Source organism: Triticum aestivum, chromosome 5A (assembly GCF_018294505.1).
Source record: "Triticum aestivum cultivar Chinese Spring chromosome 5A, IWGSC CS RefSeq v2.1, whole genome shotgun sequence".
Taxonomy (NCBI): Eukaryota; Viridiplantae; Streptophyta; class Magnoliopsida; order Poales; family Poaceae; genus Triticum; species Triticum aestivum.
In genome coordinates this window covers 149,583,453-149,655,541 of record NC_057806.1, presented here as the reverse complement: position 1 = coordinate 149,655,541, position 72,089 = coordinate 149,583,453, and positions in this window count along the sequence as shown.

The following is a 72,089-nucleotide window of genomic DNA, read 5'->3' as shown; positions in this document are numbered from 1 at the left end:
GCAATCCTAAATGCTTAGTATAGGATGCTAGATTATCATCAGTGGCCCTACATTCTTGTCTGTATGCCATGCTATACTATTAGGCCGTGATCACTCGGGAGGTGATCATGGGTATATACTTATATACATATTATATGATACCTGTGGTGACTAAAGTCGGGTCGGCTCGTAGAGTACCCGCGAGTGATTCACGGATTGGGTCCGAAAGGACGTTTATCCCGACGGCCCTCTGAGTGAATCTTTGTGGCGGAGCGGCACGGTAGGTTGAGACCACCTAGGAGAGAGGTGGGCCTGGCCCTGGTCGGCGTCCGCGGTTATTTCAAAATAACACTCTTCATGAGATCTTGGTATTTGATCTGAGTCTGGCCACTGGCCTATACACACTAACCAACTACACGGGAACAGTTATGGGCACTCGACGTCGTGGTATCAGCCGAAGCCTTCGTGACGTCAGCGACTGAGCGGCACGCGCCGGATTGGACTGGAACGCCTGCTCTTGTATTAGGGAGGCTAGGCCTGCTTCCGGCCGCTCACGCAACATGCAGGTGTGCAATGGGTGATGGGCCCAGGCCCCTGCACCATAGGATTTAGACCGGCGTGTTGACCTCTCTGTTGTGCGTAGGTGGGGCTGCGACGTGTTGATTGATACGTCTCCATCGTATCTACTTTTTCAAACACTTTTTCCCTTGTTTTGGACTCTAACTTGCATGATTTGAATGGAACTAACCCGGAATGATGCTGTTTTCAGCAGAATTGCCATGGTGTTATTGATGTGCAGAAACAAAAGTTCTCGGAATGTCTTGAAACTCTAGGGAGATTATTTTTGGAAATAATAAAAAATATTGGCAAAGAATCAAGGCCGGGGGGCCCACACCCTAGCCACGACGGTGGGGGCGCGACTGCCCCCCTGGGCGCTCCCCCTGCCTCGTGGGCCCCATGGAGCTCCACCGACCTCAACTCCAACTCCATATATTCGTCTTCGGGGAGAAAAAAATAAAGGAGAAGGATTCATCATGTTTTACGATACGGAGCCGCCGCCAAGCCCTAAACTCTCTCGAGAGGGCTGATCAGGAGTCCGTTCGGGGCTCCAGAGAGGGGAATCCGTCGCCATCGTCATCATCAACCATCCTCCATCACCAATTTCATGATGCTCACCGCCGTGCGTGAGTAATTCCATCGTAGGCTTGCTGGACGATGATGGGTTGGATGAGATTTATCATGTAATCGAGTTAGTTTTGTTAGGGTTTGATCCCTAATATCCACTATGTTCTGAGATTGATGTTGCTATGACTTTGCTATGCTTAATGCTTGTTACTAGGGCCCGAGTGCCATGATTTCAGATCTGAACCTATTTTGTTTTTATGAATATATGTGAGTTCTTGATCCTATCTTGCAAGTCTATAGTCACCTACTATGTGTTATGATCCAGCAACCCCGAAGTGACTGTAATCGGGACAACTCCCGGTGATGACCGTAGTTTGAGGAGTTCATGTATTCACTATGTGTTAATGCTTTGGTCCGGTACTCTATTAAAAGGAGGCCTTAATATCCCTTAGTTTCCACTAGGACCCCGCTCCCATGGGAGGGTAGGACAAAGGATGTCATGCAAGTTCTTTTCCATAAGCACGTATGACTATATTCAGAATACATGTCTACATTACATTGATGAATTGGAGCTAGTTCTGTGTCACCCTAGGTTATGATTGTTACATGATGAACCGCATCCGGCATAATTCTCTATCACCGATCCATTGCCCACGAGCTTTCCATATATTGTTCTTCGCTTATTTACTTTTCCGTTGCTATTGTTATCATCACTACAAAACACCAAAAATATTACTTTTGATATCATTACCTTTTGCTACCGTTACCACTACTACCATATTACTTTGCTACTAAATACTTCGCCGCAGATATTAAGTTTCCAGGTGTGGTTGAATTGACAACTCAGCTGCTAATACTTGAGAATATTCTTCGTCTCCCCTTGTGTCGAATCAATAAAATAGGGTTGAATACTCTACCCTCGAAAACCATTGCGATCCCCTATACTTGTGGGTTATCAAGACTATTTTCTGGCGTCGTTGCCTTGGAGCATAGCTCTATTAATTGAGTCACTTGGGATTTATATCTGCTTATCATTATGAAGAACTTGAAAGATCCAAGAACCACGATTTATCCCTCAACTACGAGGGGAGGTAAGGAACATCCATCTAGCTCTGCACTTGATTCACCTTCTGTTTTGAGTAAGCTTGCGACACCTAAACCTACTTCTGCTATTAATTCTGATATGTCGCATATTATTTGTCACACCCTAGCTAGTCATGCATTAGAGTGTTGCATCATGTTTACTCTTTCATCAGAAACTTGAAATGGGGATGACAGAACCCCCAGTCCCCTCTGAAACCAACTAGGGTTACTAAAATAATTTTTCAATGAACCTGAAATGCCCTTCTAAAATGCCCATAATTTTTGTCTTGGTTCAGAACCTCTGCCAAAAGTGGTGCACATTTTCCTAGGCCATCCTAGGGTTTTTGAATTAAATCATAAATATTTGAATTTGGGCATTTAAAAATAATATAAAATATTTAAATGCTCAAATATCTCCAAACTAAAATGTTTCATGTTGGAAATAATCCAACTATGGGCCAGGAATAGTTTGGTGATTTTTGAAGTTGCCTAGGTATTTTATTTAATTCAACAAAGTTGCAGATATATTAAATAAAAACAGAAATAGAAAAAAAGGGGGAAAACTTACCTGGGCTCCTCCCTGTGCGGCCCAGCCAGCTGGCCGGCCCAGCAAGCCAGCCCAGCCCACCACCGCCGTCGTCCTCCTGGCGCCAGTCGGCCAGGCGTGTGGCCGGCGCGCGCGCACGGCCGGAGCGCCACGCCACCAGCCCGTCTGCCTGCCTCCCTCGCCAGCGCGACGCCGCGGCGCTTCTTCTCGGTGCCGCCCCGATCCCCTGGCCTTATCCCTCTCTCTCTCCCGTGCTGCTCCCTCCCTCTCTCTCACGGCCGAACACCACCGTCGCCGCCGTTCGCCATAGCCGCCGTCTCCGACCACCCCTCGCTCCCCCGACTAGCTCAGGAGCTCCGCCTCGACTCCCTCTTCCTCCCCACCGCTCCACGGGTCTCCGGAAGCCCTGCATCGCCGCCACGTCGCCGTTCCCCTCTTCGGGCTCCGACCACCGTCGCCGTCAAATTCGTCGTCTCCGGCGCGTCCCCGAGCCCGCTTCGACGCCCACTGCAACCGCGGTGAGCCCCCGAGTCGTTTCCCCCTTCTCCCCTGGTCTCTCCCGACCTCTAGGCCCTAGCCCCACCTCGGCCGAGAGCTCCACGCCGCCGACGATGTCGCCGTCGTGGCCACGGTCGCCGTAGCGCCCAACCGAGCACACCATCGTGCTCCACACCTCACTAGGAGCACGTAGCACGCACCAACACCTCCCCTAACGCCCTGCAACGCCGTTTCCGACCGCACCCGAACTCCGGCCGCCGCAGCCGAGCTCGCCGTCGTCAACTCCGGCCACCCCGAGCCCAACCACCACCACCAATAGTCGCGGCTCAACCTCAGCAACACGTAGATGCCTTCCGCCGTCCATTTGGTTGCCGGAATGGCAAAAAGCACTTTCGCCGCCGTCTCGGACCTCGCCGGCGTCATGTCGCCGGTGGGGTTTGACTTGTCCGACCTGGGGTTTGACCCCCCAGGGTCACTGACGCGTGGGCCCTGTCGGCCAGGTGGTTAGGTTAGCGCTAACTACTGTTAGTCAACCCCCCCTGACACTGACAGTGGGCCCCAGCGCCTCTAATCCCTAATTAGGATTAAATTAAACCTGTTAAACCCCCCCTGTCACTGACGTGTGGCCCCCACACGTCAGGTTTGACTTCAGCCAGCCGCAGTTGACCACTGACGTCATGCTGACGTCATGCTGGCGCAATAATTATATTCTGGATTTAAATTAAATCAGGAAATTCCAGAATATTATTTAAACTTCAAAAATTCATAACTTTTATTCTGTAACTCCAAATTGGACAAATTATATATGAAAAATGATCAGAAAAATTCAATCTATCCATCTGTACTATTTTCATGCATGATCAAACAAGTTAAATTGATGTTTAAGCAGAACAAGGAAAAGCACTTTAAAAGGCCATGATTGAGTTTGAAATTTGAATCTTTGATTCAAATTTGTTCAAACCCCTCTGGTTTTAGTTGCATTAGCCCAACACACTCATATTGCCATGTTTCATGCATGCATCATATTGTTGCACATTGTTTGGTGATGCTTGTGTATCGATGTCCTTTGCGACAGGTTCTGCCCCCGAGGAGTACCGTGATTACCCTAACGAAGAACCATATCAGTGCATCGAACCATCAGGCAAGCAACCAACCATTTGATCATATCGATACAATCCCATGTTCTCGCTCCTGCTCTCTTTTACTGCATTAAGACAACGCGATTCAAACTGCTGTGTGCTACGGTAGTTGAACCCATTTCCTCTGCATGACCTGTCATTGCCACAGTAACTAGATGAAACCCACTAGCATGTGTAGGAGTTGATTGAGCCCTATGTATGTGTTGTTCCTACCTTGCTATGCCTGCTATGCTTAGAGTCGTGTCAGGTCTGGTTCATCTGGGTGATGGGCTGGAGTGAAATGTTATGTCGGTAAGGAGAGTGGTGTGGTGAACACGATTTGGTAAAGGTATCGATGAGAGGCCATGTAGGAGTACATGGTGGGTTGTTTCATTGAAGCCGACCTTAAGCACTGAGATCTGTATGTGTGATTTAAGAATCAGCTACTACCATGCATTGGGCCCGAAACCAATGGACCCTCTCGGCTTCTTATTCACCCTAGTTCTCCGTCCAGGAGTTGCAAGTAGTTTCTGGTGTTTGTAGCCTACTGGAGGCCGTGGACAGCGCTGACCGTAGGGGTGGGCTGTGATGCGGTAGGTACGTGGCCGGGTGTACCGAATACCCGTTAGGTATCTCGGGAACCCTGTTCACATCGTTCGGGGCCGTATGGGAAACCTCGGCCGGACTCCCTGCGGATGGAACCTGAATAGGCGATAAACCTGGACTGGAGGCTTAGGTGATTAGGTAGGTCGTGGCCGACACCCACGTTGGGCTTCCGCTTGAAGGTTGCCGAGTACATGTCGTGTAAACGACGGTAAGTGGTGAGAGCGTGTATGAAGAAGTACACCCCTGCAGGGTTAACATGATCTATTCGAATAGCCGCGTCCGCGGTAAAGGACTACTTGGTTGCCTATACAGTTCATAGACAAGTAAATGGAAACTACTAAAAGCCTCAAGATAAGTGTGAGTGCCGAGGATGGCTCTTCCGTAGGAAGACGGAGGTGGATCCTCGGTAGTGTATTGAAGTGGTGAGTAGTGGACTCGTGTGCGCAAAACCATTTCAAGCTGGAGTATCGTAGGATAGTCTAGCCAAGAGTCAAAGCTGGCTTGCTGCAATAACTCCACCAACCCTTCTTGATACTATGCATGTATGTAGGATCTGATGTAAGTCTTGCTGAGTACCTTTGTACTCATGTTGCTATAATCTACATTTTTACAGAAGACGCTGCAACCCCTTCTGATGGGTTCTATGTAGACGTTGACATCAACGAGTAGGCTAAAGACCCAGGTGGTGACCCTGAGCTTGTGATGGACCACGTAGTATAGCTAGGCTTTCCAAGCCTCTTTTATTTTACTAGTTGTCTGTACCCAGACAATGTACTTCCGCTGCTGGCTTGTATGACTGTATGACTTGTATGTTGGGTCGTGAGACCCGTACCTTTGTGAATGTTATGTATGGCTCCCTGAGCCTTAAATAAAGTACTTGTGTCATAGAGTCATGTTGTGATGCTTCGTTGTATTTGCACATATCGAGCATATTGTGTGTATGATTGAAATGCTTGGTATGTGTGGGATCTGACTATCTAGTTGTTTATCTTTAGTAGCCTCTCTTACCGGGAAATGTCTCCTAGTGTTACCGCTGAGCCATGGTAGCTTGCTACTGCTCTGGAACACTTAGGCTGGCCGGCATGTGTCCTTCTTCGTTCCTGTGTCTGTCCCTTCGGGGAAATGTCACGCTTTGAGTACCGGAGTCCTGTTAGCCCGCTACAGCCCGGTTTACCGGAGTCCTGCTAGCCCAGTGCTACAGCCCGGACCCACTTGCTGATGACCGACACGTTCGAAGCTGGGTCATGGATGCCTGTCCCTGTAAGTCTGTGCCACTTTGGGTTTACGACTAGTCATGTCAGCCCGGGCTCCTTATCATATGGATGCTAGCGACACTATCATATACGTGAGCCAAAAGGCGCAAACGGTCCCGGGAAAAGGTAAGACGACACCCGTGGGGATACCGTGCGTGAGGCCGCAAAGTGATATGAGGTGTTACCAGCTAGATCGATGTGACATCGAGTCGGGGTCCTGACAGCGTTGGCATCAGAGCCGGACTGCCTGTAGGTTCTCCAAGCCAAACTGGTCGATGTTGAGTCTAGAAATTCTTTAGTTATATGTAGGGGAATTGTTTGTGGGATGGAACGTAAGGCTCTTTTTACTCCTCTATCTTATGACATTCTGATCTGAGTCAGTCCATTCTTCCACCGGGGGTTAAGGAATTAGGATCTGTTCTCTCTATCAGGATCACGAGTTACTAATCAGTAGTACCTTATAAGTTTGATGGATACAAGCCTAGTTCAGTTCTACTACCACATTATGTTGTTAGAATGGTTTCAGAACTTTGATATGGTGATGTTGAGTGTGTACGAAATCCTTTGTCAAATGTCTCAAAATCCTTTTTGAGCATTTACAGCTGTTATGCTGCCGAAATTTTGCTAGAAATTCTAATGCCTTTGCATTATGATTGTGCTTTCAGATGGCCACTCGCGACCTCAATCAAGTGGTTCGCCTGACTCGATGCCTAGATGTACCCGGCCATACTGCTAAGTTGGTCAGGGTAATGACTGAGGCTGGATACCGCTGGTATCCTGAGTACACGGTCGAAGAGCAATTTCGGGACTTCAATCAAAGCCAGTATCTCTGCACTGTCCGGATATTTCCATCTTATCCTGGATCCACCGAGCCTCTTCACTGTTCCTATGGACTCGGGGTTACCATTGAGATGGCTGTGCAGGACGCCGCCTACTCTATGATGACCATTATGCGAGTCAGATCTGGTTTATTTCGGGACTCTGATTTCCGGTATATGCCAGGATCACTTCCGGGAGCACAAGGGTATCTCCAGGCTATCTATGCTGACTCCACTCAGGAGGATTCACGGACTCGCACCACTGCTGAGATGCTCGAGGATAAGGACCGTGAAAATCGGGCCTTAAGGTTAGAGCTCTTCAATACCCGTGCTGACCACTGGGCTACTTTGACTCGGTTCGCACCGGCGGTGCAAGCTGGATATTCAGATATGCGCGATCTCTATCCTGTGAGATCTGCTCTGCCAGACGTGATGGTTTGGCGTGATGTAGGAGGCATCACCCCACCTCGCGGTCCCCGCAGGCCACCGTTTGTTGGTCCAAGGCCTCATCCTAGCCCCTATGGTCCACAAGCTCCGCGAGACCGTCTGTTTCCGGATGATCATGTTGAACTTCCAGGCTATGGAGGTGACTTCTACGAGGACTACTACGGATCGGTCTGAGTTAGTGATAGTATCACTAGTTCGCACTAGCTGTGTCATCTATCGTCCCGCGTGACTCGTGGGATATGACCTAGTTTGTACTCCTTCCGGAGGTGTAGAAAAATAATGTATAGGAGCTTGGAATGCCTCCGATGAGATGTAATCCTCTTTTCACCGTAATAGTACTTTGTTTGGTCTTGTACTAAACCCTGTATGGTGTGTATGACGATGGAATAAAAGAAGCAGTTTCTGTATCTACCATGTCATACGGATGATCATCTTGCATTCCGAGTTATTCCTTACATTATGTATCCTATGTCGGAATTTTATCATTCTGACTAAATCATTGTCTTGTTACCTAGGATGGTCAACACGCGCGCTAACCCTGCTTCCCAAGAGCAGGCCGAAGGCAGTGAAGGCCAGGAATGAAAATCTGCCTCATCCTCCTTCACTAGCCGAGGTTATGATGGAAGCTGAGAGAAACAAGCGGGAGACAAACCGTTTGTTGGAGCGTATTGAACAGAATACAGCACACCATCAGAGGGCTAACGTGGTGTCACTCAGTGATTTTATCAAATTGCATCCACCCACGTTCCACCACTCCGTCGAGCCTCTCGACGCTGATGACTGGCTTCGCAGTATCTCTCACAAGCTGCGTTCCGCGCTGGTAGCGGAGGCTGACAAGGTCACCTTTGCTGCATATCATCTTGAAGGCCCCGCCAGTCTATGGTGGGAGAATTATGGAGCTATGCGCCCAGCGGGCCATGTCACCACTTGGGCTGAGTTCAGCGAGGCTTTCCGTGAACATCACATTCCGGAGGGTCTCATGGACCGTAAACGTGAAGAATTTTGCAGTTTCACCCAAGGCCGACTTTCTGTGGATGCCTATAGCAGAGAGTTTGGTAATCTCGCCCGATATGCAACTGAGGAAGTGTCTACTGACGCCAAGAAGCAAGCAAGGTTCCGTAAGGGCCTTAGTCCTGAGCTTCGCCGCGACCTCCGTCTGCATGAGTGCACATCTTTTTCGAAACTTGTCAACAAAGCCATCAGTGCTGAAACTGGTCAGACTGACTATGACGCAACACGCAAGCATGGACGTGACATGGGTTCCTCATCCGGTGCTGGTCCTCAGAAGCGCCGCGTGTGGGTACCCAACACCGCCCTGCCACCCAGGTTCACACCGAGGCCATCCTTCCAGGCGCCTCGCCCTGTTCAACAGTCTGCACCGGCCAAGCCCTATGGGGGTCCAACCAATAATGCTCCTCCACGTACCAGTTCCGTGACTTGTTTCAAGTGTGGGGAATCTGGTCACTATATGCGTGAGTGTCCCCAGACCAACCCCAATCAATCTGCTAAAGCTGTTGGCCGTGGCAAGCCGACAGGGAAGGTGTTTCATGCTAAACCGGTCACCGCTTCACGTGGCCATGTCAACTGTATCTCTGCCGAAGAAGCTCAAGAGGACCCCAACGTCGTTCTCGGTACGCTTCTTGTTAATTGCCACCCGGCATCTGTTCTTTTCGATACAGGAGCCTCTCATTCTTTTATATCCGAAAATTATGCTCGTTTGCATAACGTTGCATTCTGTGACTTGCCGTCCACTATGGAAATTTCTACCCCTGGTTCTAGATGGCAGACCTCTAGGGTAAGTTATGGAAATGAAATCCAAGTCGACAGACTTGTTTTCCTCGCATCTTTGATAGCCCTTAAATCTTCAGATATTAATATCATTCTGGGTATGGACTGGATGTCAGCTCATCATGCCCAAATTGATTGCTTCTCTAGGACTGTTCAACTCACCCATCCTTCGGGGAAGATAGTCAATGTCTTGACCCGAATAGCCAAGCGACAATTATATTCTCTTAACGCCAGCCCTTTGCCAGACCTTGAGGACGTGCCGGTAGTCCGTGACTTCCCGGATGTCTTTCCAGAGGAATTGCCAGGTGTTCCACCTGACAGGGATGTTGAGTTCGTAATCGACCTCATCCCCGGAACCGTTCCGATTGCTAGAAGACCTTATAAGATGGCACCACTAGAACTAGCCGAGCTTAAGAAGCAACTCGATGAATCCTTGAAAAAGGGTTTCATCCGCCCTAGTTCATCTCCGTGGGCTTGCCCCGTCCTATTCGTCAAGAAGAAGGATGGTACGGACCGGATGGTTGTAGATTACCGACCTGTCAATTTGGTCACAATCAAGAACAAATATCCACTTCCCAGGATCAACGATCTGTATGATCAGCTCGCTGGATCCTCAGTCTTCTCCAAGATGGATTTGAGGTTGGGCTACCATCAAATCAAAATCAGAAACGGGGACATTCCTAAAACGGCCTTTGTTACTCGTTATGGCCAATACGAGTACACCGTCATGTCCTTCGGATTAACCAACGCTCCAGCCACCTTTTCTCGGTTAATGAACTCAATCTTCATGGAGTATTTGGATAAATTCGTCGTAGTTTATCTCGATGATATACTCATCTACTCCAAGAACGAGGAAGAACATGCCGAACATTTAAGGCTAGTGTTGAAGAAACTTCGAGAGCATCACCTTTATGCCAAATTTTCAAAATGTGAATTCTGGTTGTCAGAAGTGACCTATCTGGGTCATGTAATATCTGGTAAAGGTATTGCTGTTAACCCTGAGCGAGTTCAAGCCGTCCTTAATTGGACTCCACCCGAATCGGTCAAGCAAGTTCGGAGTTTTCTAGGCTTAGCGAGCTATTGCCGTCGCTTTGTCGAGAACTTCTCCAAAGTTGCTAAACCTCTAACCGAACTCCTCAAGAAAGATAAGAAGTTCGAATGGACTCCACAATGTGAGCACAGCTTTCAGGAACTGAAAAGACGCCTGACCTCTGCTCCCGTGCTGGTACCGCCAGACTTCTCCAAGGACTTTGTTATCTACTGCGACGCCTCGCGACAAGGACTAGGTTGCATTCTCATGCAAGATCGACACGTAATTGCTTACGCTTCACGGCAATTGCACCCACATGAGGAGAATTATCCTACTCATGATCTAGAGCTTGCAGCCGTAGTCTATGCACTTAAGACCTGGCGACATTACCTCCTCGGTAATCGTTGCGAAATATTCACTGATCACCAAAGTCTGAAGTACATTTTCACCCAACCGGATTTGAATCTCAGGCAGAGACGTTGGGTTGAATTGATCACAGACTTCGACTTAGGAATAACCTACACCCCAGGGAAAGCCAACGTCATGGCTGATGCGCTAAGTCGTAAATCTTATTGTAACAACCTGATGTTACAACAAAGTCAACCGCTTCTCCATGAGGAATTTCGGAAGCTTAACCTTCACATTATACCTCAAGGTTTTCTTTCCACCTTGGTGGCAAAACCTACCCTTACGGATCAAATTATCAAAGCACAGAAGGTAGATCCGGGAATCTCCCGCATCAAGAGAAACATTCAGAAAGGAATTGCGAATTGCTTCTCCATTAATGATCAAGGGGTCGTATACTTCGGGGATCGACTAGTGGTTCCCAAAGTGCGCAACCTGAGGCGATTGATCCTTAAGGAAGCTCATGAATCTCCTCTCACCATTCATCCCGGTAGTACTAAGATGTATCAGGACCTACGCCAGAGGTTCTGGTGGACTAGGATGAAGAGAGAAATTGCTCAGTATATTGCAAATTGCGACGTCTGTCGACGTGTAAAAGCAGAGCATCAACGGCCTGCTGGCACCCTTCAACCCTTAGCTATTCCTGAATGGAAATGGGATAAAATTGGTATGGATTTCATTACCGGTTTTCCCAGGACCAAGAGAGGGAATAATGCTATCTTCGTCGTGGTCGATCGTCTTTCCAAAGTAGCTCATTTCTTACCTGTTCGTGAGAGTATAACCGCTAGTCAGCTGGCAGATTTGTACATCTCCCGAATAGTGTCTCTCCATGGTGTTCCTTTGGAAATTAACTCGGATCGAGGAAGTCTTTTCACCTCTCGATTTTGGGAAAGTTTCCAAAATGCTATGGGAACCCGTCTCTCCTTTAGCACCGCTTTCCACCCTCAGTCGAGTGGTCAAGTGGAACGCGTCAATCAGATTCTAGAAGACATGCTTCGAGCCTCCGTTATCTCTTTCGGAATGGACTGGGAGAAGTGCCTTCCATTTGCCGAATTCGCTTACAACAACAGCTATCAATCTAGCTTGGGTAAAGCCCCTTTTGAAGTTCTCTATGGACGACGATGTCGAACACCCCTTAACTGGTCAGAGACCGGGGAAAGACAATTCTTTGGCCCGGATATGATTCAGGAAGCAGAAGAACAAGTTCGTATCGTTCGTGAAAAGTTGAAAACAGCCCAATCTCGTCAAAAGAGTCAATATGACCGAAAACATAAGGCTATGACTTTCGAGGTTGACGAGAAGGCTTATCTTCGGGTCACCCCTCTGAAGGGAACCCATCGTTTCGGTATCAAAGGCAAATTGGCTCCTCGTTACATTGGACCTTTTCGCATTCTTGCCAAACGAGGAGAAGTTGCCTACCAGTTGGAACTACCTCCGCACCTCTCCAGAGTTCACGATGTCTTCCACGTTTCTCAACTCAGGCGTTGCTTCTCGGATCCTATCCGTGAAGTGGACCACGAAACGCTTGATCTCCAAGATGATCTTACATATCGAGAGTACCCCATTCGTATCCTCGATCAAGCCGAACGTACCACGCGACGTCATAATATCAAGTTTCTCAAGGTTCAATGGTCGCACCATTCTGAGGATGAAGCAACTTGGGAAAGGGAGGATCGTCTTCGACTTGAATATCCCGCCTTCTTCTCGGAGGAACCCAAATCTCGGGACGAGATTCTTTTGAGTGGGGGTGAGTTGTCACACCCTAGCTAGTCATGCATTAGAGTGTTGCATCATGTTTACTCTTTCATCAGAAACTTGAAATGGGGATGACAGAACCCCCAGTCCCCTCTGAAACCAACTAGGGTTACTAAAATAATTTTTCAATGAACCTGAAATGCCCTTCTAAAATGCCCATCATTTTTGTCTTGGTTCAGAACCTCTGCCAAAAGTGGTGCACATTTTCCTAGGCCATCCTAGGGTTTTTGAATTAAATCATAAATATTTGAATTTGGGCATTTAAAATAATATAAAATATTTAAATGCTCAAATATCTCCAAACTAAAATGTTTCATGTTGGAAATAATCCAACTATGGGCCAGGAATAGTTTGGTGATTTTTGAAGTTGCCTAGGTATTTTATTTAATTCAACAAAGTTGCAGATATATTAAATAAAAACAGAAATAGAAAAAAAGGGGGAAAACTTACCTGGGCTCCTCCCTGTGCGGCCCAGCCAGCTGGCCGGCCCAGCAAGCCAGCCCAGCCCACCACCGCCGTCGTCCTCCTGGCGCCAGTCGGCCAGGCGTGTGGCCGGCGCGCGCGCACGGCCGGAGCGCCACGCCACCAGCCCGTCTGCCTGCCTCCCTCGCCAGCGCGACGCCGCGGCGCTTCTTCTCGGTGCCGCCCCGATCCCCTGGCCTTATCCCTCTCTCTCTCCCGTGCTGCTCCCTCCCTCTCTCTCACGGCCGAACACCACCGTCGCCGCCGTTCGCCATAGCCGCCGTCTCCGACCACCCCTCGCTCCCCCGACTAGCTCAGGAGCTCCGCCTCGACTCCCTCTTCCTCCCCACCGCTCCACGGGTCTCCGGAAGCCCTGCATCGCCGCCACGTCGCCGTTCCCCTCTTCGGGCTCCGACCACCGTCGCCGTCAAATTCGTCGTCTCCGGCGCGTCCCCGAGCCCGCTTCGACGCCCACTGCAACCGCGGTGAGCCCCCGAGTCGTTTCCCCCTTCTCCCCTGGTCTCTCCCGACCTCTAGGCCCTAGCCCCACCTCGGCCGAGAGCTCCACGCCGCCGACGATGTCGCCGTCGTGGCCACGGTCGCCGTAGCGCCCAACCGAGCACACCATCGTGCTCCACACCTCACTAGGAGCACGTAGCACGCACCAACACCTCCCCTAACGCCCTGCAACGCCGTTTCCGACCGCACCCGAACTCCGGCCGCCGCAGCCGAGCTCGCCGTCGTCAACTCCGGCCACCCCGAGCCCAACCACCACCACCAATAGTCGCGGCTCAACCTCAGCAACACGTAGATGCCTTCCGCCGTCCATTTGGTTGCCGGAATGGCAAAAAGCACTTTCGCCGCCGTCTCGGACCTCGCCGGCGTCATGTCGCCGGTGGGGTTTGACTTGTCCGACCTGGGGTTTGACCCCCCAGGGTCACTGACGCGTGGGCCCTGTCGGCCAGGTGGTTAGGTTAGCGCTAACTACTGTTAGTCAACCCCCCTGACACTGACAGTGGGCCCCAGCGCCTCTAATCCCTAATTAGGATTAAATTAAACCTGTTAAACCCCCCCTGTCACTGACGTGTGGCCCCCACACGTCAGGTTTGACTTCAGCCAGCCGCAGTTGACCACTGACGTCATGCTGACGTCATGCTGGCGCAATAATTATATTCTGGATTTAAATTAAATCAGGAAATTCCAGAATATTATTTAAACTTCAAAAATTCATAACTTTTATTCTGTAACTCCAAATTGGACAAATTATATATGAAAAATGATCAGAAAAATTCAATCTATCCATCTGTACTATTTTCATGCATGATCAAACAAGTTAAATTGATGTTTTAAGCAGAACAAGGAAAAGCACTTTAAAAGGCCATGTTTGAGTTTGAAATTTGAATCTTTGATTCAAATTTGTTCAAACCCCTCTGGTTTTAGTTGCATTAGCCCAACACACTCATATTGCCATGTTTCATGCATGCATCATATTGTTGCACATTGTTTGGTGATGCTTGTGTATCGATGTCCTTTGCGACAGGTTCTGCCCCCGAGGAGTACCGTGATTACCCTAACGAAGAACCATATCAGTGCATCGAACCATCAGGCAAGCAACCAACCATTTGATCATATCGATACAATCCCATGTTCTCGCTCCTGCTCTCTTTTACTGCATTAAGACAACGCGATTCAAACTGCTGTGTGCTACGGTAGTTGAACCCATTTCCTCTGCATGACCTGTCATTGCCACAGTAACTAGATGAAACCCACTAGCATGTGTAGGAGTTGATTGAGCCCTATGTATGTGTTGTTCCTACCTTGCTATGCCTGCTATGCTTAGAGTCGTGTCAGGTCTGGTTCATCTGGGTGATGGGCTGGAGTGAAATGTTATGTCGGTAAGGAGAGTGGTGTGGTGAACACGATTTGGTAAAGGTATCGATGAGAGGCCATGTAGGAGTACATGGTGGGTTGTTTCATTGAAGCCGACCTTAAGCACTGAGATCTGTATGTGTGATTTAAGAATCAGCTACTACCATGCATTGGGCCCGAAACCAATGGACCCTCTCGGCTTCTTATTCACCCTAGTTCTCCGTCCAGGAGTTGCAAGTAGTTTCTGGTGTTTGTAGCCTACTGGAGGCCGTGGACAGCGCTGACCGTAGGGGTGGGCTGTGATGCGGTAGGTACGTGGCCGGGTGTACCGAATACCCGTTAGGTATCTCGGGAACCCTGTTCACATCGTTCGGGGCCGTATGGGAAACCTCGGCCGGACTCCCTGCGGATGGAACCTGAATAGGCGATAAACCTGGACTGGAGGCTTAGGTGATTAGGTAGGTCGTGGCCGACACCCACGTTGGGCTTCCGCTTGAAGGTTGCCGAGTACATGTCGTGTAAACGACGGTAAGTGGTGAGAGCGTGTATGAAGAAGTACACCCCTGCAGGGTTAACATGATCTATTCGAATAGCCGCGTCCGCGGTAAAGGACTACTTGGTTGCCTATACAGTTCATAGACAAGTAAATGGAAACTACTAAAAGCCTCAAGATAAGTGTGAGTGCCGAGGATGGCTCTTCCGTAGGAAGACGGAGGTGGATCCTCGGTAGTGTATTGAAGTGGTGAGTAGTGGACTCGTGTGCGCAAAACCATTTCAAGTTGGAGTATCGTAGGATAGTCTAGCCAAGAGTCAAAGCTGGCTTGCTGCAATAACTCCACCAACCCTTCTTGATACTATGCATGTATGTAGGATCTGATGTAAGTCTTGCTGAGTACCTTTGTACTCATGTTGCTATAATCTACATTTTTACAGAAGACGCTGCAACCCCTTCTGATGGGTTCTATGTAGACGTTGACATCAACGAGTAGGCTAAAGACCCAGGTGGTGACCCTGAGCTTGTGATGGACCACGTAGTATAGCTAGGCTTTCCAAGCCTCTTTTATTTTACTAGTTGTCTGTACCCAGACAATGTACTTCCGCTGCTGGCTTGTATGACTGTATGACTTGTATGTTGGGTCGTGAGACCCGTACCTTTGTGAATGTTATGTATGGCTCCCTGAGCCTTAAATAAAGTACTTGTGTCATAGAGTCATGTTGTGATGCTTCGTTGTATTTGCACATATCGAGCATATTGTGTGTATGATTGAAATGCTTGGTATGTGTGGGATCTGACTATCTAGTTGTTTATCTTTAGTAGCCTCTCTTACCGGGAAATGTCTCCTAGTGTTACCGCTGAGCCATGGTAGCTTGCTACTGCTCTGGAACACTTAGGCTGGCCGGCATGTGTCCTTCTTCGTTCCTGTGTCTGTCCCTTCGGGGAAATGTCACGCTTTGAGTACCGGAGTCCTGTTAGCCCGCTACAGCCCGGTTTACCGGAGTCCTGCTAGCCCAGTGCTACAGCCCGGACCCACTTGCTGATGACCGACACGTTCGAAGCTGGGTCATGGATGCCTGTCCCTGTAAGTCTGTGCCACTTTGGGTTTACGACTAGTCATGTCAGCCCGGGCTCCTTATCATATGGATGCTAGCGACACTATCATATACGTGAGCCAAAAGGCGCAAACGGTCCCGGGAAAAGGTAAGACGACACCCGTGGGGATACCGTGCGTGAGGCCGCAAAGTCATATGAGGTGTTACCAGCTAGATCGATGTGACATCGAGTCGGGGTCCTGACATTATTGATGATGCCACTTCTGCTATGCATGATACTTATGATGAAACTACTTCTATGCTAGATACTACTGTGCCACTTGGTGAATTTCTTGATGAACAACTTGCTAGGGCTAGAGAGAATGAAATTATTGAAACTGATAATATTGATGAAAGTGATGATGAAGGCTCTCCTAATAAATATGAATTGCATGTTGTGCCTGAGGGCTATGTTATGGATGAAGAAACTAAAAGAGACTTTCTTGCATGCAATGATAGAAGTGATCTTAATAAATTATTAGCTAAGCTTAAACAAAAAACTCTGAATGCTAGAATGAAATATGATCCTGCTTATGCTACTTCACCTATCTTTGTTACTGATAAGGATTATGAATTCTCTGTTGATCCTGATATTATTACTTTGGTTGAATCTCATCCTTTTTATGGTTATGAATCTGAAACTGTTGTGGCGCATCTTACTAAATTAAATGATATAGCCACCCTGTTCACTAATGATGAGCGAACTCGCTACTTTTATATCCTCAAAATATTTCCGTTCTCATTAAAGGGTGATGCTAAGATATGGTTTAATTCTCTTGATCCTGGTTGTGTGCGTAGTCCCCAGGATATGATTCATTACTTCTCTACTAAATATTTCTCTGCTCATAAGAAACAAGCTGCCTTAAGGGATATATATTATTTTGTGCAAATTGAAGAAGAGAGTCTCCCACAAGCTTGGGGGAGGCTTCTCCAATTACTTAATGCTTTGCCTGATCATCCTCTTAAGAAAAATGAAATACTTGATATCTTTTATAATGGATTAACCGATGCTTCCAGAGATTACCTGGATAGTTCCGCTGGTTCTATTTTCAGGGAAAGAACGCCGGATGAAGCTGAAATTCTATTGAATAATATGTTGACAAATGAAAATAATTGGACACTTCCTGAGCCAGCTCTAGAGCCAACTCCTGACCCTATTCCTAAACCAACTCCGAAGAAAAGAGGTGTTCTATTTCTCAGTCCTGAAGATATGCAAGAGGCAAAGAAATCTATGAAAGAAAAGGGTATTAAAGCTGAAGATGTTAGGAATTTACCTCCTTTTGAAGAAACACATGGTCTTAATTTACCGCCTATTGAAGAAATACATGGTCTTGATAACTCAACACAGGTAGTAAAGGTAAATTCTCTCTGTAGATATGATAAAGCTGAAATCCTTCCTACTAAGTTTGCTAGCCAATGTTTGGATGAGTTTGATAACTTTATGGTTAAGCAAGAAGACTTCAATGCTTATTTTGGTAGACAATTGAAACAAAATGCTTATATGATTGAACACTTGGGTGATTATACGCCTAGAGTTAAAGGTGAACTTAAACTCATTAGTAAACATGCTTCTATGGTTACCACTCAAGTAGAACACGTACTTAAAGCTAAGAATGATTTGCTCAATGAATTAAATAGTAAGAAAAATGATAATGTTGTTAGAGTTATGACTAGAGGTGGTAAAATGACTCAGGAACCTTTGTATCCTGAAGGCCACCCTAAGAGAATTGAGCAAGATTCTCAGAGAAATAATATAGATGCACCTAGTCCTTCTAAAAGGAAGAAAAAGAAAAATGATAGGACTTTGCATGCTTCTAGTGAACCCGTTATTGACACAGCTGAGAATCCCAATGATATCTCTATTTCTGATGCTGAAACACAATCTCGTAATGAACATGAAACTAGTGATAATGTTAATGATGATGTTCATGTTGATGCTCAACCTAGTAATGATAATGACATAGAAATTGAACCTGTTGTTGATCTTGATAACCCACAATCAAAGAATCAATGTTATGATAAGAAAGACTTTGTTGCTAGGAAACACGCTAAGGAAAGAGAGCCTTGGGTTCAGAAACCCATGTCTTTTCCTCCTAAGCCATCCAAGAAAAAGGATGATGAGGATTTTGACCGCTTTGCTGAAATGATTAGACCTATCTTTTTACGTATGCGTTTGACTGTATGCTTAAAATGAATCCTTATGCTAAGTACATGAAAGATATTGTTACTAATAAAAGAAAGATACCGGAAGCTAAAATTTCCACCATGCTTGCTAATTATATTTTTAAAGATGGAATCCCTAAGAAACTAGGAGATCCCGGAGTACCAACTATACCATGCTCCATTAAAAGAAACTATATTAAAACTGCTTTATGTGATCTTGGAGCTGGTGTTAGTGTTATGCCTCTCTCTTTATATCATAGACTTGATTTGAATAAGATGACACCTACTGAAATATGTTTGCAAATGGCTGATAAATCAACTGCTATACATGTCGGTATTTGTGAGGATGTGCCTGTTGTAGTTGCAAATGTTACTATTTTAACGGACTTTGTTATTCTGGATATTCCCGAGGACGATAGTATGTCTATTATTCTTGGAAGACCTTTTTTGAATACTGCAGGGGCTGTTATTGATTGCAACAACGGCAATGTCACTTTTCATGTTAATGGTAATGAGCATACAGTACGCTTTCCGAGGAAATACCTCAAGTCCACAGTATCAATTCTATTGGAAAAATTCCATTGATTATTTTTGGAGGTTTTGAATTTCCTCTTCCTACTGTCAAGATGAAATATGATATTCTTATTGTTGGGGATGTCCATATCCTCATTGAGGTAACCTAGTGTTATTCGAAAATTCTCTAGTTCCATGTTACTTGGAATGAGTTTGTTAACAAGACTTGATCAACCTTGTTAGTGGGTTCCTTTTGATGAGCATGAGATGGATGAATTTAGAAAACACAACTCTCTGTACCCTCTTTTTACTTTCTGTTATTTATATTAAATAAAGAAAAAATAGTAATTTCTGTCTGTTTTCTAAATTATCCGTGCAATATAAAAATACCCCAAAAATAAAAGTTCTCCAAATGCCCTGAAATTTAAATATGTTTTTTTCTGGGATATTTGAGAATATTTAGCACTGAGAACACAGCAGGGGCAGCAAGCACCTGGCCACGAGGGTCCACGGTGCGCCCACCCCCCTGGGCGTGCCCCCTGCCTTGTGGGCCCATGGTGGCTCCCCTCCACTTATTCCTACACCCACACACTCCTTCTTCCTCCCACAAACACCACTAACCATCTCAAGCACGAGTTTTAGCTCATGTTGCTGCGATTTTCGATCTCCTTACTCAAAGCACCTCTCACAAAACTGCTTTGGGGATTGTTCCTTGGTATGTGACTCCTCCATTGGTCCAATTAGTTTTTGTTCTAGTGCTTTATTCATTGCAAATTTATGCTGCCTAGGTGACCATGTTCTTGAGCTTGCATGTCAAATTTATATGGTTCCAAGTGGTTCTAATGCATGATATAGGCTCTAGGCACTTGTAGGAGTAGTTGCTATCAATTTTGTTGAGTTTGGTTCACTTTTATTTGAAGTTACTAAAAATTTCAGAAATTTTTCAGAGGAAGAAATATGTTTAGGAAAATGTACCAAGGTGGTTCTTCAAGGAAACAAGGGCCCAGGCTTGCAATGCATGATGCTGATGACGAGCCACCAAGGGACGCTCCAGTGCGGTCTTGTGAATGGCCCTCAGAGGAATTCAAGGATCGAGCAAGAATTAAGGAAGAATTTAACGCATATTTGCGTAACGCTGATCTTGTGAGCTTCGAGGCAGAAAAGTGCCGCCAGTACCACTATCTCACTAGTTCCTTTGTGAGGAGGTTTGAATTTTCATCTTCACGCAATTCTCAAACTGTCATGTTTGATCTTTATGAAAATCCTTATACTATGGACTTAGAGGATTTTACCACTACTTGCAAACTTCCACAATGGGGTAGTGCTAGTGAACCTCGCAAATCTGAATTTAGAGATTTTCTTGCTAATATAACTGTGGGGGAATCTAGAGATATAGCACAAGCTACCATAGGGAGCCTTCATTTTCCTGCTATACATTATTTTGCTCTCTTCATAGGTAGGTGCATAAATGGTAAGGATGAAGCATGTCACATGTATGTCCCTGACCTCAGTATTCTTAGGAGTGCTGTGTTAGGAGATAAATCTTATAACTTGGGATCCATTGTTGCACGTAGGTTGCATTATAATAGATTTAATGGAGATTTCTTTGGTGGAATTTATGCAACCCGTATAGCTAATTTTCTTGGTATAACCATACGTGAGGATGATATTGAGTTGCCTCCTACTTTTTTGGATTATGAGGCTATGGTTCGTCATCATTTTGTTGAGAGGAACGATCAGTTCCTCCAGTACCAACTAATCTTTGACGGACGATGCACCTATCACGTCGCTCTCCCTGCTTCTACTTTCTTTGACTTTCAAGCAAAAGGGCGATATTTTATAACCAGAGAGGAGGCGGAAGAGTATAAGAGGAGGGCTGAGATAGCTCGCCTCCAAGCTGCAGCCCATGATGCAATGACTGTTGCATCACAGTACGACCCCAGTTACAACTTTGGGTATCCGCTAGGCCAGCCGTGGCCATAGACCAACTTTGGCCAAAAGCCTAAGCTTGGGGGAGTACGTATTTCTCACCGACATTACATTCATGTCCACACACTCATTGCTAGATGTCGGTGCTCATACTTTTTCATTGTAATATCCATGCTAGTTTATTTTACTTTTTATGCCTTCTTCTTGTGTGTTTGATAAACCTTAAGAAAAAACCAAAAAATAGTTGTAGCTTTCCGCTAGTTTTAATTTATATGCTTGTAGTAGTAATTAAAAAGAAAACCCAAAAAGATTTCATGTTCTTTTTTTGCTTGTTGGGAGCTTTCCCGTGTAAATAGTTTTATTTCTTTTTTCTTTTCTTTGGGGGTCGGTAGGAGAAGACCATAATTAAATTGTTGAAGTGACTCCTATATGCATTATTGTTGATTTAACCAAGAGTCCATATTGCCTTGTCTTCTCCTTCTTATTGAATGCTTGCAGATTCCAGCTTAGTCCAATGCACGTGCATTGTTATTATTATTCACATCATTCGGTCGTGCAAGTGAAAGGCAGTTATGACAATATATGATGGACTGATTGAGATGGGAGAAACTGGTATGAACTCAACCTCTCTTGTTTTTGTAAATATGATTAGTTCATCGTTCCTGATTCAGCCTATTATGAATAAACATGTTTGCAATGACAATTAGAGATTATAGTTGCTTATGCCATGCTTAATTAGCTAGGAGCTTATAATGGTTTACCTTGCGTGCCAACATGCTATTAAAATGGTTGTGATGTGGTATGATAGGGTGGTATCCTCTTTTGAACGATTCAAGTGGCTTGACTTGGCACATGTTCACGCATGTAGTTGAAATAAAATCAACATAGCCTCTATGATATTTATGTTCATGGTGCATTATATCCTACTCATGCTTGCATTCAGTGTTGATTAATTTTAATCCATGTTCATGACTGTTGTCGCTCTCTAGCTGGTCGCTTCCCGGTCTTTTTCTAGCCTTCACATGTACTAAGCGGGAATACTGCTTGTGCATCCAATCCCATAAACCCCAAAGTTGTTCCATATGAGTCCACCATACCTACCTATATACGGTATCTACCTGCCGTTCCAAGTAAATTTGTATGTGCCAAACTCTAAACCTTCAAATAAACATTTTGTTTTGTATGCTCGAATAGCTCATGTATCAACTAGGGCTGCCCGTATCTTCCATGTTAGGCGGGTTATTCTCAAGAGGAGTGGACTCCTCTCCTCACTCACGAGAAAATGGCTAGTCACCAGGATGCCCAATCCCATGCTTTATGAAAATCAAATCAAAATAACTGCAAACAAAACTCCCCCGGGACTGTTGTTAGTTGGAGGCACTTGTTGTTTCGAGCAAGCCTTGGATTGATGCTTGTTGGTGGAGGGGGAGTATAAACTTTACCATTCTGTTTGCGAACCGCCTATAATGTGCGTAGCATGGAAGATATCGCCATCTCTTGGTTGTCATGTTGACAATGAAAGTATACCGCTCAAAACATTATGCACCTCTATTTCAAAATCGAGCTCTGGCACCTCTACAAATCCCTGCTTCCCTCTGCGAAGGGCCTATCTATTTACTTTTATGTTGAGTCATCATCCTCTTATTAAAAAGCACCAGTTGGAGAGCACCGCTGTCATTTGCATTCATTACTGTTAATTTACATTGATATGACTTGACTGGATCTCTTTTACCATGAATTGCAATGTCTAGTCAGTCCTTGATCTTTAAAGGTGCTCTGCATTTATGTTTTGCGGTCTCGGAAAGGGCTAGCGAGATACCATCTTGTTATATCATATTATGATTGTTTTGAGAAAGTGTTGTCATCCAAGATTTATTATTATTGCTCGCTAGTTGATTATGCCATTGATATGAGTAAACATGAGACCTAAGTGTTATTGTGAATGTGGTTAGTTCATAATCTTTGCTGAAAACTTGAATGTTGGCTTTACATATTTACAACAAAAAGAGCAAACGGAGTTTGTAAAAGTTTTTCTTTATCACTTTTAGTTTGTCAACTAAATTGCTTGAGGACAAGCAAAGGTTTAAGCTTGGGGGAGTTGATACGTCTCCGTCGTATCTACTTTTCCAAAAACTTTTTCCCTTGTTTTGGACTCTAACTTGCATGATTTGAATGGAACTAACCGGGACTGACGCTGTTTTCAGCAGAATTGCCATGGTGTTATTTATGTGCAGTAACAAAAGTTCTCGGAATGACCTGAAACTCCACGGAGATTATTTTTGGAAATAATAAAAAATACTGGCAAAGAATCAAGGCCATGGGGGCCACACCCTATCCATGAGGGTGGGGGCGCGCCTGCCCCCCTGGGCGCGCCCCCTGCCTCGTGGGCCCCCTGGAGCTCCACTGACCTCAACTCCAACTCCATATATTCGTGGTCGGGGAGAAAAAAATTAAGGAGAAGGATTCATCGCGTTTTACGATAAGGAGCCACCGCCAAGCCCTAAACTCTCTCGGCAGGGCTGATTAGGAGTCCATTCGGGGCTCTGGAGAGGGGAATCCGTCACCATCGTCATCATCAACCATCCTCCATCACCAATTTCATGATGCTCACCGACGTGCGTGAGTAATTCCATCGTAGGCTTGCTGGACGGTGATGGCTTGGATGAGATTTATCATGTAATCGAGTTAGTTTTGTTAGGGTTTGATCCCTATTATCCACTAAGTTCTGAGATGGATGTTGCTATGACTTTGCTATGCTTAATGCTTGTCACTAGGGCCCGAGTGCCATGATTTCAGATCTGAACCTATTATGTTTTTATGAATATATGTGAGTTCTTGATCCTATCTTGCAAGTCTATAGTCACCTACTATGTGTTATGATCCGGCAACCCCGAAGTGACAATAATCGGGACCACTCCCGGTGATGACCGTAGTTTGAGGAGTTCATGTATTCACTATGTGTTAATGCTTTGGTCTGGTACTCTATTAAAAGGAGGCCTTAATATCCCTTAGTTTCCACTAGGACCCCGCTGCCACGGGAGGGTAGGACAAAAGATGGCATGCAAGTTCTTTTCCATAAGCATGTATGACTATATTCGGAATACATGCCTACATTACATTGATGAATTGGAGCTAGTTCTGTGTCACCCTAGGTTATGACTGTTACGTGATGATCCGCATCCGGCATAATTCTCTATCACCGATCCATTGCCTATGAGCTTTCCATATATTGTTCTACGCTTATTTACTATTCCGTTGCTATTGTTATCATCACTACAAAACACCAAAAATATTACTTTTGCTATCGTTACCTTTTGCTACCGTTACCACTACTATCATATTACTTTGCTACTAAATACTTTGTCGCATATATTAAGTTTCCAAGTGTGGTTGAATTGACAACTCAGCTGCTAATACTTGAGAATATTCTTTGGCTCCCCTTGTGTCGATTCAATAAATTTGGGTTGAATACTCTACCCTCAAAAACTGTTGCGATCCCCTATACTTGTGGGTTATCATTGATCTTCCGAGGCCGGGCATGACCCAGGAAAGTGTGTCCGGACAAAGGGGATTGAGCGTGTTGGGAAATGTGGTGCACCCCTGTAGGGAAGTTTATCTATTCGAATAGTCGTGTCCCTCGGTAAAAGTACGACCCGGAGTTGTACCTTGACCTTATGACAAATAGAACCGGATACTTAATAAAACACATCCTTCAAAGTGCTAGATACCACTGGTGATCGCTCTCTCACAGGGCGAAGAGGGGAGGATCGTCGGGTAGGATTATGCTATGCGATGATACTTGGTGAACTTACCATCTACTCTCTTCTATATGCTTCAAGATGGAGGCTGCCAGAAGCGTAGTATTCGATAGGACTAGCTATCCCCCTCTTATTCTGGCATTCTGCAGTTGAATCCACACATGCTATCCTTTTCCATTTGATACCAATACAGACATATGTAGTGTAGCTCCTTACTTGCGAGTACTTTGGATGAGTACTCACGGTTGCTTTGCTCCCCCTTTTCCCCCTTTCTATACTCGATTGTTGCGACCAGTCGATGGAGTGCAGGAGCCAGACGCCACCATCAACAATGACTCCTACTACACTGGAGGTGCCCACTACTACGTGCAGGCTGATGACGACGACCAGGAGTAGTTTAGGAGGATCCCAGGCAGGAGGCCTGCGCCTCTTTCGATCTGTATCCCAGTTTGTGCTAGCCATCTTATGGCAACTTGTTTAACTTATGTCTATACTCAGATAATGTTGCTTCTGCTGACTCGTCTATGATCGAGCTCTTGTATTCGAGCCCTTGAGGCCCCTGGCTTGTAATATGATGCTTGTATGACTTATTTTATTTGTAGAGTTGTGTTGTGATATCTACCCGTGAGTCCCTGATCTTGATCGTACACGTTTGCATGTATGATTAGTGTACGGTCAAATTGGGGGCGTCACATAGTCCCACTCTATGTCAGCACAAAATTAATATGGAACCTGATGCTAAACCTATTGTTGATCACCAACGTCGGTTGAATCCAAAAATGAAGGAAGTGGTAAGAACGGAAATCTTAAAACTTCTGGAAGCAAGTATAATCTATCCTATAGCTGATAGTAGATGGGTAAGTCCTTTTCATTGTGTCCCTAAGAAAGGAGGTATTTACTGTTGTTCCTAATGGTAATAATGAACTTATTCCACAAAGAATTGTTGCAGGCTATGGAATGGTAATTGATTACAAAAAATTAAACAAAGCAACTAGAAAAGATCTTTACCCCTTGCCTTTTATTGATCAAATGCTTGAAAGATTATCTAAGCACACACACTTTTGCTTCCTAGATGGATACTTTGGCTTTTCACAAATACCTGTTTCTCAACCTGATCAAGAAAAGACTACTTTTACATGTCCCTTTGTAACTTATGCTTATAGACGTATGCCCTTTGGTTTATGTAATGCACCTGCTACCTTTCAAAGATGTATGACTGCTATATTCTCTGAATTTTGTGAAAAGATTGTTGAGGTTTTCATGGATGACTTTTCTATTTATGGGAAGTCTTTTGATGATTGTTTAAGCAATCTTGAGCGAGTTTTGCAAAGATGTGAACAAACAAATCTTGTCTTGAATTGGGAGAAGTGCCACTTTATGGTTAATGAAGGCATTGTCTTGGGTCATAAAATTTCTGAAAGAGGCATTGAAGTGGACCAAGCTAAGGTTGATGAAATTGAGAAAATGCCATGTCCTGAGGACGTCAAAGGTATTCGTAGTTTCCTAGGTCATGTTGGTTTCTATAGGAGATTTATCAAAGACTTCTCTAAAATTTCTAGGCCTCTTACTAATCTTTTGCAAAAGGATATTCCTTTTGTTTTTTATGATGATTGTTTAGAAGCCTTTGAAACACTTAAGAAATCCTTAATATCTGCACCTATTGTTCAACCACCTGATTGGAACTTGCCTTTTGAAATTATGTGTGATGCTAGTGATTATGCTATTAGTGCTTGTCGGTGTCAAAACCGGCGGATCTCGGGTAGGGGGTCCCGAACTATGCGTCTAAGGCAGATGGTAACAGGAGGCAGGGGGAGCGATGTTTTACCCAGGTTCGGGCCCTCTTGATGGAGGTAAAACCCTACGTCTTGCTTGATTATTCTTGATAATATGAGTAGTACAAGAGTTGATCTACCACGAAATCAGAGAGGCTAAACCCTAGAAGCTAGCCTATGGTATGATTGTCAGTTGTCCTACGGACTAAAACCCTCCGGTTTATATAGACACCGGAGGAGGCTAGGGTTACACAAGGTCGGTTACAAAGGAGGAGATAAACATGTCCGTATTGCCTAGCTTGCCTTCCACGCCAAGTAGAGTCCCATCCGGACACGGGACGAAGTCTTCAATCTTGTATCTTCATAGTCCTACAGTCCGGCCAAAGGATATAGTTCGGCTGTCCGGAGACCCCCTAATCCAGGACTCCCTCAGTAGCCCCTAAACCAGGCTTCAATGATGATGAGTCCGGCGCGCAGTGTTGTCTTCGGCATTGCAAGGCGGGTTCCTCCTCCAAATTTCAAGTGTTTGTTAAGCAGTGTCCGGCCCCATAAATGTTGGACTTCTTTGGCTTCTGTGCCCAATAAAGGCTATCTTCCACGTGTCGAATGAATACGAGGAGCCAAGGCCTTTTTACATTCACCCCCCTAGCCAGATAAATAAATTGTCTATTAAAGGGATGGGGATTCTTAGATCCAATCCATATCATCCTCCCCCTGCGAGAATCCATCGGAGCGCGCTTCGGAAAAATCCATTCCAGCATGGCCGACCTCCGCAGCTCCTCCTCCCGCCCCCGTATCCCTAAGCCCGGCGAATGGGAGAGGTGTTCTGTCCCACACAGTCGATTAGTCGAACTGCAGACTAAGGGATTTCTCCCTCCAGCGTATATGGTTCCCGTCCGAGCTAGGCTCGCCACCTACAATGGCGGGGAGCAAGCGGAGAGCTTCCCCAGCCCCTCTATGGGGGAGCGGGTATCCTTGTTCCTTACTTATTAAGGGGACTCGCATTTCCAATTCATCCGTTCCTCTGCGGGCTCCTAGAGTTTTACGGCCTCCAACTGCATAATTTCACCCCTGCTTCCATATTACACATCGCTGGCTATGTTGCCCTCTGCGAGTTATTCCTGGGCTGCAAAGCTCATTTCGATATGTGGAAATGGTTATTTTGCCTTGTCCCCCGTACATAGGAGAAGTCACTTTATCAGGTGGGCGGAGCCGAAATATGGCGCATCGCCGAAACCGGATACCTGTCCGGTACTCCGAAGAAGACATCCGAGGACTGGCCTTCGGAATGGTTTTATATGGAGGACGTCCCCCTTCCGGACCCTGTTCGGCAAGGCCTTCCTGAGTTCAACAACTCTCCTCTGAAGAAACGCCAAAGCTGGCGCCCACGGAGTCCCTGGGAGGAAGACAACGGAGAGGTCCTTTACCTGATGAACCGGATTAAAGCGTTGTCTCAATCAGGATTGACAATAATCGAGGTTATGTCAATATGCATAAAGCGGGGGGTACAGCCACTTCAATATCGAGGGCACCCCCTGTGGTGTTTTAACGGGGAAAACAATGCCACCCGTTGCGGACATAAGGGTCCGGACAACACTGTTGCTTTAGCAAAAATCCTGTCCGAGCTGTTCAAGGGAGAGTAAGAGGAGTTCATCCGCATCAAGCCACGGGATGGATTCTCCATGTACAACCCTCCAAGCTGGGTGAGTTATGTCTCCTTACTCCTATTCTTCCCACATTCTTTGTCGTAGGTACTCACCTTGCTATATTACGGCAGGAACTGCGAAAAGCCATAAGGGAGGTCAACAGCCCATCCCCACAACCAGAGGACCCCGACCGGGCCCTCAGTCCCAGACTCGAAGAAGATCTGGACATATTCGTGGAGCTGGTAGATCGGCAGTTCTATCAATTAAGCTGTGATGACGCCATGGTGGCCATTACGGCCGACTATCCCGGACTGCTCCCTGCGTCGCTCGTAAGAAAAACCAAAAATCCCAACTCCAAAAACTAGGATCCCCTTTTAGACACTTCACCTACCATATGCATATGGTGTTTTACAGGGAAGGCATTCGGGACGCCGTGCCGAACCCGCAGCAACTCGCCAACAAGAGGCACCGAGGCCGGGCAGGCCAAAAAGGAAGGCGGTCAGGACGGAGACACCGGCGCAGAGGTATGACAAAAATCCCACTCCGTGGTTGTCGTCTTTCTCAAAATGTAATGACGTCCATGTTTCTTTAACAGAAAAAATGCTCGCTGGAATATGTCCGGTGAGGCTGCCGATCACGCTTCCACCAGTCGGGCTCCAGGACCGGACATAGAGGCGGAAGCCGACATGGGGCGGACGCCGGATACTCCCCCCATAGAGGATGCAGATAGACTATCCGCTGCAAATTCAGAAGTGGAGAGCGCCATGAATCATAGGCGTCGCCGGGCCGTACTCCGTGACGCTTGCTTCTCACCAGAGGCATTTGATGCCTTCAATTCTGGAGAGGCGTACCTCCGTGCTGCTCAAAATGGTCTAGCCAGAGCTACGGACCAGTATGTAAGGGATGTACGGGTAAGCAAATCTGACGATTATATGTATCAGTAGCCCCTGAGACTTGAAACAGTTAGCAGAACTGATTTAAGGATCATCTATTGTGCAGGTTCTTACAGAGAAGAATACTCAACTGTCACAGGAGCTGGAGGAATGCAAGACCCAACTTCGGGCCGCTATTGCCGCATTAAAGGAACCTAAAAAGTCCCCAGCTGGTAACATTTCTTTCAAAGAATGATAGGTACCATATAGAGTGTGGCATGGCTGCAGATCTAACAATAGATGTTGCAGATGAATCCAGAGAGAATCCGGAGGAGCAGCATGTCGTACAATAGCTAAAGGCTGGCGAACGCGTGATGACTGAGGTCAGGCGGGAGAAAAACAATCTCCAAAATGCCAATACCAAGCTGACCGTGGAACTGAAAGATGTTCGAGCCCAGCTTGCAGACTCCGAGAAGGAGAATAAGCGGCTTTGACGCGGCATTTTCAGTAAGTGCTTGAACGAACCCTTAAAAAAAGGGGCGGCGGAGAAGCTGGCTAACAGAGTTATGTCTGCAGGTATGCTGACGGGTCGTCCCACAGAGGAAATGCTCGGGTCTGCGGGTGATCTTCTATCTGAGCTCTCACAACTGCACGAACAAGTTTGGCAGGTGATGCAAGGTATTGCCCAGGCCTTGTGGCCATCCGTCCCCCTGCCAAAAGGCATTGGAGAGCTTGCGGAGAAGCTCAAGGGGGCACGGCGGCGCTTCCGATTATGGAAGATATCAGCCTGCCGTCAAGGTGCCAGGGAAGCCTGGGCCATGGTGAAGACGCGATATACCAAGGCTGACCCAAACCACATGGCCGAGGTCGGACCTGTGGGGCCTGATGGAAAAGAGATCCCCGTTAGCTTAGTCTATGGGCAAGTAGAATTAGCCGCAAAGTATTCCCAACGGGATTGTAGGCTAGACCGCCTGTTGGATGGTATAGAAGAGGAATTTAGTCAGTCCACATGACTATGTAATTAAAGTGACATGTATAATGCCTTCTAGCCAGATTGTAAATCAGTTGTCATGGCGGACCTTTTCGCTTCAACCTCAGGACCCAATAGTCCGGAGTGAGTCCGAATACCCGCTCAGTTATATAAAAACTGGGGTATGCATGGAGACCAGGCGTAGGGGTTATTAGTGCTTGAACAGACAAGTGCCCAACTAGTTATGTTATATTACATGGGTAGTAAGAAACATCTTCCAGGGAGAATAGTTCTGTTAAGGGTTCCTTTCCCTGGGTACGCATGCCCTAAACTGCATGTCCAGACTACGAGAGGAAACACAGGCAAAAACATCTAGGGGCACATATGGAAAATAAATAAAAATCATCTTTTGTTCACCGACTGAATATTCCCTTAAGAACGCTAGCTTTCGGCTTCACCCATTCTGAGGTACACATCCGGCTGACCCGGCAGTAACAATCGCAGAGGTGCTCCCCTTATGCCCTAGCCGAATTAACAGGAATGTAGGGCATAAATACAAGAGCTAGGCAACCCAGCTTTGCCAAAACTTAAGTCATATAGATGCATATAATGGTGAAGAAAAGGTACATGCGGAAGAATAACACATGTGCGGGGCATGAAGCCCGGATAAATAATTAAGCTTATGTGTAAGAAGCCCCCAGGTATAATGAGCGTGGTTAGCGCGTCTATAGTGTGCAAGCGAGGCACAAGTTGCCCCTTGAAGGCCTTGAGAAATAATAAAAGAAAGAAAGAGAAAAAAGACAGATAATGTATAAGCAAAAAATGGACAGAGGAAGGAGACGAACATAGAGTCCGGCGCTAGGCGTAGAATCTTCGGAGTCTGGCTGCGTTCCAGGGGTTCGGCTCAAGTTGATTATTCAATGCATCCCGCAGATGGTACGCTCCACCGGTCAGAACTTGGTCAATAATGAAGGGACCTTCCCATTTGGGCTCGAGCTTGGTCCTTTTCTTCTCCGGCAGGCGTAGAACTAACTCGCCAACGTTATAAGTTTTGGCCCGTACTTCTCTTCTTTGGTATCTGCGAGCCTGTTGCTGGTAGAATGCGGAACGGGCTTTTGCCACGTCGCGCTCCTCCTCCAGGGTGTCCAAACTATCCTGCTGATCGAGCTCGGCTTCTCTTTCTTCATACATCCGCACTCGAGGTGAGTCATGAATTATGTCGCAGGGCAGAACTGCCTCTGCGCCGTACACCATAAAGAAGGGTGTATATCCGGTAGTACGATTCGGCGTGCTCCGCAGCCCCCAGAGTACGGAGTCGAGCTCCTCTACCCAGTGAGTGTTAGACTCCTTTAAGGACCGCACTAGTCTGGGTTTGATGCCGCTCATGATAAGACCATTTGCTTGCTCAACTTGGCCATTGGTTTGTGGGTGATAGACAGAAGCATAATCGAGCTTGATGCCCATGTTGCTGCACTAGAGTTTTACCTCGTCGGCCGTGAAGTTCGTGCCGTTGTCAGTGATGATGTTGTGGGGGACGCCATAACAGTGTACAACCCCGGATATGAAGTCTATCACTAGTCCGAATTTGGTCGTTTTAATAGGTTTGGCTTCTATCCATTTGGTGAATTTATCCACCATGACCAGTAAGTATTTTTTCTTGTGGGTTCCCCCTTTAAGGGGTCCAACCATGTCAAGCCCCCAGACTGCGAAGGGCCAGGTAGTGGGGATTGTTTGGAGGGCGGTGGGTGGCATGTGGCTTTGGTTTGCAAAAAGCTGGCAACCGGGGCCGCGTTGGACCAAGTCCTGTGTGTCTGCCCGGGCCGTCGGCCAATAAAAACCTATACGGAAGGCCTTGCTTACAAGGGCTGGGCTGCGGCGTGGTGGCCGCCGAGTCCGGCGTGAATTTCTACCAAAAGCTTCCGCCCTTCCTCTTCGGAGATGCACCTTTGAAGGACTCCGGTAGTCCTTTTTTTATACAGCTCTCCCTCGTGGAACCTGTAGGCTTTAGATCGCCGCACTATGCAGCGTGCCTCATTTTGGTCCTCGGGGAGTTCCTGCCTAGTTAGGTAGGCCAGGAATGGTTCTATCCACGGGGCGATGATGGCCATTATTACGTGGGCTGAAGGTGTTATTTCGGTGGCAAAGCCTCCGATTATGTCAGAGTGTTCGGTATCGGGCATTTCGGCCGGGTCCGGACTATTGTTACCGGTGTCCCCTTCCCATACCACGGATGGCTTAAACAACCTCTCCAAAAAGATGTTGGGGGGACCGCATCACGTTTTGCGCCGATGCGGGCGAGGATATCCGCCGCCTGATTGTTTTCCCGAGCCACATGGTGAAATTCGAGCCCCTCGAACCGAGCTGACATCTTTAGGACGGCATTTCGATAGGCCGCCATCTTCAGATCCTTGGCATCGAAGTCTCCATTTATTTGGGATATTGCAAGGTTAGAATCCCCACGCACCTCCAGGCATTGAATGCCCATGGAAACTGCCATCCGAAGACCATCTAACAGGGCTTCATATTCGGCTGCATTATTGGAGTCTGTATACAGTATCTGCAGTACGTATTGAACTGTATCTCCGGTTGGGGACGTCAGGACGACGCCAGCCCCCAGACCAGCCAGCATTTTGGAGCCGTCGAAGTGCATGATCCAATTGGAGTATGCGCCATACTCTTTAGGGAGTTCGTCTTCCGTCCATTCGGCGACAAAGTCGGCCAATACTTGCAATTTAATGGCTCGCCGAGGTTTGTATGTTATGTCGACCGGGAGGAGCTCAATGGCCCATTTGGCAATCCGGCTCGTGGCGTCACGATTGTTTATAATATCATTAAGTGGCACCTCCGAGGCTACTGTAATCGAACACTCTTGAAAGTAGTGTCGCAGCTTCTAGGATGCCATGAATACCGCATAGGCTATCTTTTGATAATGTGGGTACCATGATTTTCATGGAGTGAGGACAGTGGATACATAATATACCGGCTTTAAGAGGGAATTTATGTATGTCCGCTTCTCGTTCGACGACGAGCACTGCGCTTACAACCTGATGAGATGCCGCAATGTACAACATCATTGGTTCGCCGATGTTTGGCGCGGCCAGGATTGGGTTGGTTGCCAGTATGGTTTTTATTTCTTCCAATCCGGCTATGGCAGCGTCCGTCCACTCGAAGTGTTCGGTGCGCCGAAGGAGGCGATAAAGGGGTAATGCCTTTTCTCCTAAGCGGGAGATAAAGCGGCTTAGAGCCGCCACACATCCAGTTAATTTCTGGATTTGTTTGAGGCCCGTTGGGATAGCCAACTGTGACAGAGCTCGGGTTTTGGCCGGATTAGCTTCAATTCCTCTAGTGGAGACAATGAAGCCCAGGAGCTTTCCGGCTGGTACACCGAAAACGCATTTTTCCAGATTGAGCTTCATGTCGTATGTTCGGAGGTTGTCGAATGTGAGCCTCAAGTCATCTATTAGAGAGTCGACGTGTTTGGTTTTTACAACCACATCATCTACGTATGCCTCTACTGTTTTGCCGATCTGTTTCTCCAGACATGTCTGAATCATGCGCTGGTATGTTGCGCCGGCGTTTTTTAGCTCGAAAGGCATTGTGTTGAAACAAAAGGGGCCGTATGGTGTGATAAATGCCGTTGCGGCTTGGTCGGACTACGCCATCTTGATTTGGTGGTAGCCGGAGTATGCGTCGAGGAAACACAATGACTCGTATCCTGCGGTAGCATCGATAATTTGATCGATGCGGGGGAGGGGGAAGGGATCCTTTGGGCAAGCCTTGTTGAGGTCCTTGAAATCGACACATAGGTGCCAGGATTTGTCCTTCTTTGGTACCATCACCAGGTTTGCTAGCCAGTCCGGGTGTTTTATTTCTCTAATGAATCCGACCTCCAATAACTTGGCTAGTTCCTCTCCCATAGCTTGTCTCTTAGGTTCAGAGAAACGCTGAAGAGTCTGCTTGACCGGTTTGAATCTCTTTCGAATATTGAGGCTATGCTCGGCCAGCCTGCGTGGGATTCCTGGCATGTCTGAGGGGTGCCAGGCGAATATGTCCCAATTCTCGCGCAGGAACTCTTGTAGTGCGGCATCCACGGCGGGGTTTAACTGTGCCCCGATGGAGGCTGTTTTTGTAGGGTCCGTTGGGTGGACTTGGAATTTGACTATTTCATCCGCTAGTTTAAAAGAGGTGGACTTGGATCTCCTGTCAAGTATCATGTCGTCCCTGTCCACTGTGGAGCGTAGCGCAGTTAATTCCTCGGCCGAAAGGGCTTCGGATAATGCCTCGAGGGCCAATGCGGCTGTTTTGTTTTCGGCGTGGAGTGTTGTGTCCGGATCACTAGCGAGAGTGATGATTCCGTTGGGCTCGGGCATTTTGAGCTTCATGTACCCATAATGGGGTATGGCTTGGAAGATCGTGAACGCCTCCCGTCCTAAAAGGGCATGGTATCCACTACTGAACGGGGCCACTTGGAATGTAATTTCTTCGGACCTATAATTATCCGGCGTGCCGAATACCACATCTAGTGTGATTTTCCCAGCACATCGTGCTTCCCGACTGGGGATGATTCCTCTGAAGGTTGTGCTGCTTTTCTCAATGTGGTTCCAGTCTATTTCCATTTTTTGAAGAGTTTCCTCATAGATGAGGTTCAATCAACTGCCGCCTCCATGAGTACTTTGGTGAGTCGAAAGCCGTCCACAATTGGACTGAGGACCAGTGCGGGTGGTGCTCGGGCTGTTCGGAATTTACGTTCATCACTGGCATTGAAGGTAATAGCCATGTCAATCCATGGATTCATTGCTGCCACGTGGCAGATTTCGGCCAGGCTGCGAAGTGTTCGCTTGCGCCTATTATTTGATGCGAAGGTTTCAAAGACTGTTAATGCCGTATTGTTATCCACGGGATGGTGCTCTGTGGCATTTGGGATGAGAAGATCCTCACCACTTTTGGCCACCTGTTGGAGTATCCAACATGCTCTAAGGCTGTGTGTTGGTATGGTATCCGTTGTACTATGAATTTTGCAGGGGCCGTTAAGCCATCCCTCCAATACGGTTCCATGCCCTGTAGAGGGTTTTTGTTTCTTTGTAACCAACTCGGGTGTCTTATGATAGTGCACCCTTTTACTTCGGACTGGGTGTAAATTCCAAGCCGGATTGTCCCAAAATTTTGTTTCGGTTTTCCAGGCGCTTTCCATCGCACAGTACTTTCGTACGATGGACGCCAAGTCAGCGAAGCATGATATGTCACGGCGACTTAAGGCGTTAAGGATTCCCTTGTCCATGCAATTATTGCAGAAAAATGAGACTGCATCTTCCTCACGACAGTCCTTAACCTTGTTCATCACAAGGAGGAATCTGGCCCAATAATGATTTACTGTTTCATGGGGCTCTTGCCTGATGTGGGAAAGATCGTTTATGTCTGGGTGGGTGGGTGTATTTGAGTCCGAACCCCTACCCAGTCTGAGACCCAGGGGCCGAGGAGTTTCCGATCTTGGAAGTTCGGATTCCGGGATGTTGCCCGATAAGTCTGGCCCGCTACCTGATTCTAGGTTCAGGGCTTGGGTGATGTCCTCCCGTAAACAGGTGTCCGGCTCAGAGAGTTCAGGAATCCGTACATAGTTAGTCCTCAAGATAGAGGAAGAATCGCCGCATTGTTCCTCCACCACCGCAATATGATGGGTGACTGGCGGAGAGTTAATCTCCCTTTGATCGGGTTTAAGCCCAATCCGATCATAGTCTGCAACGACTCCCAAGGCGGCGATACGATCCAAGAGCTCGTTTAGGGAAGAGAGCTCCATCGGATCCATCTTCTCGGCCAATTCCGAGCTGACGTGGAGGTTGTTTTTGATGACCCGAGAAGTCATCGTCGGTGCAGCGGCCGAATGGGCGGTCATGATGAAACTGCCAAGACGGAGAGTTTGGCCGACAGCTAGGGCTCCCCCGGTGGTAATGTTGTTTTTAACAACGAGACGAGGCATCCTTCCTTACGGCGACGGCACAGTGGAACTCTCAGTGAAAGCACCAATGTCGGTGTCAAAACTGGCGGATCTCGGGTAGGGGGTCCCGAACTGTGCGTCTAAGGAGGATGGTAATAGGAGGCAGGGGACATGATGTTTTACCCAGGTTCAGGCCCTCTTGATGGAGGTAAAACCCTACGTCCTGCTTGATTATTCTTGATAATATGAGTAGTACAAGAGTTGATCTACCATGAGATCAGAGAGGCTAAACCCTAGAAGCTAGCCTATGGTATGATTGTCTGTTGTCCTACAGACTAAAACCCTTCGGTTTATATAGACACCGGAGGAGGCTAGGGTTACACAAGGTCGGTTACAAAGGAGGAGATATACATATCCATATTGCCTAGCTTGCCTTCCACGCCAAGTAGAGTCCCATCCGGACACGGGACGAAGTCTTCAATCTTGTATCTTCATAGTACTACAGTCCGGCCAAAGGATATAGTCTGGCTGTCCGGAGACCCCCTAATCCAGGACTCCCTCAGTGTTGTTCTTGGACAAAGAGTTGATAAGAAACTTAATGTTATTCATTATGCTAGTAAAACTCTAGATAGAGCTCAAAGAAATTATGCTACTACTGAAAAAGAATTCTTAGCAGTGGTAATTGCTTGTGATAAATTTAGATCTTATATTGTTGATTACAAAGTAACTGTTCACACAGACCATGCTGCTATTAAATATCTTATGTAAAAGAAAGATGCTAAACCTAGAATTATTCGTTGGGTTCTCTTGTTACAAGAATTTGATTTACATATCATTGGTAGAAAAGGAGCTGAGAACCTCATAGCTAATAATTTGTCTAGGCTTGAAAATGTGCTTGATGACCCACTACCTATTGATGATAGTTTTCCTGATGAGCAGTTAGCTGCAATAAATGTTGCTAATAGTGCTCCTTGGTATGCTGACTATGCTAATTACATTGTTGCTAAATATTTACCACCTAGCTTTACATACCAGCAAAAGAAAAAATCTTCTATGATTTAAGACTTTACTTTTGGGATGACCCACATCTTTATAAAGAAGGACTAGATGGTATTATTAGACGTTGTGTACCTGAGCATGAACATGGACAAATCCTACGGAAATGTCACTCCGAGGCTTATGGAGGGCATCATGCTGGAGATAGAACTGCTCACAAGGGAATGCAATCTGGATTTTATTGGCCTACTCTCTTCAAGGATGCACGTAAGTTTGTCTCTTCTTGTGATGAATGTCAAGGAATAGGTAATATCGGTAAGCGTCAAGAAATTCCTATGAATTATTCACTTGCTATTGAACCATTTGATGTTTGGGGATTTGATTACATGGGACCTTTTCCTTCCTCTAATGGGTATACACATATTTTGATTGTTGTTGATTATGTTACTAAATGGGCAGAAGCCATTCCAACCAGTAGTGCTGATCACAACACCTCTATTAAAATGCTTAAGGAATTTATTATCCCAAGGTTTGGAGTCCATAGATATTTAATGACTGATGGTGGTTCACACTTTATTCATGGTGCTTTTCGTAAGATGCTTGCTAAGTATGATGTTAACCATAGAATTCCATCACCCTATCATCCTCGGTCTAGTGGTCAAGTTGAACTTAGCAATAGAGAAATAAAATTAATTTTGCAAAAGACTATTAATAGGTCCAGGAAGAATTGGTCTAAGAAATTAGATGATGCACTTTGGGCTTATAGAACAACATATAAAAATCCTATGGGTATGTCTCCTTATAAAATGGTTTATGGAAAAGCTTTTCATTTGCCTCTTGAGTTAGAACATAAAGCATATTGGGAAGTTAAAGGACTCAACTATGATTTCAAACTTGCTGGTGAAAACAGGTTATTTGATATAAGCTCCTTAGATGAATGGAGAACCCAATCTTATGAGAATGGAAAGTTATTCAAAGAAAAAGTTAAAAGATGACATGACAAAATAATTCAAAAACGTGAGTTTAAAGTTGGAGAATATGTTCTTTTGTACAACTCTCATTTTAAATTTTTTGCAGTAAAGCTCCTCTCAAAATGGGAAGTCACATACATCATCGAGGAGGTTTACCGGTCTGGAGCCATCAAAATAAATAACTCCGAAGGTACTAACTCGAAGGTTGTCAATGGGCAACGAATAAAGCATTATATCTCAGGTACGACTATCAATGTTGAAAGTAATATTATCCAAACTTTGACACCGAAAGAACACATAAAAGAGTCCTTCCGGAATACTCTAGAATCGTGAAAATAGAGAGGTACGTGATACATTAAGTAAACAAACTCCGAAAAATCCGTAAAAAATATTTTTTATCAGTTTTGGAATATTTTAAAATTTTGGAAATAAAGAAACATCCAGGAAGTGTCCCCTGGTGGGCACAAGACACCAGGGCACGCCAGGCTTGTGTGGCGCGCCTAGGTGGGTTGTGCCCACCTGGGACACCTTCCGTACTCCGTTTTTCTACCATATACTTGTCCTCCAGGATAAATATATATATATATATACTTCCCGAACCTGTTGATCACTGTATCGCAGAGAAATCCTTAGTTCTCTTTTTCCTTGCTGTTTTCTGTTAGATCCCATCTACCATGACCTCTTCAAGCTCCTCCAAGGACAAGTTCTTAAAGAACATCATCAACCCATATTAGCGGGAAGTGGTGCATCACCCTCAGGTCATCCAAATGCATGAGGGGCTATTTCACATCCGCGATGTGTCGTGTCCCATGGGGATGGGAACCATGGAGGCCAGGCTTGAAACTGTGGAGCAAGACGTCTTCTGGTGCAAGGGGATGGTGGAGCGTGGGCTTAATGCCAATCACCTCATGATCACAGACCTTTCCCGTGACCTTAAGGTGGATGGCAAGCCCATGAAGGACATCATCTTCACCCTCAATGAGCAAATCAACTTTCTCCAAAGCCAGATCTATGATCTTCAAAACCGAGTCTTTGAATATGAGGTGAGGTTTAAAGGTATGAGTTTGGCTGCTGGTTGCAGGACTCGTGAGACTCACTCCTCCTCTTATGATGGTGGGCCACTGCCTTGGAAATCCGAGGACAAGATCTCTCCTTCATCACCACCATCATCTTCTTCACCACCAAAGGAGAATTGAGTATCGGGTATGGGCACACCCCTTTGTCTTTCGCCAAGCATGGGGGGTGCCCCGGTATCGTATCATCCCACTATCTTTTTGCTTTTACTTATTTTAGTTCGATCCTTTTGCTTAAAGATGACTAAAAGTTTAGTTCGATCCTTTCTTCTTTGAGAGTTTGCTTAGTGATCTATCCTTGTAATCGTGTGCAAGTTATACAATAAAGTTAGTTTGAGTTTTTGCTTTCTTTACTTTCATGTTGCAAATAAGGAAAAGAAATAAAGAAAGAAAAAGAGAAAGGAAATAAATGAAGAAAGCAAATAAATCAATAAGATTATATACTAATCCTATGGTAGGTGATGGCATCACATAAGGAAAAGTATAAGTAGAACATTTTATTAGAGCATGACAAACATAGCATTAGTCAATGACACAACTCATAAAAGAATTAATAAGGGAAGAGAAGATTCACATATAGATAGACTATCCTATAAATCTTTTGTGATTGTGAGCCCTCATCAAAATATTATATGCCAAAATCGTTGACGCTGGACAAGGAATACAACTTAATGGTTTATGTTTGTTTATATTCACACAGAAGTCATATTGTCATAGATACTTTAACATGTGGTGCTTGCCCCCTATCTTTGCTAGACAAAAATTACGCACTAAGTAGAGATACTACTTGTGCATCCAAAAATCCTTAGACCCAAATCTTTTTCAAGTGTCCACCATACCTACATAGGGATTGAGCAAGATCCCTCAAGTAAGTTGTCGTCGGTGCAAAAAGGCAATAAAAATTGCTTCTAAAAGTGTGAGATCATTTAGTGTAAGAGAAAATTGAGCATTGTACGAACTTGGATGACAAAGAATAAAGGTGACAGACTACATAATAAAGGTTGTCATCTTAAGGGGAAATACAACATAACGTTCTGTTGCACTAAGGGATTGAGCATACAAACAAATAAGTGCATGGCAACCTCTGCTTCCCTCTCCGAAGGGCCTATCCTTTATTTTTATGCACTTACTTTTATGCAAAGAGTCAAAGTTTTCCTTCTATTCCTTCTATTTTTCTCCTTTGGCAAGCATCATGTGGTGAGGAAACATCTAGGCACATATGTCCAATTGAATATAGATGGCATGAGTTATTATTGTTGACATCACCCTTGAGGTGAGTATGTTGGGAGGCGAAACTATAAGCCCCAATCTTTCTATGTGTCTGGTTAAAATGTTTTGCTCATGGGTACGAGGTGAGTGTTAGCAATCATAGAAGACTATATGATGGTTGAGTATGTGGACTTTCCTAAAGGCTTCGACACATGACCCTTCCTAAAAAATGATGAATTGTAGTTGCAAAATTGACTGAGAACATAGTTTGTCGGTTTCTAATAGAGTTTTTGCTTTATACTTCGATTGCGTGATGAACTATTACTTATTCATGAGAAGTATATGATAAAAGTTCTATGATAAAAGTCCTATGTTTAATGTTGTTGCTATTATAATAATCAACATGATGCTTCAATGTCCGTATTTTGTTTTTATCGACACCTCTCTCTCAAAGCATGTGGACATGTTTTTCGATTTCAGTTTTCGCTTGAGGACAAGCAAGGTCTAAGCTTGGGGGAGTTGTTACGTCCATTTTGCATCATGTTTTATTACTGTTATTTATAATGTTTTTATCCATAATAATGCTTTCTGGAGTAATTCTAATGCCCTTTCTCTCATAATTTGCAAGGAACACACAGAGAGGGAGAATTCCGACAGCTGGAAATCTGGACCTAGAAAAGCTACGTCAGGCCACCTATTCTGCACAACTCAAAATGAGCTGAAACTTCATGGAGATTTTTTATGGATTATTTAAGAAATACTGGGGCCAATAAACACCAGAGGGGGCCATCAGGTGGGTACAACCCACCTGGGCGTGCGAGGCCCCCCAGGCGCGCCCTAGTGGGTTGTGGCCTCCTCGGCCCACCTTCGGTGCCCATCTTCTGGTATATAAGTCATTTTGACGTAGAAAAAATAAGGAGGAGACCTTCGGGATGAAGTGTTGTCGCCTCGAGGTGGAACTTGGGCAGGAGCACTTTTGCCCTTCGGCAGAGCGATTCCGCCAAGGGAACTTCCCTCCCGGAGGGGGAAATCATCATCATCATCATCACCAACAACTCTCCCATCTTGGGGAGCGAAATCTCCATCAACATCTTCAACAACACCATCTCTTCTCAAACCCTAGTTCATCTCTTGTGTTCAATCTTGTTACCGGAACTATAGATTGGTGCTTGTGGGTGACTAGTAGTATTGATTACATCTTGTAGTTGATTACTATATGGTTTATTTGGTGCAAGATTATATGTTCAAATCCATTATGCTATTTAATACACCTCTGGTCATGAACATGTTTATCATTTGTGAGTAGCTACTTTTGTTCTTGAGGTCACGGGAGAAATCATGTTGCAAGTAATCATGTGAACTTGATATGTGTTTGATATTTTGATAGTATGTATGTTGTTATTCCCTTTGTGGTGTCATGTGAACATTGACTACATGACACTTCACTATATTTGGGCCTAAGGGAATGCATTGTGGAGTAGCAATTAGATGGTGGGTTGCGAGAGTGACAGAAGCTTAAACCCCAGTTTATGCGCTATTTCGTAAGGGACCGATTGGATCCAAAAGTTTAATGCTATGGTTAGAATTTATTCTTAATACTTTTCTCGTAGTTGTGGATGCTTGCGGCAGGGTTAATAATAAGTAGGAGATTTGTTCAAGTAAGAACAACACCAAAGCACCGGTCCACCCACATATCAAATTATCAAAGTAGCGAACACAAATCAAACCAACATGATGAAAGTGACTAGATGAAATTCTCATGTACCCTCAAGAACGCTTTGCTTATCATAAGAGACCGCTTTGGCCTGTCCTTTGACTCAAAATGATCGGGCTACCTTGCTGCACTTTTGTTACTACTATTGTTACTTGCTCGTTACAAATTATCTTGCTATCAAACTACTTTGTTACTTACAATTTCAGCACTTGCACACTTTACCTTACTGAAAACTACTTGTCATTTCCTTTTGATCCTCATTGTTTTCGACACTCTTACTTATCGAAAAGAGCTACAATTGATCCCATATACTTGTGGGTCATCACTGACCATGACGAACATCATTAAGTTCGTTCAGGGGGTAAGAACGATAAGGTGTTGGGGAATGCAGTGTTCAAAAAAATTACCTACGATCACGCAAGATCTATCTAGGAGATGCATATCAATGAGAGGGGAGAGTGTGCCTACGTACCCACATAGACCAAAAGCGGAAGCGTTTAGTAATGTGGTTGATGTAGTCGAACGTCTTCGCGATCCAACCGATCCAAGTACCGAATGTATCGCACCTCCGCGATCAGCACACGTTCAGCTCGGTGACGTCCCTCGAACTCTTGATCTAGTTGAGGCCAAGGGATATTTCCATCAACACGACGGCGTGGCAACGGTGATGATGAAGTTTACCGGCGCAGGGCTTCGCCTAAGCACTACGACGATATGACCGAGGTGTGTAACTGTGGAGGGGGGCACCGCACACGGCTAAGAGAAACTTTGGTGTGCCCCCTTCCCACATATACAAAGGGGGAGGAGAGGTGGCCAGCCCTAGAAGGGTGCGCGCCATGGCGGGGGTCCTACTTGGACTCTTGGTCCAAGTAGGATTCGTTCCCCCCTTCTTAGTCCAAGTAGGAGAAGAAGGGAAGGTGGAAAAGAAGAGAAGGAAGGAGCGGGGCGCCATCCCCTCCCCTTTTCCAATTTGGACTGGGCAAGGGGGGCGCGCGCCACCTCTGGCCGGCCCTCTCTCTTCTCCACTAATGCCCATGATGGCCCATTAACTTCCCAGGGAGTCCCGGTAAGCCCCGGTACTCTGAAACTTATTCGAAACAACCCGAACCATTCCGGTGTCCGAATGTAGCCTTCCAATATATGAATCTTTATGTCTCGACCATTTAAAGACTCCTCGTCATGTCCGTGATCTCATCCGGGACTCCGAACAAACTTTGGTTCATCAAAACATGAAACTCATAATTCAAAATGTCATCAAACTGTAAGCATGCGGACCTACGGGTTTGAGAACTATGTAGACATGACCAAGACATCTCTCTAGTCAATAACCAACAACGGAACCTGAATTCTCATATTGGCTCCTACATATTCTACGAAGATCTTTATCGGTCAAACCGCATAACAACATACGTTGTTCCCTTTGTCATCGGTATGTTACTTGCCCGAGATTCGATCGTCGGTATCATCATACCTAGTTCAATCTCATTACCGGCAAGTCTCTTAACTCGTTCCTAAATGCATCATCCCATGACTAACTCATTAGTCACATTGCTTGCAAGGCTCATAGTGATGTGCATTACCGAGAGGGCCTAGAGATACCTCTCCGATACACGGAGTGACAAATCCTAATCTCAATCTATGCCAACTCAACAAACACCATCGGAGACACATGTAGAGCATCTTTATAATCACCCAGTTACGTTGTGACATTTGATAGAACACAAGGTGTTCCTCCGGTATTCGGGAGTTGCATAATCTCATAGTCTGAGGAACATGTAGAAGTCATGAAGAAAGTAATAGCAGAAAAACTAAACGAACATTGTGCTAACAAAATGGATGGGTCTTGTCCATCACATATTTCTCTAATGATGGGATCTCATTCATCAAATGACAACACATGTCTATGGCTAGGAAACTTAACCATCTTTGATTAATGAGCTAGTCAAGTAGAGGCATACTAGGGACACTCTGTTTGTCTATGTATTCACACATGTACTAAGTTTATGGTTAATACAATTCTAGCATGAATAATAAACATTTATCATGATATAAGGAAATATAAATAACAACTTTATTATTTCCTCTAGGGCATATTTCCTTCAGTCTCCCACTTGCACTAGAGTCAATAATCTAGATTACATAGTAATGATTCTAATACCCATGGAGTCTTGGTGCTGATCATGTTTTCCTCATGAGAGAGGCTTAGTCAACGGGTCTGCAACATTCAGATCCGTATGTACCTTGCAAATCTCTATGTCTCCCTCCTTGACTTGATCGCAGATGGAATTGAAGCGTCTTTTGATGTGCTTGGTTCTCTTGTGAAATGTGGATTACTTTGGTACCTCCCTGCTAAACTTATAGCAAGGCACACATCAGGTCTGGTACACAGCATTACATACATGATAGAACCTATGGTCGAGGCATAGGGAATGACTTCAATTTCCTCTCTATCTTCTGTAGTGGTCGGGCATTGAGTCCGACTCAACTTCACACCTTGTAACACAGGCAAGAACCCTTTCATTGACTGATCCATTTTGAACTTCTTCAAAAATTTATCAAGGTATGTGCTTTGTGAAAGTCCAATTAAACGTCTTGATCTATCTCTATAGATCTTGATGCCCAATATATAAGCAGCTTCACCGAGGTCTTTCATTGAAAAAAAATCTTATTCAAGTATCTTTTTTATGCTATTCAGAAATTCAGTATCATTTCTGATCAACAATATGTCATCCACATATAATATCAGAAATGCTACAGAGCTCCCACTCACTTTCTTGTAAATACAGGCTTCTCCAAAAGTATGTATAAAACCATATGCTTTGATCACACTATCAAAGCGTATATTCCAACTCCGAGAGGCTTGCACCAGTTCATAAATGGATCGCTGGAGCTTGCACACTTTGTTAGCACCTTTTGGATCGACAAAACCTTCTGGTTGCATCATATACAACTCTTCTTTAAGATATCCATTAAGGAATGCAGTTTTGACATAAAATGCGGCAATTGCTAACATGATTCAGACAGACTTAAGCATCACTACGGGTGAGAAGGTATCATTGTAGTCAAGTCCTTGAACTTGTTGAAAACCTTTTGCAACAAGTCAAGCTTTGTAGACAGTAATATTACCATCAGCGTCAGTCTTCTTCTTGAAGATCCATTTATTCTCTATTGCTTGCCGATCATCGGGCAAGTCCACCAAAGTCCATACTTTGTTCTCATACATGGATCCCATCTCAGATTTCATGGCCTCAAGCCATTTCGCAGAATCTGGGCTCATCATCGCTTCCTCATAGTTCGTAGGTTTGTCATGGTCAAGTAACATGAATTCCAAAACAGGATTACCGTACCACTCTGGTGTGGATCTTACTCTGGTTGACCTACGAGGTTCGGCAGTAACTTGATCAGAAGTTTCATGATCATCATCATTATCTTCCTCACTAATGGTGTAGGAATCACAGGAACTAATTTCTGTGATGAACTACTTTCCATTAAGGGAGAAGGTACAATTACCTCATCAAGTTCTACTTTCCTCCCACTCACTTCTTTCGAGTGAAACTCCTGCTCTAGAAAGGATCCATTCTTAGCAACGAATATCTTGCCTTCGGATCTGTGATAGAAGGTGTACCCAACAGTCTCCTTTGGGTATCCTATGAACACACATTTCTCCGATTTGGGTTCGAGCTTATCAGGTTGAAGCTTTTTCGCATAAGCATCGCAGCCCCTAACTTTAAGAAATGACAACTTGGGTTTCTTGCCAAACCACAGTTCATATGGTGTCGTCTCAACAGATTTTGCTGGTGCCCTATTTAACGTGAATGCAGTCGTATCTAAAGCATAACCCCAAAATGATAACGGTAAATCAGTAAGAGACATCATAGATCGCACCATATCTAATAAAGTGCGGTTATGATGTTCGGAAACACAATTACGTTGTGGTGTTCCAGGTAGCGTGAGTTGCGAAACTATTCCTCATTGTTTGAAATGAAGACCAAACTCATAACTCAAATATTCACCTCCATGATCAGATCGTAGAAACTTTATTTTCTTGTTATGATGATTTTCTACTTCACTCTGAAATTCTTTCAACTTTTCAAGTGTTTTAGACTTATGTTTCATTAAGTAGATATACCCATATCTGCTCAAATCATCTGTGAAGGTCAGAAAATAACGATACCCGCCGCGAGCATCAACACTCATCGAACCACATACATCAGTATGTATTATTTCCAATAAGTCTATTGCTCGCTCCATTGTTCCGGAGAATGGAGTCTTAGTCATCTTGCCCATAAGGCATGGTTTGCAAGAATCAAGTGATTCCAAAAGCCCATTAGCATGCAGTTTCTTCATGCGCTTTACACCAATATGACCTAAACGGTAGTGCCACAAATAAGTTGCACTATCATTATTAAACTTATATCTTTTGGCTTCAATACTATGAATATGTGTATCACTACTATCGAGATTCAACAAAAATGGACCACTCATCAAGGGTGCATGACCATAAAAGATATTACTCATATAAATAGAACAACCATTATTCTCTGATTTAAGTGAATAACCGTCTCGCATCAAACAAGATCCAGATATAATGTTCATGCTTAATGTTGGCACTGTTGGAAATATGCCCTAGAGGCAATAATAAAATGGTTATTATTGTATTTCCTTGTTCATGATAATCGTCTATTGTTCATGCTATAATTGTATTAACTGGAAACCGTAATACATGTGTGAATACATAGACCACAACATGTCCCTAGTGAGCCTCTAGTTGACTAGCTCGTTGATCAATAGATGGTTATGGTTTCCTGACCATGGACATTATATTTCATTGATAACGGGATCACATCATTAGGAGAATGATGTGATGGACAAGACCCAATCCTAAGCATAGCACAAGATTGTTTAGTTCGTTTGCTCGAGGCTTTTCTAATGTCAAGTATCATTTCCTTAGACCATGAGATTGTGCAACTCCCGGATACCGTAGGAATGCTTTGGGTGTACCAAACATCACAACATAACTGGGTGGCTATTAAGGTGCACTACAGGTATCTCCCAAAGTGTCTGTTGGGTTGGCACGAATCAAGACTGGGATTTGTCACTCCGTATGACGGAGAGGTATCTCTGGGCCCACTCGGTAATGCATCATCATAATGAGCTCAACGTGACTAAGTAGTTAGTCGCGGGATCATGCATTACGAAACGAGTAAAGTGACTTTCCGGTAACGAGATTGAACGAGGTATTGGGATACCGACGATCGAATCTCGGGCAAGTAGCGTACCAATTGACAAAGGGAATTGTATACAGGATTGATTGAATCCCCAACATCGTGGTTCATCCGATGAGATCATCGTGGAACATGTGGGAGCCAACATAGGTATCCAGATCCCGCTGTTGGTTATTGGCCAGAGAGCTGTCCTGGTCATGTCTGCATGATTCCCGAACCCGTAGGGTCTACACACTTATGGTTCGGTGACGCTAGAGTTGTTATGGGAATTAGTGTGCAGTTACCGAATGTTGTTTGGAGTCTCGGATGAGATCTTGGATGTCATGAGGATTTCCGGAATGGTCCATAGGTAAAGATTTATATATGGGAAGTCCTATTTTGGCCACCGGAAAATGTTCGGGATTTTTCGCTATTGTACCGGGAAGGTTCTAGAAGGTTCCAGAGTGGGGCCTACCTGCATGGGGGGGCCCACATGAATGTGGGTAGTGGGGAAAAGGCCCCACACCCCTGGTCAAGGCGCACCAAGATCCCCCTTAGAAGGAATAAGATCATATCCTGAAGGGATAAGATAAAGATCCCTAAAAAGGGGGGATAACAATCGGTGGGGAAGGGAAATGATGGGATTTCTTTCCCCCACCTTTTCCAATGCTCCAATGGACTTGGAAGGCAAGAAACCAGCCCCCTCCACCCCTATATATAGTGGGGAGGCGCATGGGAGACGCAGCCCTTCCGCTGGCACAGCCCTCTCCCTCCCCAACACCTCCGTAGTAGTAGTAGTAGTGCTTGGCGAAGCCCTGCCGGAGAACTGCAAGCTCCACCACCACACCGTCATGCTGCCGGAGCTCTCCCTCAACTTCTCCTCTCCCCTTGATGGATCAAGAAGGAGGAGACATCCCCGGGCTGTACGTGTGTTGAACGCGGAGGCGCCGTTGTTCGGCGCTTAGATCAGAATCAACCGCGATCTGAATCGCTGTGAGTACGACTCCTTCATCCGCGTTCTTGTAACGCTTCCGCATCGCGATCTTCAAGGGTATGAAGATGCACTCCCCTCTCTCTCGTTGCTAGTCTCTCCATAGATTGATCTTGGTGATGCACAGAAATTTTTTAATTTCTGCAACGATCCCCAACATTGGTATCAGAGCTAGGTCTATGCGTAGATTCTATGCACGAGTAGAACATAGAGTAGTTGTGGGTGATGATTTGTTCAATTTGCTTACCGTTACTAGTCTTATCTTGATTCGGTGGTATCGTGGGATGAAGCAGCCCGGACCGACCTTACACGTACACTTACGTGAGAAAGGTTCCACCGACTGACATGCACTTGTTGCATAAGGTGGCTAGCGGGTGCCAGTCTCTCTCACTTTAGTCGGATCGGATTCGATGAAAAGGGTCCTTATGAAGGGTAAATAGAAATTGGCATATCACCATTGTGGCTTTTGCGTAGGTAAGAAACGTTCTTGCTAGAAACCCATAGCAGCCACATAAAACATGCAACAACAATTAGAGGACGTCCAACTTGTTTTGCAGGGTATGCTATGTGATGTGATATGGCCAAAAGGATGTGCTGAATTTTATATATGTGATGTGTGAGATTGATCATGTTCTTGTAATAGGAATCACGACTTGCATGTCGATGAGTATGACAACCGGGAGGAGCCATAGGAGTTGTCTTAATTTATTGTATGACCTGCGTGTCATTGAAAACGCCATGTAATTACTTTACTTTATTGCTAACAGTTAGCCATAGTAGTAGCAGTAATAGTTGGCGAGACAACTTCATGAAGACACGATGATGGAGATCATGATGATGGATATCATGGTGTCATGCCGGTGACGAAGGTGATCATGTCGTGCCTCAAAGATGAAGATCAAAGGTGCGAGATGATATTGGCCATATCATGTCACTCTATGATTTGCATGTGATGTTTGTCATGTTTACATCTTATTTTCTTAGAATGACGGTAGCATAAATAAGATGATCCCTCATAAAATTTCAAGAAAGTGTTCACCCTAACTATGCACCATTGCAAAAGTTCGTTGTTTCGAAGCACCATCTGATGATCGGATGTGATAGATTCTAACATTCGCATACAATGGGTGTAAGCCAGATTTACACATGCAAAACACTTAGGTTGACTTCACGAGCCTAGCATGTACAAACATGGCCTCGGAACACAAGAGACCGAAAGGTCGAACATGAGTCGTATTGTGGATACGATCAACATGAAGATGTTCACCGATGATGACTAGTCCGTCTCACGTGATGATCGGACATGGCCTAGTTCACTCGGATCATGTATCACTTGATGACTAGAGGGATGTCTATCTGAGTGGGAGTTCATTAAATAATTTGATTAGATGAACTTAATTATCATGAACATAGTCAAAAGGTCTTTGCAAATTATGTCGTAGCTCACGCTTTGGTTCTACTATTTTAGATATGTTCCTAGAGAAAATTTAGTTGAGAGTTGACAGTAGCAATTATGCGGACTGGGTTCGTAAACTGAGGATTGTCCTCATTGCTGCGCAGAAGGATTATGTCCTTAATGCACCGCTCAGTGTGCTGAACCTCGAGCGTCGGTTGTGGATGTTGTGAACATCTGACATACACGTTTTGATGACTACATGATAGTTCAGTGCGTAATGGTAAATGGTTTAGAATTCAGGCACCAAAGACGTTTTTGAAACATCGCAGAACATATGAGATGTTCCAAGGACTGAAATTGGGATTTTAGGCTAGTGCCCACGTCAAGAGGTATGAGACCTCTGACAAGTTTCTTAAGCCTGCAAACTAAGGAGAAAAGCTCAATAATTGAGCATGTGCTCAGATTGTATGAGTACTACAATCGCTTGAATCGAGTGGGAGTTAATCTTCTAGATGAGATAGTGATGGTTCCCCAAAGTCACTGCCACCAAGCTGCTAGAGCTTCGTGATGAACTATAACATATCAGGGATAGATATGATGATCCTTGAGCTATTCACGACACCGCAAAAGTAGAAATCAAATAGGAGCATCAATTGTTGATGGTTAGTAAAACCACTAGTTTCAAGAAGGGCAAGGGCAAGAAAGGGATACTTCATGAAACGGCAAATCAGTTGCTGCTCTAGTGAAGAAACCCAAGGTTGAACCCAAACCCGAGACTAAGTGCTTCTGAAATAAGGGGAACGGTCACTAAAGCAGAACTACCCTAGATAGTTGTTAGATGAGAAGGCTGGCAAGGCCGATAGAAGTATATTGGATATACATTATAATGTGTACTTTACTAGTACTCCTAGTAGCACCAGGGTATTAAAATATCAGTTCGGTTGCTAAGTGTTAGTAACTCGAAATGAAAAGCTATGGAATAAACAGAGACTAGCTGAAGGTGAGATGACAATATGTGTTGGAAGTGTTTCCAAGGTTGATGTGATCAAGCATCGCATGCCCCTCTACCATCGAGATTGGTGTTAAACCTAAATAATTGTTATTTGGTGTTTGCGTTGAGCATAGACATGATTGGATTATGTTTATCGCAATACGGTTATTCATTTAAGGAGAATAATGGTTACTCTGCTTATTTGAATAATACCTTCAATGGTCTTGCACCTAAAATGAATGGTTTATTGAATCTCGATCGTAGTGATACACATGTTCATGCCAAAAGATATAAGATAGTAATGATAGTACCACATACTTGTGGCACTACCATTTGAGTCATATTGGTATAAAACGCATGAAGAAGCTCCATGTTGATGGATCTTTGGACTCACTCGTTTTTTTAAGTTTGAGACATGCGAACCATGTCTATTGGTTTATACGCATGAAGAAACTCCATCCAGATGGATCATTTGGACTCACTTGATTTTGAATCACTTGAGACATGCAAATCATACCACATGGGCAAGATGACTAAAAGGCCTCGTTTTCAGTGAGATGAAACAAGAGAGCAACTTGTCAGAAGTAATACATTTGATGTGTGCAATCCAATGAGTGCTGAGGCACACAGTGAATATCCTTATGCTCTTACTTCATAGATGATTTGAGTAGATTCAAAGTATATTTACTTGATGAAACACCAGTCTGAATTATTCAAAGGTTCAAGTAATTTCAGAGTGAAGTTGAAGATCGTCGTGACAAGAAGATAAAATGTCTATGATATGATCATAGAGATGAATATCTGAGTTACATGTTTGGTACACAATTAAGACATTGTGGAAATTGTTTCACAACTAATGCCGCCTGGAACACCATAGTGTGATGGTGTGTCCGAACATCATAGCTGCACCCTATTGGATGTGGTGCAAACCATGATGTCTCTTATTGAATTACCACTATCATTTATGGGTTAGGCATTAGAGACAACCGCATTCACTTTAAATAGGGCACCACGTAATTCCGTTGAGATGACACCGTATGAACTATGGTTTAGAGAAACCTAAGCTGTCATTTTTTTAAAAGTTTGGGGCTGCGATGCTTATTTGAAAAGGGTTTAGCCTGATAAGCTCAAACCCAAAGCGGATAAATGCATCTTCATGACACCCAAAACAGTTGGGTATACCTCCTATTTCGGATCCGGAATCAAAAGTGATTGTTTCTAGAAATGGGTCCTTTCTTGAGGAAAAGTTTCTCTCGAAAGAATTGGGTGGGAGGATGGCGGAGACTTGATGAGGTTATTGAACCGTCACTTCAAGCAGTGTGTAGCAGGGCACAAGAAGTTGTTCTTGTAGCGCCTATACCAATTGAAGTGGAAGCTGATGATAGTGATCATGAAACTTCGGATCAAGTCACTACCAAACCTCATAGGTCGACAAGGATGCGTACTATTTCAGAGTGGTACGTAATCCTATCTTGGAGGTCATGTTGCTAGACAACAATGAACCTACGAGCTATGGAGAAGCGATGGTGGGCCCGGATTCCGACAAATGGCTCGAGGCCATAAAATCCAAGAGGATCCATGTGTGAAAACAAAGTATAAACTTTGGAAGAACTACTTGATGGTCGTAAGGCTATTGGGTACAGATGGATTTTAAAAGGAAGATAGACAATGATGGTAAGTATCACCATTAAGAAAGCTCGACTTGTCGTTAAGATGTTTTCCGACAAGTTCAAGGAGTTGACTACGGTGAGACTTACTCACTCATAGCGATGCCAAGAGTCTGTTGGAATTGTATTAGCAGTTACTGCATTATTTATGAAATCTTATAGATAGGATGTCAAAACATTATTTCCTCAAAAAATTTCTTGAGGAAAGGTTGTATGTGATACAACCAGAAGGTTTTTGTCAATCCTAAAAGATGCTAACAAGTATGCAAAGCTCCAGCAATCCCTCTAAGGACTGGAGTAAGCATCTCGGAGTAGGAATATACGCTTTGATGAGATGATCAAAGATTTTGGGTTTATACAAAGTTTATGAGAAAGTTGTATTTCCAAAGAAGTGAGTGGGAGCACTATAGAATTTCTGATGAGTATATGTTATTGACATATTCTTGATCATAAATGATGTAGAATTTCTGGAAAGCATATAGGGTTATTTGAAAAGTGTTTTTCAATGGAAAACCTAGATTAAGCTACTTGAACATTGAGCATCAAGATCTATTGTAACATCCCAAATTTTCAATTTGGAATTTTATACATTAGATCATCATTGCATATCATATTTTATTTTCATTTTGGTTGATCCTAGAAATCCTACGCAACTCAAGGACCTACGGAGAGAGTTGGGGATCTCGTTATTTTCATATTTGAGGTTTTCTCGAATTATGAAAAGAGGACCGTTTGATTTTAATTATTTTTCTCTAAAATATTTCTTTTATTAAAAATGAAAGAGAGAGGATAAAATGACTTCCTCAAAATAAAGAAATATCAGAGATTTAATATTAAAATCAAATAAGGCTTTTGTTTTGGAGTTTTTCGCTGTTTTATTTGAATTTAGGAAAAATAAGCATTTTCAAAATTGCATTTAGGCCCCAAATAAATGTTCACTTTGTCCGGCTTGATTTTAGAACTCGGGGAAATTTTATTTCGGGATTTTTGGAGTCGGTTTAGTATCTATTTTCTTTCTTTTTCTGCACGTCATATTTTTAAAAAAAAAAGAGTCGACCGACTTAGGACCGTACTTGGCCAGGACTTCTCGGGCCAGTCCTTTATGAGCCGCCGCCCCACCCGAAAACCCTAACCCTAGCCGCCACCCGCCGCCGGAGCCCGCCCGTGCTACCGCCCGCGCCGCCTCACCGGAGCTTGCCGCTGCCCTGCCGGACACCGCCGCCGACTCGCCGGATCCCGCCGGAGTTCGAGGTAGCCGCCGGTTTTTAAAAAAACCGATCGGTTTTATTTCGTAAACCCTAGATTCATTTTTTTCTAGATCCGGTTCGGTTTATTTTCTTCGGTTTAGTTATTTCGCGAATGGCCGCTTTTACGTTCGTTTTTACGAACGGTTTTCGTCATTTAGCCGCAGATAGCAAACGTTCGTTCGTTAGCCTATTCGTCGTTTTTCTTTTTCTCGGATTTTCCGTGATTATTTTTGATCGCTCTTTCTGATCCGATTTTCGTTTTAGTTTCACTTTTCGCTCATTTATCGGAATCAGGCGATTCAAGCGCCTAGAGTTTCGTCCTGAAACCCTCTTTCCGTTTAACCAACTCAAACAAGTTTTTGCTTCTGTAAAATTTAACCTAGATCCAGATTAGTAAACGAAGCTTGTTTCTTTCGCCGTTTGCCTTTCATCGCTTCATTTGATTTGTTTCTTTTTGCAAATCGGAGTTCTTAAGTTGAGCTTTCTGGTTAGATTTCTTATCTGAGTTTTACCTGTGCATTAGAAGAGTACTTATTGTATGCTTGTTTGTTTGTTTGCGTTAGAGTACCCGGAGTGCGCCGCTTGCTACTTCGAATCTCTAGGTTTCGCGGATCATCAGCAAGGCAAGTAACACTTTGATCATACCTCTTACTACCTAGTTTTATTGCATTAGATCAATCCTCAAACATTGCATGATTAGGATCTAATTAAATTGTGGGTTTTGGGGAAGTAGATGAGGTAGTACCTATTACCTGTTTTATTATCAAACCCTTGGGAGTTACTTCTACGTTTGCTTATATTGACATGCTATGCTAGTAGACGTGGATTGGGTGAGTGTATCCATGACAGATGTGAGATTGTTAATTAACGGTTTATTTTAGGTGGCAACTTTAACACACATCTGGGTGGATTGAGGCACCTGGGTATTCCAGCGATTGCCTGTTTTTCTTTTATGGACCGCCACCCAGGTTCAAAGGGATCATGAGGTTATTCATGCTAGAAACTTCTGTGTGCAGCCACAAGCTATTATGGGCTCTAGCGTAGTTGATTAAGTCGTGTGAACTCTTACAATGGTAGACTAGCAGATTTAGGGGATGTAGGTGTACCGGTCTACCCATCGTAAGGTGCTAACGCTTCTGAAAGACTGTGTCTCGGTCATCCGTTTCTCAAACACCATGTAGTGCGAGAAATCCAACGGAGGAGATCGAGTCTTGTGGGGAAAAGTGCACAAACCTCTGCAGAGTGTATAAACTAATCATGATTAGCCATGTCCCCGGTTATGGATGTTTTGAGTATCTAGTACTTGGATTATCATGTGAATCTCATCATGTGACTTTAATTAATTTTGTTGGGTTTTTAATGATGATGTTTAATTGGGATTGAGAGGGTGTCTACGCTCTCAATGTTTAACAACTACCATGACAGTAAATAAAATTTAATTCCTTTGTAGTAGGGAAAAATTGGCTTTACGCAAAACTGTAACCATAGAGCTTTCCACCAGCCATATATGCATGTAGTATAGCCTATTTCTGTTCATTACTCTCTATGTGTTACTTTGCCAGCATATTCCATGTGTTGACCCGTTTTCGGGCTGCAATGTTCATGTTGCATACTTTTCAGACGACGAGTAAAGAGTTTTAGGTCGTGGTTCTATACTCAGTGATGCCGTTGGAGTTGATGGACTCACTTATCTTCCAAGCCTTCCGCTGTTATCGTAATTAGATGGCCTTAAGCCATATTTCTTGTAATAAGTTCTCTTTTGAGACACTCGTTGTAATAAGTGTGTGATTGCTACTCTGTTATAAATCCTTCAAGTACTGTGCGTGTTAGCATTACTGATCCAGGATGACACTGAAGCACAGAGATCGGACCGTTTGAGGTCTAGTCACTACAAGATGGTATCAGAGAACACGCTGACTGTAGGACACGACCACTAAGATGAAGACCTAGATCACTACCCACTCTTCTCATTTCTGACTCCTCATCTTTTCTACTCTTTTAGGATGGCGGATGCAAGGAACAAGTTCACACAACCGGATGAAGATACACCCTTTGGACGCCACCTGAAGGAAGTCACTAAGTACCTGAACATCGGAGTACCAAGCTTCACCGGGACCTACAACGCCACTTTACCCCAGGAGGAGCGCTGGATGATTCAAGTTCAACTTCCAGGAAGGACGTTCATGCCAGTCACTGAGCCCATAGAGTTTTCCTTTGATGCACCAACCTGGAGTCTAGGAAAGAGCATGGCAGCCCACATCGCCATGGGACGTATTGGAGAAGTTTACCGCAATGATCTCAAGGATACTATCTACCAGATTTGTGGGCGCCGAGACGAACACTGGGAAATGATCAGCACCAAGAAGGATAGATCAATCGCAGCTTTTATCCAGGAGTTAAACCAGCACATTCGACATCAGGAGAACCAGATGTGCGCATACATGATAGATCTGAAGAAGGCGATGACAAGAATCACGGAGCTGGAGGAAGAACTCAAGGCTACACGTGAAGATTGAGGAGGAAATCGTCGTACTAGTGGAGAAGAATGACGACCTGATTAAGAAGATCAGAATATTCATGGGAGACCCTACACCAGTAGAAGAAGATGAAGAACCCAAGGAGATTCGCCCGAAAGACTACATCATCATCGACGACACTGACTCTGACCTGAGCAATGATGACTACGTTGACGAAGCTCGAGCAGATATCATGGAGTCTGCAACCGGGGAATATTTCTAGTAGACCACCACATCAGTAGTAGTATTCCACCATGTAAATAGAGTAGTCTGAGCACTTTCGCGATAATTCTAGATCGATTGTATGACCTTGATTGATTGAGTGAAAATGTTTGTGTTTGTCTCATGTGCATATGGGTAGTGCTTTCTCATTAGACCTCATTCTATTCTAATCTCTCCCCTCTAAACCCATCAGATGCCTCCGAGACGTGACAATGGATTTGCATTTCCACCGGAGCTCACTCAGTTGATCCAACAGCAGAATGCGTTGATGCAGTTGCTAGTCCAGAATCATAATCAGGGAACAACAACAACAACAACCCACCACCACCACCTGTTGATCACTTAACCCGTTTCCTTAGACTGAATCCGCTGGTGTTCTCTAGTAGCACCGAGCCTATAGTAGCAGATGATTGGCTCCGCAAGATTGGAAGGTAGTTAACCACTACAGGATGTATTGATGTTGAGAAGGTGCGCTTTGCCACACATTAGTTGGATGGACCAGCAGCATCATGGTGGGAGAATTACACTGTCACCTACCCTATAGCCACGGTGACACGGGACCAATTTCAGCAGGCTTTCCATACTGCCCATGTTTCAGCAGGAGCTATGGCCATGAAGAAGCGTGAGTTTCGCAACTTGTGCCAAGGAGGACGGACAGTTGGCCAATATGTGGATGACTTTAGTAAGTTAGCATGTTATGCCCCGGGTGGCATCGCTACGGATGCAGCTAAGCAGGAGAAGTTTCTGGAAGGACTGAATGATGAGTTGAGCATGCAGTTGATGGTAGCAACCTTCAACAACTACCAGGAACTGGTAGATCGTGCTCTTATGATTGAAGGGAAGTAGCAGCAGATTGAGAACCGGAAGAGGAAGTATGGACAAGGGAAGTACAATTCAGGAGCTCAACAGAAGCCACGTTTTACCCCGAAAACGGGAGGAAATTTTTAGCATACCCATGGAGGAGGGAGTTCGCATAATCATAATGACCCCAAGAACAGTAATGGGAATGGGGGAAGCAACGGTCAGAACCGTACCAACCCATCAACCCCAGCCAAGAGAGACCTGAGCCAAGTCACTTGTTATAACTGTCAGAAGACCGGACATTATGCCAATGAATGTCCTGAAACCCAGAATGGAAATGGCAATGGAAGCTCTGGGAAGAAGTTGAAACCTTTCAATAGGGGACAGGTGAACCACGTTAACGTGGAGGAGGTTGAAGCCCAGCCAGATGCAGTAATCGGTAAGTTTTTGGTTAAGCCTTTTACTGCAATTGTTCTTTTCGATACTGGTGCATCGCATTCATACATATCAAGGGGATTCGTGGATAAGTATAAAATGCCCACCAAGGTTCTTAGAACACCTATGTTAGTAAGCTCACCAGGAGCGGAGTATATGGCCAGTAAAGGATGTTTTCAAGTGCCATTGAGTATAGGTAGGCATGTGTTTCCCTCGGATTTAATCATTTTGGAATCGCAAGGTTTGGATGTAATTCTGGGTATGGATTGGCTATCGATGTATGGAGGAAACATCGATTGTGCCAGTAAGTCAATTTTGCTTACCACTCTAGAAGGGAGAAGGATCAAGTATGCATCACGGCATGTGCCGAATAGGACTCAAGTAAATTCCCTAACAGAGTTGTACAGGAGAAAGTATCGGTGGTATAGGATTTTCTGGATGTATTTCCAGAAGAGTTGCCAGGCATGCCACCGGATAGGGACATTGAGTTTTCGATTGAGCTTTTGCCAGGCATAGGACCAATATCTAAGAGACCATATAGAATGCTTGCAATGGATTTGGAGGAGATTAAGAAGCAGATTAAGGAGTTACTGGATAAGGGATATATTCGCCCAAGTTCGTCACCTTGGGGATCACTAGTACTTCTAGTGGAAAAGAAGGATGGATCGTTAAGGATGGTTGTTGATTATCGAGGATTGAATGAAGTGACGATCAAGAATAAGTACCCACTGTCGATGATCAATGATCTGTTTGACCAATTGCAAGGAGCAAAGGTATTTTCCAAGATCGATTTGCGATCAGGATACCACCAGTTGAAGATTCGAGAGTGGGACATACCTAAGACAGCTTTTACTACGAGGTACGGGCTGTATGAGTATACCGTTATGTCATTTGGTCTGACTAAAGCACCTGCTTATTTTATGAACATGATGAACAAAGTGTTTATGGAGTTTTTGGATAAGTTCGTCGTAGTGTTCATTGATGATATACTGGTTTACTCGAAGAATGAAGAAGAACATAAAGAACATTTGCGTCTAGTACTTGGTAAGCTCAGAGAACATCAGTTATACGCCAAGTTCAGCAAATGTGAGTTTTGGTTGAAGGGAGTTGGATTCCTCGGACATGTTATATCCGGAGAAGGAATAGCTGTAGATCCCACCAAGGTTTTCACTGTGACAAATTGGGAAGCCCCAAAACAGTTGGAGAGATCCGTAGTTTTCTTGGACTCACAGGATACTACCAGAGATTCATTGAAAATTTCTCGAAGATTGCAAAACCTATGATGGAGTTGTTGAAGAAGGATACCAAGTTCAATTGGACTGAGGAATGTGAGGCCAGTTTCCAGGAGTTGAAGAAACGTTGGTTACCTCGCCATTGTTGATTCTACTAGATCAGCGCAAGGATTATGAGGTGTATTGCGACGCTTCATGTCGAGGACTTGGAGCAGTGCTTATGCAGGAGGGAAGAGTTGTTTCGTATGCTTCACGACAGCTTAAGCACCATGAGTTGAATTATGCTACACATGATTTGGAGTTAGCAGCCGTAGTGCATGCATTGAAGACATGGAAGCATTTTCTCGTCGAAAACCATTGTGAGGTGTACACGGATCACAAGAGTTTGAAGTACATCTTCACGCAGAAGGAGTTGAATCTCAGGCAAAGAAGATGGTTGGATCTCATTAAGGATTATGACATGAGATTGCATTGTCACCCCGGAAAGGCTAACGTAGTAGCTGACGCATTGAGCCGCAAGAGCCATGTCAACACACTAATGACCGGAGATTTACCAAAGGAGTTAGTCACGGATCTTCGTGAGCTATGATTGGAGATAGTTCCGAGAGGCTATGTAGCAGCATTGGAGATTCAGTGTACTCTGATGGATAAGATCAGAGAAGCTCAGAAGACCGACAAGGAGATTGCCACCATAAAGGAGAAGATGAGCAAGGGAAAAAGTTAAAGGTTTTCGTGAGGATGAACACGATACCTTATGGTTTGAGGACCGCGTTTATGTGCCTAATGACCCGGAGATCAGGAAGCTAATTCTACAAGAGGCCCATGATTTGCCGTACTCGATTCACCCAGGAAATACCAAGATGTATTTGGATATGAAGGATACTTTCTGGTGGACCGGAATGAAGAAGGATATTGCGGAGTATGTAGCCGTTTATGATGTATGTCAGAGAGTAAAGGAAGAGCATCAGAAGCCAGCAGGATTGTTACAGCCATTGCCGATACCCGAATTGAAGTGGGATAATCTAGGCATGGATTTTATCACAGGATTACCCAGGACCCGCTCAGGCTATGACTCGATATGGGTTGTAGTCGATCGCTTGACGAAGGTAGCTCATTTCATCCCATTAAAGAACACTTACACCAGTGCTAAGTTGGCAAAGATATACATGACTAGGATCATATGTCTGCATGGAGTTCTGAGGAGCATTGTAACAGATAGAGGAACTGAGTTTACCTCAAAGTTCTAGAATCAGTTGCACGAAACTTTGGGTACCAGGCTATAATTCAGTACAGCTTTTCATCCGTAGACCGATGGATAGACCGAGAGAGTCAATCAGATTTTGGAGGATATGCTGAGAGCTTGTGTGCTAGATTATGGATCTAGTTGGGATGACAATTTGCCATATGCGGAGTTCTCTTACAACAAAAGTTATCAATCCAGTTTGAAGATGACCCCTTCTGAAGCCTTGTACGGAAGAAGGTGCAGAACACCATTGCCATGGGACGAAGTTGGAGACCGCCAGCTGTTTGGACCAGATTTGATTAAGGAGTCTGAACAGAAAGTGAAGTTGATTCGCGATAGGCTCAAGATAGCCCAGTCCAGGCAGAAGAGCTATGTAGATTCTAAACGCAAGGAGACAGTTTACGAAGCCGGAGACAGAGTTTATCTTCGTGTATCCCCACTTTGAGGAGTTAAGCGTTTTGGAGTTAAGGGAAAATTAGCGCCACATTTTGTGGGACCATACAAAGTTTTGGAGCGTATGGGAGAAGTTGCTTACAAGTTGGAGTTGCCCGAAGGATTGTCGGGAGTTAACGACGTGTTCCACATTTCCCAGTTGAAGAAGTGCCACGCAGAGATGGCGGATATACTGCTGAGAGATACAGTGCCGCTGGAAGCAATTCAGTTGGATAGTGATTTGACCTACGAGGAGAAACCAGTCAAGATACTCGAGTTTGCCAGCCGAGTTACCCGCAACAAGGTTATCAGGTTTTGTAAAGTTCAGCGGAGTCATCATACCGAGGATGAAGCCACCTGGGAGCGAGAGGAATATCTGCTGAAGGACCACCCTCACCTATTTTCTAGCCAACCCGAATCTCGAGGGCGAGATTCATCTTAAGGGGGGGTAGGTTTGTAACATCCCAAATTTTCAATTTGGAATGTTATACATTAGATCATCATTGCATATCATATTTTATTTGCTTTTTGGTTGATCCTAGAAATCCTACGCAACTCAAGGACCTACGGAGAGAGTTGGGGATCTCGTTATTTTCATATTTGAGGTTTTCTTGAATTATGAAAAGAGGATTGTTTGATTTTAATTATTTTTCTCTGAATTATTCCTTTTATTAAAAATGAAAGAGAGAGGATAAAATGAATTCCTCAAAATAAAGAAATATCAGAGATTTAATATTAAAATCAAATAAGCTTTTTGTTTTGGAGTTTTTCGCTGTTTTATTTGAATTTAGGAAAAATGCGCGTTTTTTCAAAATTGCATTTAGGACCCAAATAAATGTTCACTTTGTCCGGCTTGATTTTAGAAGTCGGGGAAAATTTATTTCGGGATTTTTGGAGTCCGTTTAGTATTTCTTTTCTTTCTTTTTCTTCACGTCATATTTAAAAAAAGAGTCGACCGACTTAGGGCCGTACTCGGCCAGGACTTCTCGGGCCAGGCCTTTATAAGCCGCCGCCCCGAGCCCGTTACCGCCGCCCCACCCGAAACCCTAACCCTAGCCGCCACCCGCCGCCGCCGTCGCGCCGCCGCCCGCCACCCGCGCCGGAGCCCGCCAGCGTTGCCGCCTGCGCCGCCTCACCGGAGCTCGCCGCCGCCCCGCCGGACCTCTCGCCGCCGCCGACTCGCCGGATCCCGCCGGGGTTCGAGGTAGCGGCTGTTTTTTTTAAAACGATCGGTTTTATTTCGTAAACATTAGATTCGCTTTTTTCTAGATCTGGTTTGGTTTATTTTCTTCGGTTTAGTTATTTAGCGAACGGCCGCTTTTACGTTTGTTCTTACAAACGGATTTCTTCATTTAGCCGTAGACAGCGAACGTTCGTTCGTTAGCCTGTACGTCGTTTTTCTTTTTCTCGGATTTTCCACGATTATTTCTGATCGTGATTTCTGATCCGATTTTCGTTTTAGTTTAACTTTTCGCTCGTTTATCGGAATCACGCGATTCAAGCGCCTAGAGTTTCGTCTTGAAACCCTCTTTCCGTTTAACCAACTCAAACAAGTTTTTGCTTCTGTAAAATTTTACTTAGATCCAGATTAGTAAACGAAGCTTGTTTCTTTCGCCGTTTGCCTTTCGTCGCTTCGTTTGATTTGTTTCTTTTTGCAAACCGGAGTTCTTAAGTTGAGCTTTCTGGTTAGATTTCTTATTTGAGTTTTACCTGGTCATTAGATGAGTACTTATTGTATGCTTGTTTGTTTGTTTGCGTTAGAGTACCCAGAGTGCGTCGCTTGCTACTTCGAATCTCTAGGTTTCGCAGATCATCAGCAAGGCAAGTAACACTTGGATCATACCTCTTACTACCCAGTTTTATTGCATTAGATCAATCCTCAAACATTTCATGATGAGGATCTAATTAAATTGTGGGTTTTGGGGAAGTAGATGAGGTACTACCTATTAACTTTTTTCTTATCAAACCCTTGGGAGTTACTTCTACGTTTCCTTATATTGCCATGCTATGCTAGTAGACGTGGATTGGGTGAGTGTATCCATGACAGGTGTGAGATTGTTAATTAACGGTTTATTTAAGGTGGCAACTTCAACACACATCTGGGTGGATTGAGGCACCTGGGTATTCCAGTGATTGCCTGCTTTTCTTTATGGACCGCCACCCAGGCTCAAAGGGATCATGAGATTATTCATGCTAGAAACTTCTGTGTGCAGCCACAAGCTATTATGGGCTCTAGCATAGTTCATTAAGTCGTGTGAACTCTTACAGTGGTAGACTAGCAGATGTAGGGGAAGTAGGTGTAACGGTCTACCCGATCGTAAGGTGCTAACGCTTCTGAAAGACTGTGTCTCGGTCATCCGTTTCTCAAACACCATGTAGTGCGAGAAATCCAATAGAGGAGATCGAGTCTTGTGGGGAAAAGTGCGCAAACCTCTGCAGAGTGTATAAACTAATCATGATTAGCTGTGTCCCCGGTTATGGACGTTTTGAGTATCTAGTACTTGGATTATCATGTGAATCTCATCATGTGACTTTAATTAATTTTGTTGGGTTTTTAATGATGATGTTTAATTGGGATTGAGAGGGTGTCTACCCTCTCAATGTTTAACAACTACCATGATAGTTAAATAAAATTTAATTCCTTTGTAGTAGGGAAAAATTGGCTTTACGCAAAACTGTAACCATAGAGCTTTCCACCAGCCATATATGCATGTAGTATAGCCTATTTCTGTTCATTACTCTCTATGTGTTACTTTGCCAGCATATTCCATGTGCTGGCCCGTTTTCGGGCTGCAACGTACATGTTACAGACTTTTTAGACGACGAGTAAAGAGCTTTAGGTCGTGGTTCTATACTCAGTGATGCCGTTGGAGTTGATGGACTCACTTATCTTCCAAGCCTTCCACTGTTATCGTAATTAGATGGCCTTAAGCAATATTTCTTGTAATAAGTTCTCTTTTGAGACACTCGTTGTAATAAGTGTGTGATTGCTACTCTGTTATAAATCCTTCAAGTATTGTGTGTGTCAGCATTACTGATCCAGGGATGACACTGAAGCACAGAGATCGGACCTTTTGAGGTCTGGTCGCTACATCTATAAGGATAGATCAAAAACGCTTAATAGTACTTTCAAATGAATACATACCGTGATAAGATTTTGAAGGAGTTCAAATAGATCTGCAAAGAAGGAGTTCTTGGTTGTGTTATAAGGTGTGAGCATTGAGTAAGACTCAAGATCTGACCACGGCAGAATAGAGAGAAAGGACGAAGATTGTCCCCTATGCTTTAGATGTAGGCTCTACAGTATGTTATGCTGTGTACCGCACCTGAAGTGTGCCTTGCCATGAGTCGATCAAGGGGTACAAGAGTGATCCAAGAATGGATTACAATACAGCGGTCAAACTTATCCTTAGTAACTGGTGGACTAAGGAATTTTCTCGATTATGGAGGTGGTAAAAGAGTTCGTCGTAAAGGGTTACATCGATGCAAACTTTGACACTAATCCGGATGACTCTGAGTAGTAAACCGGATTCGTATAGTAGAGCAGTTATTTGGAATAGCTCCAAGTAGCGCATGGTAGCTGCATCTACAAGATGACATAGAGATTTGTAAAGCACACACGGATCTGAAAGGTTCAGACCCGTTGACTAATAACCTCTCTCACAAGCGAGATATGATCAAACCCCATGGGTGTTGGATTCATTACAATCACATAGTGATGTGAAATAGATTATTGACTCTAGTGCAAGTGGGAGACTATTGGAAATATGCCCTAGAGGCAATAATAAAATGGTTATTACTGTATTTCCTTGTTCATGATAATTGTCTATTATTCATGCTATAATTGTATTAACTGGAAACCATAATACATGTGTGAATACATAGACCACAACACGTCCCTAGTGAGCCTCTAGTTGACTAGCTCGTTGATCAATAGATGGTTATGGTTTCCTGACCATGGACATTATATGTCATTGATAACAGGATCACATCATTAGGAGAATGATGTGATGGACAAGACCAAATCCTAAGCATAGCACTAGATCGTTTAGTTCGTTTGCTAGAAGCTTTTCTAATGTCAAGTATCATTTCCTTAGACCATGAGATTGTGCAACTCCTGGATACCGTAGGAATGCTTTGAGTCTACCAAACGTCACAACATAACTGGGTGGCTATAAAGGTGCACTACAGGTATCTCCGAAAGTGTCTGTTCGGTTGGCACGAATCAAGACTGGGATTTCTCACTCCGTATGACGGACAGGTATCTCTGGGCCCATTCGGTAATGCATCATCATAATGAGCTCAATGTGACTAAGTAGTTAGTCGCGGGATCATGCATTACGAAATGATTAAAGTGACTTGCCGGTAACGAGATTGAACGAGGTATTGGGATACCGACGATCGAATCTCGGGCAAGTAACGTCCCGATTGACAAAGGGAATTGTATACAGGATTGATTGAATCCTCGACATCATGGTTCAACCGATGAGATCATCATGGAACATGTGGGAGCCAACATGGGTATCCAGATCCCGCTGTTGGTTATTGGCCAGAGAGCTGTCCCGGTCATGTCTGCATGATTCCCGAACCTGTAGGGTCTACACACTTAAGGTTCGGTGACGCTAGAGTTGTTATGGGAATTAGTGTGCAGTTACCAAATGTTGTTCGGAGTCCCGGATGAGATCCCGGATGTCACGAGGAGTTCCGGAATGGTCCGGAGGTAAAGATTTATATATGGGAGGTCTTATTTTGGCGACCAGAAAATGTTCGGGATTTTTCGGTATTGTACCGGGAAGGTTCTAGAAGGTTCCGGAGTGGGGCCCACCTACATGGGGGGACCCACATGAACGTGGGTAGTGGGGGAAAGGCCCCACACCCCTGGTCAAGGCGCACCAAGATCCCCCCTTAGAAGGAATAAGATCATATCCCGAAGGGATAAGATCAAGATCCCTAAAAAGGGGGATAACAATCGGTGGGGAAGGGAAATGATGGGATTTCTTTCCCCCACCTTTGCCAAGGCCCCAATGGACTTGGAGGGCAAGAAACCAGCCCCCTCCACCCCAATATATAGTGGGGAGGCGCATGGGAGCCGCAGCCCTTCTGCTGGCGCAGCCCTCTCCCTCCCCAACACCTCTGTAGTAGTAGCAGTGCTTGGCGAAGCCCTGCCGGAGAACTGCAAGCTCCACCACCACACCGTCGTGCTGCCGGAGCTCTCCCTCAACTTCTCCTCTCCCCTTGCTGGACCAAGAAGTAGGAGACGTCCCCGGGCTGTATGTGTGTTCAACGCGGAGGCGCCGTTGTTCGGCACTTAGATCGGAATCAACCGTGATCTGAATCGCTGCGAGTACAACTCCTTCATCCGCGTTCTTGTAACGCTTCCGCATCACGATCTTCAAGGGTATGAAGATGCACTCCCCTCTCTCTCGTTGCTAGTATCTCCATAGATTGATCTTGGTGATGTGTAGAAATTTTTTAATTTCTGCAACGATCCCCAACAGGCACCAAATAACAATTATTTAGTTCTAATACTAATCCCGAAGGTAGATGTAGAGGTAGCGTGCCGACGGCCATCACATCAACTTTGGAACCTTTTCCCACGCGCATCGTCACCTCGTCCTTAGCCAATCTTTGTTTAATCCGTAGCCCCTGTTTCGATTTGCATATATGAGCAACAGAACCAGTATCAAATACTCAGGCGCTACTACGAGCATTAGTAAGGTATACATCAATAACATGTATATCAAATATACCATTCAGTTTGCCATCCTTCTTATCTGCCAAATACTTGAGGCAGTTCCGCTTCAAGTGACCAGTCCCTTTGCAGTAGAAGCACTCAGTCTTAGGCTTAGGTCCAGACTTGGGCTTCTTCACTTGAGAAGCAACTTGCTTGCCATTCTTCTTGAAGTTCCCCTTCTTCCCTTTGCCCTTCTTCTTGAAACTAGTGGTCTTGTTGACCATCAACACTTGATGCTCCTTCTTGATTTCTACCTCCGCAACCTTTTGCATTGCGAAGAGCTCAGGAATTGTCTTATCCATCCCTTGCATATTATAGTTTACATGAAGCTTTTGTAGCTTGGTGGCAGTGATTGAAGAACTCTGTCAATGACACTATCATCAGGAAGATTAACTCCCATTTGAGTCAAGTGGTTGTGGTACCCAGACATTCTAAGTATATGTTCACTGACAGAACTATTCTCCTCCATTTTGCAGCTGTAAAAATTATCGGAGACTTCATATCTCTCAATCCAGGCATTTTCTTGAAATATTAACTTCAACTCTTGGAACATCTCATATTCTCCATGATGTTCAAAACGTCGTTGAAGTCCCGATTCTAAGCCATAAAGCATGGCACACTGAACTATCGAGTAGTCATCAGCTTTGCTCTGCCAGACATTCATAACGTCCGGTGTTGCTCCTGCAGCGGGCTTTGCACCTAGCGGTGCTTCCAGGACATAATTCTTCTATGCAGCAATGAGGATAATCCTCAAGTTACGGACCCAGTTCATGTAGTTGCTACCATCATCTTTCAACTTAGCTTTCTCTAGGAACGCATTAAAATTCAAAGGAACAGTAGCACGGGCCATTTACCTACAACAACATAGACATGCAAAATACTATCAGGTACTAAGTTCATGATAAATTAAAGTTCAATTAATCATATTACTTAAGAACTCCCACTTAGATAGACATCCCTCTAGTCATCTAAATGATCACGTGATCCATATCAACTAAACCATGTCCGATCATCAGGTGAGAGGGAGAAGTTTTCAATGGTGAACATCATTATGTTGATCATATCTACTATATGATTCATGCTCGACCTTTCGGTCTCAGTGTTCCGAGGCCATATCTGCATATGCTAGGCTCGTCAAGTTTAACCCGAGTATTTTACTTGTGCAAAACTAGCTTACACCTGTTGTATGTGAACGTAGAGCTTATCACACTCGATCATCACGTGGTGTCTCGGCACGACGAACTATAGAAACAGTGCATACTCAGGGAGAACACTTGTACCTTGAAATTTAGTGAGAGATCATCTTATAATGCTACCGTCGAACTAAGCAAAATAAGATGCATAAAGGATAAACATCACATGCAATCAAAATAAGTGATATTATATGGGCATCATAATTTTGTGCCTTTGATCTCCATCTCCAAAGCACCGTCATGATCACCATCGTCACCGGCTTGACACCTTGATCTCCATTGTAGCATCGTTGTCGTCTCGCCAACTATTGCTTCTCCGACTATCGCTACCGCTTAGTGATAAAGTAAAGCAATTACATGGTGATTGCATTTCATACAATAAAGCGACAACCATATGGCTCCTGCCAGTTGCCGATAACTGTTACAAAACATGATCTTCTCATATAACAATTTATATTATCACGTCTTGACCATATCACGTCACAACATGCCCTGCAAAAACAAGTTAGATGTCCTCTACTTTGTTGTTGCAAGTTTTATGTGGCTGTTACGGGCTTCTAGCAAGAACCGTTCTTACCTACGCATCAAAACCACAATGATTTTTCATGAAATGTGCTGTTTTAACCTTCAACAAGGATCAGGCATAGTCAAACTCAATTCAACTAAAGATGGAGAAACAGACACCAGCTAGCCACCTGTGTGCGAAGCATGTCGGTAGATGTCGGATGTGGGGTTCCGACAAACCCTTAAGGTTCAAACACTGGGGTGCACGCGAAGTCTTTCCTTCCTACCGATCTACGCCCTAGCTCGCTAAGATCTCACGGACGAACTCGACGAACTCGCAACACATAAAGACACGAGGTTTATACTGGTTCGGGCCACCATTGTGGTGTAATACCCTACTCTAGTGTGGTGGTGGTGGATTGCCTCTGGGGCTGATGATGAACAGTACCAGGGAAGAACATCCTCCTGAGGTTGAGGTGTTCTTGTGAGTAGGCTCTCGATCGGGTTGGATCAGCTAAGATAAGATGAGGTGCCTCTACTATTGTGGCTAGCTCTACTTATATAGGCCATGGTCCTCTTCCTAAATATCGAGCGGGAAGGGAGCCAACAACGACGGGCAAATTTAAAGGGGGACAGCTAGTACAAGCTATCCTGACAAATATGGTCTTCGCCTACGAAAAGCTCTGGTAGTGATGCCGTCTTGGGCTCCACGATGACCTCCGTCTTGCTGTCCTCCTGGTCTTGGTCTCGTTGCACGAATATAGCAACCTTTGCTTGATGCCTCGGTACTCTCCATCTGCGCTGGCCTCCTTAGCACCAAAGAGGAAATAAGGACGCTGTGCACGCTCGCGCCCGCCTGGTTTCATGTGTCATGGCTCACGTCACGAGGGCCTCGTGAGGTTTGCCCCGCCTTGATATCTACGCTCCTCGTGAGCCTGCCTGGCTAGGCTACTCCAAAGGAGGTCTTGCGTCATCCGCCTCGCGAGGCTTGGAGCCTGGCGAGGGTCTTGGATGCGTTGTTGATGAAGATAGGCCGTACGTCCTGCTGGCTCAGCCACGCCGCAGGCCGCAGGCAGGCAAGTCTCGGACCCCCATTTGCAGAACACCGATAGAAGCCCCCGGGCCCAACGTGCACTCGGGCTTGGCTTCGCGGCGAAGCCAAGGGTCAAGTTTGGAGCACCACGGGCCCCCAAAGCCTGCGGCCTCGGTTGACGCGTGGCGGTTGATTGGACGTGGGCGTCTCCGCTTCCCATGCTGCCTCGGCAACTGCACGACTTGACAAGTCCCTGCTACATGCAAGGAAAACCATCATTACCTGCGATCGTGGGAGACATCGGTTGGCCTTCTCTTGCTATAAATGGGGAGGGGGCGGAGCCCCTGTTGCCCATCTCTTCCTTGCTTGCTTGCTCCTTCCTCCTTGCTCCACTGCTGACAACAATGGCGCCCATTAGAAAGTTTTCTATTGAAGAGAAAGGAAAGGCTCCCCGTAATGATCCGGGGCCTCTTCCGCCGAAGAAATGGTTGATCCATCGCCATGATGAAGCGGCGATGCAGGTGATGTTGAGGCCTTGGTGCGAGCGGCCTCCTCCGAGGTACCCGCTGCCCTTGTACGCCCGAGCCGAGGGCTCGGGAGGACGAAGTGACAAGCAGTGCAGCCCACGCCACATCCGGGGTCGCGGCGCCACGGCGACGCGTGCCGTCGCCCCTAGGGTTCAAGCCGCGGACTCCTCGCGCGAGTTGGTGATGTGGGCGCCGATGCCTCCAAGCTCCTGGATCCGCTTCCCGTGGTTCTTCTCTGACGTGATGCCGCTGAGGGGGCCTCTCGAGCTCTGGCTGCAGCACACCGACTATAGTGCTCCGGCGACCGGAGCGGAGATCAAAGCGGTCCCCACCGGCAAGATCTTCATGACTCGCGGCTGGGGCGAGATCGCACGGGTCTGCCGTGCAAGGGGAGCCCTCGCGATCCACTTTGAGTACGACGGCGTCTCCACGCTCTTCTTCAAGGTCTTCGATGCTGAGGGCTGCCGCCTGGAGTGCTGCTCCGGAGAGGAGCGTGAGGCTGATGCGTGTCCCGCTCGCGGCCACTCCAGCAGTGTAGGATCGAAAGTATGTCTAGAGGGGGGGTGATTAGACTACTTGACCAAATAAAAACTTAACCTTTTCCCAATTTTAGTTCTTGGCAGATTTTAGCTATTTTGGGACAAGTCAAGCAATCATCACACAATTCAAGCAAGCATGCAAAGAGTATATTGGCAGCGGAAAGTAAAGCATGCAACTTGCAAGAATGTAAAGGGAAGGGTTTGGAGAATTCAAACGCTATTGGAGACACGGATGTTTTTCCCGTGGTTCGGATAGGTGGTGCTATCCTACATCCACGTTGATGGAGACTTCAACCCACGAAGGGTAACGGTTGCGCGAGTCCACACAGGGCTCCACCCAAGGGTAACGGTTGCGCGAGTCCACACAGGGCTCCACCCACGAAGGGTCCACGAAGAAGCAACCACCCACAAAGGGTCCACGAAGAAGCAACCTTGTCTATCCCACCATGGCCATCGCCCACACAGGACTTGCCTCACTAGCGGTAGATCTTCACGAAGTAGGCGATCTCCTTGCCCTTACAAACTCCTTGGTTCAACTCCACAATCTTGTCGGAGGCTCCCAAGTGACACCTAGCCAATCTAGGAGACACCACTCTCCAAGAAGTAACAAATGGTGTGTAGGTAATGAACTCCTTGCTCTTGTGCTTCAAATGATAGTCTCCCCAACACTCAACTCTCTCTCATAGGATTTGGATTTGGTGGAAAGAAGGTTTGAGTGGAAAGCAACTTGGGAAGGCTAGAGATCAAGATTCATATGGTAGGAATGGAATGTCTTGGTCTCAACACATGAGTAGGTGGTTCTCTCTCAGAACATATGAGTTGGAATGGTGTGTGTGTGTTCTGATGGCTCTCTCTCAAATGAGGAGGAGGTGGAGGGGTATATATAGCCTCCACACAAAATCCAACCGTTACACAGTTTTCCAATCTCGGTGGGACCGAATCAATAAGCTCGGTCGGACCGAAAATGTAAACCTAGTGACCGTTAGTGATTTTCGGTGGGACTGACATGCAACTCGGTAGGACCGATATGGTTAGGGTTTGGGCATAACGTAATCTCGGTGAGACCGATTACACAAACTCGGTGAGACCGAATTTGGTAATTAGCTAACCAGAGAGTTGGTCAGGCAAACTCGGTGGGACCGATTTGCTCTTTCGGTGAGACCGAGTGGAACTCGGTGAGACCGAAAAGTTACAAAGGGGAAACACTGAGTTTACATTGCAATCTCGGTGGGACCGATTCGCTCTTTCGGTGAGACCGAAAAGTTACGAAAGGGAAACAGAGAGTTTGCAACCCCATCTCGGTGAGACCGAGATCCCTATCGGTAGGACCGAATTGCTAGGGTTTGGCAGTGGCTAATGACAAGTGAAACTCGGTGGCGCCGGATAGGAAGAATCGGTAGGACCGAGTTTGGCTTAGGGTTTAGGTCATATGTGGATATGGGAAAGTAGTTGAGGGTTTTGGAGCATATCACTAAGCACATGAAGCAAGAGGCTCATTAAGCAACACCTCATCCCTCCTTGATAGTATTGGCTTTTCCTAAAGACTCAATGTGATCTTGGATCACTAAAATATAAAATGAAGAGTCTTGAGCTTTTGAGCTTGAGCCAATCCTTTGTCCTTAGCATTTTGAGGGTTCCACTTTCACATCCATGCCATGCCAATCATTGAGCTTTCCTGAAATAATCATCTTGGAATAGCATTAGCTCAATGAGCTATATGTTGTTACGAATTACCAAAACCACCTAGGGATAGTTGCACTTTCAATCTCCCCCTTTTTGGTAATTGATGACAACATATAGATCAAAGCTTCGACAAATGATAGTAAGCATGAAGTATATCGTCGCTTTGAGAAGTATGTGATAAGTAAGAGCTCCCCCTAAATTTGTGCATATTTAAAATTTGCTTTGGACTGCAAATGCACAAAGAGTTAGAGTCATGGGTTACTCTTCCATGTCACATACATCTTGGTGGAGCGCTCAAAATGATAAGAATGAAATACATGCACTCATCACCAAGAAAAGTGAATGATCATCAATGTCTCACAAGTTAGATAGGATAATAGTATTAAGCAAGCATTAAGTGTAGCTTATGATCAAACACATGATCATCAATGTCTCACAAGTAATGACGTAGTATCTCAAGCACTCAAAAGTAAACAAGTTCGAAAAACCACCAAATAAAGCAAGAGAGAAAAGCCGCAACACTCTCTCTCTCGAAGCCTATGATCTATACATCTTCTCCCCCTTTGGCAACAAGTTACCAAAAAGTTCCTAGAAAATGCATAGCACTA